Source organism: Panicum virgatum, chromosome 5N (assembly GCF_016808335.1).
Source record: "Panicum virgatum strain AP13 chromosome 5N, P.virgatum_v5, whole genome shotgun sequence".
NCBI lineage: Eukaryota > Viridiplantae > Streptophyta > Magnoliopsida > Poales > Poaceae > Panicum > Panicum virgatum.
The window spans coordinates 44,920,156-44,990,339 of record NC_053149.1 but is presented as its reverse complement, the minus strand read 5'-3'; the positions used below and the strand labels follow the sequence as shown (position 1 = coordinate 44,990,339).

The window sequence follows — 70,184 nt, the reverse complement described above, 5'->3', positions numbered from 1 at the left end:
TTTCTGACTCGCCTAACTTTCCATTGCTGAATTTTAACAACTACAGCCAGATTTACGAGCTGTCCTTTTCCAAAAAAAAGATTTACTAGCTGTTGATAAGATGTTAAATTCTGGTAAGATGTCTTTTTTTTATTTATTGTTAGAGGCAGCATGCATAGTCAATTCCGTCATAGAGGTTTTGCAAATGCATCTGATTGCAGTGTATTCCAACCCCCCCCCCCCCCCCTCCACACACACACACAATTTAGGTGATGATTCGTGCCTAAATCCACCCACACCAACCAATTGAAACCTCAGCATACCAAAATCCAGGAAACTAGACCATTTTATTGAGCAACCTTGGTTCTAAAAGTACTAAGAGGCAAAGAAAATAGAATATTGCCAAACTTTTGGCATTAAACAAAAAAGGGGGCAGATATCCCAAATCTAGGATCTGCGAGCGCATCCTAATACCTTGTGGGAATTCTTACGGTGTTCAACTTGATTATGCTAGTGCACAATAATCTGGAAACATTATTTCGCGGGTGCTCATGCAAGTCTTTAGGGAATATAGTGAGAATCTTTAGGGCATATAACCATTTCATCCTTTTATTTATTTTTGCATCACTGTAAAGTCAAACATGGAAGCTTGCGTTAGTATGAACTCAAAACCTATCCATCACAGTTGGAAGTTCCAAATTTCCTTTCATGCATCAAAGAAAAGTCTCACTACATAGTGTCCACATTTCACAGTCGAAAGTTCCACTTTCCGTAGTTTCCCAACTGAAATATGAAAAGGACACACACATCCAACAAATCATACAATAAAACCCGCAAGAATCATAAAAGAGATGGCAAAATGGGCTAGTGTGAAAAGGCCAGGTGAACAAAACAATAGATGCCACTTTGGAAGGCTATTGCTAAATTGAAGACAGGCCCCAGCTCCGGGGTCTTCCGGGAAAGGCCAAAAATCTCCTCACAAAACACCCAGTTAATCTTCTAGCGTCATCAGTACTATAAAGACGCGGATAAAATCGAATCGGGCAAATTGTGGCAAGGCTTCCTCATGATGACCTGGTTGCACGAAATCCAGGCCCGAGAGGGTAGGTAATTGCAATGAAGAAAGCATCCAGCTAACTTAGCACTAGTCCTGCTTAACAGAGCACATAGGCAACCGGCAACGGACTAGCGCCACACGGACACGGCCAGCGAATGGAGCCACGGATGATGTATCAAGTCATCCCGATCGTAATATCCTAATGGCACCAGTACTAGAGAGACACGCATGGAATCGAGTCGGGCAAATCGTGCCAAGACTTCCTCGTGATCGTGATGGGAGCTGGTGATAGGAAATCCAGGCCAGGGTGAGCAAGCAATCGCAACGAAGCAAAGCGTCCAGCTATATTAGTAACCGTCTTAGCTAATATTAGTAGCGCATAAGCAACAGACAGCGGACTAGCACGCACAGAAAGACACTGACACGGGCAGCAAGCGGAGCCATGGGTGACGACGTGACGTGCGGCCAGTTACTCCCCACGACAGCAGCAAACAGACAAATCCATCCCCGCGGCTAGGGACGGGTTGAGTGGGCATAGAGAGCGCGCCGTCCATCCCGCGGCTAGGGATGGGTTCGGTGGGCACAGAGAGCGTGCCGCCCTGGAGGGGGTCTCCAGGGCGGCGGACCCCAGAGAGAGGGCGGGTGGGGCGAGGGGCTTACCGGGAGGTGCGGGTGCGTCCCCGCCCGACGACGCCATCCCGTAGGCGGGAGGGGGCGGGGAGACTGGCCGGCCGCGGCGGCGGAAGGGAGGGGGAGAGGGGGTGGCGGCATGGAGGGCTCAATGGAGGCGTGCCGCGTAACGGGGCGGCGTCAAGCCTCAAGCGGTGCGCGTGCACCCAAAGATTCTTTTGGGAAATTTCCAGAGAAAAAAGATAAAATATTTAGCAATCCTTATCACATTTTGCTCTGTCGCTGAAGGAATTCGGATTATCAGGTTGAGGAAAAAACGACAAATTTGTGAATAGAAATGGGTCCCAAGCTTTTTTGCAAACCCCACAAACTTTAATCCGGATCAACGGATCAACATCCGGTGGCCTAGATTTTTGCTTAGATTTTTGTCGACCTAAAAATATGGCAAGTGAAAATATTGTTTCAAAATCAGAGCATTGTCAAAGCATTGGTAAGAAATTTAGATATTTATTTAATTTAGTGCTAAAATATGACAACTAATACTTTTTCCTTTGTAAAATTTAAGAAGTTTTTAGTAACTTGTTATTGTTTTGGTAATAAATATTGAAGTGCCAACTTTTAGATATAAACCAATTGGTGGACAAGTTTTATTGGTATGCCCTCATTTTGGTTTGGTAAAAATCCAAGCAAAGAGACCTTTGGTGTCCATGGCAAGGCCACAGTGAATTTTTTTGCAAATGATGAAGACGAGCTGAATTCAACACAGACTAAGGTGATATTCATTGCAGATGTGGCAAAACTGTAACAATCCAAAAATTGGAATTCAAATGGAAATACAAAATTTTATTCAAATTTGAACCTTACATGTGGACCCCACCTGTCAATCTCTCACTCTCTCTTCTCCCTGTGCCGAGCACCGACGCCTCCCGAAGCTCCCCGCTTCTGTGTCGTTGCCGTCGTGGAGGGTGATCCCGTTTTCCCGGCCGGTGTCATCGCCAAGTCGACCACGCCGCCTTCCCGAGCTCGCCACCTGCCTTCACTATTGCTCGCCCTTCCGTTCCTCTTCTTCTCCTTCCTCAGTTCGCCATGAACGGCTCTTGAAGCTCCTCGCGCTCGCCGGCCCGATTCGCGAGCTTCTCTCCATGGATCCCAAATCCACTTCACCCGAAGCTCGTCTACCTTCCTAGCTTCCTCCTCGACCCCTCCTTCGCGAGCCCCATCGACCAAGTCGCCGGGAACCGAAGCTTTTCCGGCTGCCAGCCATTAAAGCCACCCGAGCTCTACTCCGCCATCGAACTCCCACCTCCGGTCATCGTTTTCTTCGTCCAGTAGCTCAAATCGACCCTAGGTGAGACGCTAATGCTCGTGCTCTCCACGTTTCCTCGCATTCGCATGCTTTCCACGCTCGTTCTCGACCACGCCGCCGCCGGCCGAGCTGCTCGCCGCCGCCGCCCGCTGCGCGCCACGCTCGCGCCGCCCCCCGCCAACCCTGCGCGCGCACCAGAGCCGCCCTACCCCGCTGTTGCTCGCACCGCGCCGCCCCGCCGCCGCTGGGCCCCACCGCCGCCGGGACAGCCACGTCGCCGCCTCCCCTGCCTTGCGCCGCCGCTAGGGTACCGCCGCCGCCGACCGCCCCGCCACCTGGGGGCAAGCGCGTGGGCCCACGGCGCCGCTGCTGCCGCGCCGCCACGCGGGCCGCCGCTGGCCGCCGTCGCCAAGGGCCCTTGGCCCTGCGCCCGCGCGCCACCGCACGCCGCGGCGTGGTGGCCGAGCAGAGCCGCCGCCCCTCCCACTGACCAGTGGGGCCCGCTGGTCAGGGGGGTTAAGGGGGGAGTTTTCTTTTATTTGTTGTTAAATTCGGCTGTAGCTTGTAAAATCCGTATAAAATTAAAGAAAAATGGGGAAAATATGAAATAAATTTTGTTAGATTTGTTAGAGTAAGATCTATGGAGGAAAATATCCATGATGGCGAAATGACCTCTTTACCCCTGCAAAAATTTAGATTGTGTTTAGTCTTGCTTAATTAGTTTCTATAGATCTGTTAATCTAAAAATTATGAAATTTTTGCAGTAGCTTACTTTAAGTATGAGTGGTTCACTGTAAAATTTTCATGATCATAATGCATAGTTTAGTACATGTTTATAAAATGTACCTAGCTAGTATATTGCATAGGGGTAAATAATATCTTTATATATAAGATTCTTTAGAAATCATGAGAAGTACTTTAATAAATGTCCTTGCTAGTCATGTTTTATTTTATAGTAAATCATGCTCTAATTGATAATTTGGCCTCTAATTGTTCCTAGCACTTAGGGTTAAAGTTAATTATCACCGTACCTGCGTCATTTTATGTAAATTGTTAATTTGTTTAATGTTTATCTTCTAATTACAAAGTCATATTGTCATTTACTCATTGTCTCATATGCATGGCATTTACACATTGTCTTATATGCATACATATAGAATCCGCGACCGAGGAAGTCGTGTACGAGATGATCGCGGAGCCACAGGAGCAGACGGAGTAAGCCCCGCAGGAGTTTCGTGACGACCCGGCCCAAGGTCCAGTGGACACTAGCTCTGAGCAGCAGCCCGCAGGCAAGCCCCGGAGCATAACCTATTATTTTAACTTATGAAATGCTAGATATGTATTTACTTGCTTATGCATTAAGTTTTTAGGCGTTGGATGAAACCCTAGTTGCATGATTCCTAGGTTCCATTGGTTGGAATACTAGTATGTATATGTCGTTATCCTTGCCATGCTAAAATTAGGATTTGGTAGAAGTCGAGTAATGTCCTGTTACTCGCGAGATATAGGATGTCTTTATGATTTGATTATGGAATATTGGAATATGGAGGAAAGGAAAAGAATTGGAGACCGGACGGGAACTGTCTAGCCCCGTCTGTGTCGGTTAAGGACCGTACCGTTGTCGGCTCTGCTGATCATGTTTGAATTGTACTAACTGTATGCCGGAAGTAGGAGGTAGTCGAAACCGGTAAGTCTAGTACTGCCTCATTTCGAAAGAACAGAACTTCATCACCACCCCTTAGGGCGAGTCGGGTAGTCGCGGAGAATTGGGATGCATATGTTTACTTTTGGTGGTCTCTCGTTGAGCCCGGCTGACTATATGTAGGTGGGGCGGTTTTGTAGTTCGAGGCGGGGAGGGGAATGGTTGGTCCGTATGGTCCGACGGGGCTAATACGTGCCGTGTTGGTTAGGTCCACCTTGCAAGGTTAAATCGGATCGATTCGCCGTCAGTCGCTCTCGGACATGAGCACCTTGATCTTCGAGTCACATCGTAGTAAGGAAATGAAACGAAATGATATGATACATGTTGATGTTATTTAATTAATTATGTTTTCACATTGATTGTTATAGATCTGCAAATCATAGATGTGTAGCAACTTTATAACTATAATGTGGAGCTAAAATTTTGAAATTAAGGATCTACCCTTAGATGCTTTTCTGCAAATAAATCCACTAGCCAGAAAACTTTGCATGTCTAGATATGTGGGCTAAGTATACCCAAAAGTCGGGTAAGTCTTGCTGAGTATTAGTATATTTAGGGTTTGTTGTTTACCCTGTTTCAGGTATAGAAGCTAACCAGGATTTGCATCAGTGGGCTCGGTGTGACGTCCTCACGTGTTCATAGTTATTGTTTTGTTTTATTGGTTCTCAATCAAATTTCCTTCTCTCAGGTCATATTCTCTTCCACTGCTGTTATTTATTTTATGTAAATTCTAAATTTAAAGCTGTTTTGTAAATAGTTATATTATTATCTATTTTTGTAAAATTATATTATGCTGGTACCGTCTGTGCTCGCCGTCGCGCGAGACTTCTGGTGTGTTTCGATCGGCCTGTGGGTTGGAAACAGGCTGTCAGGTTACACTTAATTAAGCTAATGCGCCTGATGCATTCAAATGATGGCCATTACGCTTAATTAAGCCGTTTAACTTGGCGGTTCTGTCACAGCTGGTATCAGAGCTGAAATGCACTAGGGAGGGTACTAGCCTGATTATTTTTAGTTTATTTTTTCAAAATTAAAAATGAGTTTTAGAAAAATATGTTTCTTTGCTCTTAAGGGATTAAGAGAGATTAGTTCGTAAGCCCTATATATATAGTTTGTGTTATATCAGGTGGTTCTATATGATATTAACTAATTTTCAGCACATTACATTTATGTCAAAACTTACTTTCTTACACAACCTTTATTTAATATTGTATCGACGCACCTACGCTAAGGTAAACAAGGTAAGTATTCTTGGTAGTCCCTTAGAATAGCCCACGTGTTTCATATGTGCGCGGGTCCCATATGATGAGCATACGAGGAGGTGATAAGACTCCATTCAAATGAGCATGTCGCTATCTGCCGCCTGATATGGAGCGCGGACTTCCTACCGTGTGATTGTGAGCACGGCCATTTCGTAAGGCAATGTTACGAGATGTAAATCTGTCATGCGATTGGTTATGACCGTGTATCTTGGGACATGTTTACCCTTGGGTGTCACGTAAGGCGATTTGTACGGGAAGTGAATACGTTGCCTCGGTAACATATGCAGCGTTGTCCATGCAGCGTTGAACGCATGGGCGCCATCTCTATAGTGGATGGTGATGTATGTGTGAATATGTGGGCAACTGCATATGCGTTACCCATGTGGCGTAGGACACATGGGGGCCGTTCGTGTGTGCTGGCACGAAGGGTCCAGTCGTGGATATATACATATATATGTATATCATGTGATTTCTGCAGGTACACTAACAAACGAACGCGTAAGTTAAGGCGTGTAGAAATCGATTATATAATAGGGAGAGTACGTATGTATGCCACCGAATGTCCACGTATATTGCCATATAGTTATGTTGGCAAAATTCTGGCGAGAACGTATAGGTCGTGCATGCATGCATTATATCGTGCATACTATTATGTTTTGACTGTTTGTTAGTATTTCCGTATGAATTTCTTTGTAGCATGTACATCTCACTTTCGGTAATTTCAGACCTTATGTCGTTAGGGAAGTAGAAAAATAAATGTGTATGTTTGAACAAAACCTATCTACTGGTTCGAACAATAGACGTGCGAAGTGAGTCTAGTAGTATGGTCGGTGTTTCTCGTTTCTAAGGTTAGAATCTTTTGACCAATTTTGTCCTCCTTGATAGTTAAAGTAGGAATGTTAATGTTAAATAAAATCCTCGGTTGGTTTTCTTTGTATACCTTTTATCTCGTAATCAGCCAATCTTATCCTATCCGTGACTCAATGACCATTCCAGTTAATCCAAATATCGATGCTTTCTACTATGGATCAATGTTCAGTTCAAAATCACATATCCTCATCTCTAGGCCATTCGTTCCGATGCCCAACGATAATCCATTCCAGCCCTCCTTGATGACTAAAGACATTCTATTGTTCTTCGAGTATTGATATCCTTTATTCTTAATCATTTTGATTCCTACCCTTAATATGGATTCACTTGCATTCTTGCTCGAATCAATGTGAATAAGTTAAAGATTTTAATCACCTGCATTATAATCATCTTGCATGAATAGTAATGCAATATTGTTGCATTGCATAATCATATATTGTTTAGGTATGGGTCTAACAAGGTGAAACCCGGATGACAGGCTAACTAACGTTATGTGTCCCGTATTTCTACGTAGAACTTTTGATGATTTTGAAATCTGAACAACCTCTCTGAATTTGTGCTGCTTGGATTGCTTTCTATGATTTTTCTTTCGTAGCGGTGATTGTCTTTCGAACTATAGTGTCGTGACGAGACCTAGTGCCTCGTATGGACGCATACGATTGTGCCGCTGGGTACGCGCTGGCGCTTAAATACGAAGGGACATGGACTGTTACGACTATCTTTTCATGCAACCCTTAAAAACAGTTTCTCTGTACTCTGTCTGTTTTAAGGGGGCAGGCCTTAGACAAATGATGACGCGAATGAGTGGTATTAGGTTTGAGTTTCTGGGGTATTAGTACACTAACTGGCATGGCATCATGTGCATCCTGCATCATGCAAGTTAATTAACACATAATCTCGAGCAAGAATGCTCTTGAGAAAAACTTGTCTTGATGCCCTTTCCTTTCAGTTTCCCCGAGTTCATTAAAAACTCACTTTGATGTCTGTTCTATCTAAATTCACCACCAAATTGAGAATTTGATTCTTCTCAAAAATCTCCTTGATTTATATTCATTGACAAACTTAGAACCTCTCTTCTTTGCAAAATTCTATTATGTGCTAACACTGGGATAGTCAACCGATCCTGTGCAGCCGACTTTGATGGTGATTGTGTATACATATATTATCTACAGTCGTTCACTGCAAAAGCTGAAGCCCTAGAGATTTTTAGTGTGGAAAAACAATTGATTAGCTCACACCGTGGCACGGTTAATCTTCAGTTAGGTAACGACAGTCTGGTTGCTATGCAACTTATGTCTTCCAGCACCAGGTTGTGTAGCAAATTAGCAAAACAGCCGGCAATGTTTATACCATTAAACCCAGCTACGTTGATAAATCTAGAAACTAGCACCACATCGGCCGATCCTTGTCCCTGAGTTTATCGATTGTTCTCCATTACTTCTTCTCCACTTAAATTTCAGGATGAGATTTCTTTTAGGGGGAAGGATTGTAACAATCCAAAAATTGGAATTCAAATGGAAATACAAAATTTTATTCAAATTTGAACCTTACATGTGGACCCCACCTGTCAATCTCTCACTCTCTCTTCTCCCTGTGCCGAGCACCGACGCCTCCCGAAGCTCCCCGCTTCTGTGTCGTTGCCGTCGTGGAGGGTGATCCCGTTTTCCCGGCCGGTGTCATCGCCAAGTCGACTACGCCGCCTTCCCGAGCTCGCCACCTGCCTTCACTATCGCTCGCCCTTCCGTTCCTCTTCTTCTCCTTCCTCAGTTCGCCATGAACGGCTCTTGAAGCTCCTCGCGCTCGCCGGCCCGATTCGCGAGCTTCTCTCCATGGATCCCAAATCAACTTCACCCGAAGCTCGTCTACCTTCCTTGCTTCCTCCTCGACCCCTCCTTCGCGAGCCCCATCGACCAAGTCACCGGGAACCGAAGCTTTTCCGGCTGCCAGCCATTAAAGCCGCCCGAGCTCTACTCCGACATCGAACTCCCACCTCCAGTCATCGTTTTCTTCGTCCAGTAGCTCAAATCGACCCTAGGTGAGACGCTAATGCTCGTGCTCTCCACATTTCCTCGCATTCGTAAGCTTTCCACGCTCGTTCTCGACCACGCCGCCGCCGGCCGAGCTACTCGCCGCCGCCGCCCGCTGCGCGCCCCGCTCGCGCCGCCCCCCGCCAACCCTGCGCGCGCACCAGAGCCGCCCTACATCGCTGTTGCTCGCACCGCGCCGCCCCGCCACAGCTGGGCCCCACCGCCGCCGGGACAGCCGCGTCGCCGCCTCCCCTGCCTTGCGCCGCCGCTAGGGTACCGCCGCCGCCGACCGCCCCGCCGCCTGGGGGCACGCGCGGGCCGCCGCCGGCCGCCGTCGCCAAGGGCCCTTGGCCCTGCGCCCGCGCGCCACCGCACGCCGTGACGTGGTGGCCGAGCAGAGCCGCCGCCCCTCCCACTGACCAGTGGGGCCCGCTGGTCAGGGGGGTTAAGGGGGGAGTTTTCTTTTATTTGTTGTTAAATTCGGCTGTAGCTTGTAAAATCCGTATAAAATTAAAGAAAAATGGGGAAAATATGAAATAAATTTTGTTAGATTTGTTAGAGTAAGATCTATGGAGGAAAATATCCATGATGGCGAAATGACCTCTTTACCCCTGCAAAAATTTAGATTGTGTTTAGTCTTGCTTAATTAGTTTCTATAGATCTGTTAATCTAAAAATTATGAAATTTTTGCAGTAGCTTACTTTAAGTATGAGTGGTTCACTGTAAAATTTTCATGATCATAATGCATAGTTTAGTACATGTTTATAAAATGTACCTAGCTAGTATATTGCATAGGGGTAAATAATATCTTTATATATAAGATTCTTTAGAAATCATGAGAAGTACTTTAATAAATGTCCTTGCTAGTCATGTTTTATTTTATAGTAAATCATGCTCTAATTGATAATTTGGCCTCTAATTGTTCCTAGCACTTAGGGTTAAAGTTAATTATCACCGTACCTGCGTCATTTTATGTAAATTGTTAATTTGTTTAATGTTTATCTTCTAATTACAAAGTCATATTGGCATTTACTCATTGTCTCATATGCATGGCATTTACACATTGTCTTATATGCATACATATAGAATCCGCGGCCGAGGAAGTCGTGTACGAGGTGATCGCGGAGCCACAGGAGCAGACGGAGCAAGCCCCGCAGGAGTTTCGTGACGACCCGGCCCAAGGTCCAGTGGACACTAGCTCTGAGCAGCAGCCCGCAGGCAAGCCCCGGAGCATAACCTATTATTTTAACTTATGAAATGCTAGATATGTATTTAGTTGCTTATGCATTAAGTTTTTAGGCGTTGGATGAAACCCTAGTTGCATGATTCCTAGGTTCCATTGGTTGGAATACTAGTATGTATATGTCGTTATCCTTGCCATGCTAAAATTAGGATTCGGTAGAAGTCGAGTAATGTCCTGTTACTCGCGAAATATAGGATGTCTTTATGATTTGATTATGGAATATTGGAATATGGAGGAAAGGAAAAGAATTGGAGACCGGACGGGAACTGTCTAGCCCCGTCTGTGTCGGTTAAGGACCGTACTGTTCTTGGCCCTGCTGATCATGTTTGAATTGTACTAACTGCATGCCGGAAGTAGGAGGTAGTCGAAACCGGTAAGCCTAGTACTGCCTCATTTTGAAAGTACAGAACTTCCTCACCACCCCTTAGGGCGAGTCGGGTAGTCGTGGAGAATTGGGATGCATATGTTTACTTTTGGTAGTCTCTCGTTGAGCCCGGCTGACTATATGTAGGTGGGGCGGTTTTGTAGTTCGAGGCGGGGAGGTGAATGGTTGGTCCGTATGGTCCGACGGGGCTAATACGTGCCGTGTTGGTTAGGTCCACCTTGCAAGGTTAAATCGGATCGATTCGCCGTCAGTCGCTCTCGGACATCGAGTCACATCGAGTCACATCGACGAAATGATATGATACATGTTGATGTTATTTAATCAATTATGTTTTCACATTGATTGTTATGGATCTGCAAATCATAGATGTGTAGCAACTTTATAACTATAATGTGGAGTTAAAATTTTGAAATTAAGGATCTACCCTTAGATGCTTTTCTGCAAATAAATCCACCAGCCAGAAAGCTTTGCATGTCTAGATATGTGGGCTAAGTATACCCAAAAGTCGGGTAAGTCTTGCTGAGTATTAGTATACTCAGGGTTTGTTGTTTACCCTGTTTCAGGTATAGAAGCTAACCAGGATTCGCATCAGTGGGCTCGATGTGACGTCCTCACGTGTTCATAGTTATTGTTTTGTTTTATTGGTTCTCAATCAAATTTCCTTCTCTCAGGTCACATTTTCTTCCACTGCTGTTATTTATTTTATGTAAATTCTAAATTTAAAGCTGTTTTATAAATATTTATGTTATTTTCTATTTTTGTGAAATTATATTATGCTGGTACCGTCTGTGCTCGCCGTCGCGCGAGACTTCTGGTATGTTTCGATCGGCCTGTGGGTTGGAAACAGGCTGTCAGGTTACACTTAATTAAGCTAATGCGCCTGATGCGTTCAAATGATGGTCATTACGCTTAATTAAGCCGTTTAACTTGGCGGTTCTGTCGAAAAACCAATATGAGAAAATAACACCGAAATAATGTCAACAATTACGATTACTTGCGATCATAGCAACTTCGAAAGGTGAGATGTAGCGATGTGCATTTGTCTGGAAGTACGTTTTTTTTCCTTTTCACAGTGAAGGAGCGGAACCCAAAGTACCATTTGTTAGTCAGGGTTGTGCCCACATAAAGCGCGTCCTGTCCGGAAGATATGACTTCCAGTGATCTTTATATCACATCACCTGCTTTCCCGGGTGCTGCCGCCTGAATGTCGCGCGACGTCGTGATCATTGTCTGCTGGCTGTTGTCGTCGCTTACCGCTGCTGCTATTTTATCAGCTTTGAGCGCGAGTCGTGATTGTGTGAAGATAAATCGGCAGCTGCCAAAACTCGAGGGCAACAGGGCAAGCTAGCAGGTCTTTAGGCTAGAGGCGCGTGTTCAACGTCTGTCACTTACATTTGGATCGACTAAGAGCAACTCCAACAGCAACCCTTAAATCTGCCTTTAATTTTTAGAGGTCTCTAAATTTACTTCAACTCCAACAATATATAGCTCTCAATTCTAACTTACGATAGAGGGCTTACTAGAGACCCACTAGAAATGGAAGAATGAGGAGGAAATTTGGAGGCCTTCTTGAAATAGAGGATCTAGTAGAGAGTATGCTAGAATACATTTTTTTAGCTTCATTCTCTAAATTTGAGATAGAATCTGTTTAAAAAATCTGCTGAAGTTGCTTTTAGAAACAAGACAGAGCCTAATTAATAATTGTTGGGCTAATGAAATTAATCATAGTGGGCTGCGGACCAATTTCGAGGTCTACAGAAAAAGAGGCCCTGTGCGGCCGCACGCCCCTCCCCGGCCTGTTGTTTTTGCTCATAAGTTAACTCCAAAACTTTGTTCTTTATATTAAAAATGAAAAGAAAAACTTGGTTCTTTATGAAATTTTCTCATAATAAATTCATACACGTACGGGCAATACAAACTATAAGTAAATGATATTAAATTTTATTGACAAGCAACTAATTCATTAATAATATAAATATAAATTGCATTTGATTATATTTCTCGTATATGGCAGTCTCCCATATCGCTCGGCGGATGGGCTCCAACTCCAAGCCTCCAACTAAGATATATTTTTGGAAAAGCCGAGCAGCCCAAATATGCGGGAGTAGAACAACCTCAGTATCCAACTTGGCCCAGTGCTGCGAGACGGGGCAGTCGTACAAGCTCGTCGGCCCAAAATCGAAGTCGGAGGTCAATAGTTTGAAAAAGTATCATTGAGGATCCAACTTTGTGATCATGCAAGTGATGAATTGGGTTACTGTAGTTTTTATTTATTGCCCATATATCAACTCCACCACGGCGTCAAAGAGTGTGCTTTCACATGAATTGGCGCCACAAATACACGACTGCAACAAAAGAGAAAAAAAACTTACTTCATGACGCCCCCAAATTACATGTATAATTGCTCCCGTTTAATTATATTTCCTGCAATCAAACTAAGGGTGCGTTTAGTTCGCAAATTTTTTTGAGTTTGGCTACTGTAGTATTTTCGTTTTTATTTGATAATTAGTGTTCAATCATGGACTAATTAGGCTCAAAAAATTCATCCCATCATTTATAGTTAAATTGTGCAATTGGTTATTTTTTTAAACTACATTTAGTGCTCCATGTATGTATCCAAAAATTTGATGTGACGAAAAATCTTGAAAATTTTTAGGAACGTCTAATACTAAGCGAACACATCCATCCATCTGCTTCCATCAGCGGATATTGACGGCCCTGCAGTCATGTCAAATCTAACTGACACACGTACATGTTTCTAGCACAAACCGATACAAATTAGACTATTACATTAATACGATTTTGCGACCTACTATCAAGCATCTTCAATTGTTGACTTAAAGATGTTGGGTACAGCATCTGCAAGTGAGAGAATTAACACTACAAAATTTTCGGAATTAACTCGTCTGCTGAGACGTTCGTGAGAAACATACGGTTGTTTCTTTCTTCCCCATTGTACCCAAGATATCACGATCACTAGCGTCATTGCGTGTCAAAACCATTCCTGCGATCCTTATGAATCTGTTTTCGCGACCTTTCGCCATTATATTCAGCAAAATCAGCAATCGTTGTTGCTGAGGGAGTTAGCCTCTGCCAAGTCCATCGCCGCAGCAACTTGAACCACACTTCACAAGCGAGGACGCAGCCTACCAAAATGTGAGAGATTGTTTCCAAGAGCTGAGGGCATGCAGAGCAAGAGTCATCATTTTGCAGATCCATTGTGCCGTTTTCTTCTTGCTGCCGTCCAACAGCAAACATGCAAGACCAATTAGGATTTTGTTTAGTTGCAAAATTCAAAATTCCAAAACTATCACATCGAAAGGGAATTTTACATGTATAAAGTATTAAATCTAGACGAATAAAAAACATATTGCATAGTTTGCTTGTAAGTTGCGAGACAAATCTAATGAGCATATTTAGACTATAATTAGACCCTAAATTACCAAGCCGAGCTAAAAGGCAGGCTCAGCTCGGCTCATTTTCCAGCTCGAGCTGACTTGTTTGGCTCACAAGCCGGCTCGAAAAAACAACAGCTAGCTGCCAGAGCAAGCCGCCAGCTAGCAAAATGAATGTATAAAGATATGTAGCCAAATAAATTTCAAGTATGCAACAATCATTAAGCAAGCAAGCCAAATTTTAAGTGCCCAACACACATACAACACATGCATTATGTATAGCCAGTACATATGAGCATAAAGATTAGCACTTCAAGTTCAAATGAGCGGCTCATCTTGGCTCGCGAGCTGGCTCGAGCTGGCTCGATAACAGACCGAGCTAAAATCTTGGCTTGGCTCGTTAATATGTTTCAACGAGCCAGCCACTAATGAGCCAAGCCGAGTGAGCTATCGAGCTACGAGTTTTTCGTCCAGCCTTATGTGTTAATGATGAATTAATTAGTCTTAATAAATTCATCTCGTAATTTACAGACGAGTTCTGTAATTAGTTTTATTATTAGTCTATGTTTAATACTTCAAATGTGCAAAGATTCTATTTTTAAAATTTTACAACCGCAACCAGATAAAGAATCTTGCCTTCCTGACAACTTTTGCTCCTGGGATGGTTTGCTGCCCTAGGAAGAAAGCTTTGTAGGCAGAAGCTGTGCTAAAGCAGATAGTGTTTGGTTCTTTAAGTTTAAGTCACTTTTCCCATCACATTGCATGTTTTAACATTAATTAGGAGCATTAAACATAGACTTATTAGAAATTTGATTTCATAAGTCCTAACTTAATGATAAGATGAATCTATTAAATCTAATTAGTCCATAATTTGACTACTAATTTCTACAGTAACTATCCACTAATTATGTATTAATTATACTTACTATTCATCTAGAGTTCAGCTCGCAACTTATGCAAATATTTTTATATTAAGTTGACATCTGAACATTCGAATTTACATCCGAACATTTGATGTGACAACGATTGAAAATCAAACCATTTAAACTTATCTCCAGTGTTGACTTCTAGAGATTGGCCCTCAATTAAGTCCCAAACGTGCAGTTAGTCCATTGGAACTTGAACTTTTTCACACATGGAGACTCCACATGTACGTTTCTCACAAAGATGTCAACCCGGAAAGAAAGAAGGCTAAGAGCGCGTTTAGTTTTCAAAAAAAATTGGGCAAAAGTTTTTGGAAACTTTTACAACACTAATTAGTAGTATTAAATATAAACTAATTATATAGATGGATGGGAAATTGTGAGAAGAATCTATTAAGTCTATTAATATATCATTAGAGATCATTTACTATACCACGACCTTATCTAATCATTGCATAATTAGATTCATTAGATTCGTCTCGCAATTTTGCCCGGAGATTATGAAATGTGTTTTGTCAATTATTCATATTTAATACTTCTAATTAGTGGTTAAATATTCAAAGTTTACTGTAGCACGTAAAAAATTTGGGGGCAAAAGAGGACCTAAGGTTCGCCCAGACAAAAACGCCACTGCCTGCAGGTGCCAGGTTCTAAATTTGAGCTACATACCCACAAATTCGCTGCAGTGCAAATGTACAATACAAGCACATGTTACTAAACATCCCTGAGCGGGCCTGTGTAGTCGATCCCCTTCCGTGTCGTCGGGAAAACAAGGAACACCATGGTGGAGAAGAACCCGGCGCCGAGGGGCAGGTTGGTCAGCATCTGATCCAAGTTGTCGCCGGACTCGGGGAAGAAGCAGCTCTGCACGGCGGCGTTGCTGAATGCCACCGTCTGACCAGGATTTGGTGTCCTATGGCGTAGGTACCCATAGGAAATCGTGACCGTGAACCAGCAACTCGCGATTCATGCGCAAACAGCCGTTAATCTGCGGCGTCACCGCGGTGTAGGCGAGCCAGTTTGCTGAACCACCTGCATGCACCCCCCTCACACCAATGCATTTATTGCGACGAAAAAGAACTAAAAAAGCAAACAAGGGTGGATACTGTACATCTTCTCGAAAGCGCTTGTACCCCATACGCAATTGACCTTGCCCCGCTACCTAACAGGGTGCCGCCGCCGCCCAACCCCCCAACCCCAACCCACGAACACCCCAGCAGCCTATACCGAACCCCCACACTAAGGCCCCTCATCGCCCCCATTCCTCCGATCACAACCAGCAAAATCTTCTCCGCCGCAGTTGACCCACGAGCTTGGCTAGGCGCCCCCCCTCCCCCTCCACCCAAACGCCTCTCCTAACAACAACTCTTCGAGGCGAGCTAGTGGATAATCGAAGAAAGCAACAGCATCAGGGGCTCATCATTTTGAACATCGAGCCTGGAAGAGGTGGCTCCCAGCTTCTGGAAACCATCTGCTTGCGGGATTTAACTAACAATGAGGAGAGGAAAGGCAATCACTAACGGATCTACTGCGTGCTGTTCTGTTCCTGATGCATCACGCGAAGTACTAGAGGTTGGTTATTCTACGCAAACTAGATTACATTATTGCCACTATTCAGATAGTTTCGCATCCTTCTTATTGATGAACTAAATAAAAAATAACTGAAACGTATACAGAACAAATTGTCATGTTGCTGACATAATTATTTAAAAACTACCTGGCAGCTATTCCCTTCAGAGACTGCATCTCTGGTTCACAACAAGTAGGAAACAACGATCCAAGGGATGATTACATGGTTTCATCGACCCGGACACCAATTAAACAAATATATGATGTCATATCATCGTTTGATGAATTTAAACGGGAATTGGTTAAGTCAATTGGATTTGGTGGATTACTGTTGTTCCCATCTCTACGACAAATAAACCGCAGATTTGCAGTTTGGCTTATGAGCAGAGTAGATCCACTAACCCAAACACTGGTAATTGACTCAAAGAAAAAAATAAAGTTTGGAAAAACAGATGTGGAGAGAGTGTTTGGAATACCATGTAGTGGTAGCATTATATCTGAGACCGGGATGGCACGTAGAGATATAATTTCAAAAGTTACAACCATGTACCTTGGAGAAGATAGTAGGCAAAGTCGAAGCGTAAAAACGGCACAGGAAGTTATAGAGAGGAAATATAACAACAAGATGACAAAAGCTGAACAGGCTGCATTCAAAGTTGCATTTGTCATATATATAATGTCAACATTATTATCCCCGGGTCCAAGTACGACTACGTGTCCGTCGACTACTGGAGTGTTTTTGTAGACCCATGTAGCATCGGGAAATTTGATTGGTCAGAGTATGTAGTAAGGAAACTTTTCCAAGCAGTAGTAAAGCTGAAGACTGAACTCCAAGTAAGCAACAGAGTTTCAAACATAACAGTCTGCTCAATTTTCTTGCAGGTAATACCACAATACCCCCCCCCCCCCCCCCCAAAATAGAGCAGAACTAAAGAATATCACATGCCATGTCTTATGCTAATAAACACAATGAACCAACCTTCAGGTACTTTACCTAGACAGTATTGATGTTGGAGTGATGAACATGGAGCATTCGACATTCCCCCGCATTAGCAGTTTCTCCGTGGAGACAATTAAGTCTATGGTCCTAGCAGACAGTTTATGCAGAAGTGGTGGCAGTTCAGATTTTGAGTTCGGCAAGAGTCAGGTAAGCACGCAAAAAAGAGAATATACTTTCCAAAGATATGTTCGCAATGGTATCTGTACACTATTTACTTAACCTCAGAGAAACTAAGAGCAAACTTATACAGAATATCATAAGAATAGCAAAATCCCTCAAACAAATGCTTATCTGCTATTGTAACCTGCAGCTTCGCAACGCCTCTGGCATATGTTACTCATGGGCATATGAATCATTCAGTGCTTGCTGTGGAGGTATTGGCAGCAGTTTGCCGGGCCTATGGGAAATTTCAGTCTCTTTTTCACGAGCACTTGGAGTTCATATGAAGGTAAAAAGCAACAGTTCTCACACGTGGTATTGTATAAATTGCCACACCAATAAAAAAATAACGCATTTACAATATATTTACAAAAAAAGGCTGCAGGAGCACTATTCTTCGCCGTTGCTGAGTTCGAAATGATGAGCAGCAGACACGAGGCTAACCATGCAGGAAGCATTGCATCGGTGCTAGCGAAAATAATCGAACCATTCACAAATGGATACTGCTACGATGCAGGGAGAGACATCAACATGGCGTGGCTAGGTAAAAAAACAACATTTCCGTACATTAGCGGTCAATGGCATTCCGCGAGAAAAATAATTAACCTTGCAAATAGATAAGACAACGCATTACCTTGCAAAATTTTAAAAATTAAAGAATTTTGCCAAAAAATGCAATACACCATAAAATGTTGCAGGTACTACAGTAGGAGCGGATGTGAGCAGGATGCTGGACGAAGCGTCATTATTTGTGTGCTGCAATTGGCAAAGCGAGGATTTGCTTTTGAAGATGGAAGCTCGGAGCACAACGATGCAACTGGTAGTGCATCTATTCAAGATTGCAACTGCCGCAAGCGGCCACGTGGACCAAACAGCTTAACCATATCTGGACAAACTAGTGAAGAAAGATTCACTCATACATCAGCTACAAATGGCTACATACGTATCGAGTTGTATGGTCCAACTGATGAGTGTGACAGAGTAACCTCATATGAGACCTTCAAGAAGGCTCTTGCAATCCGTGCCCTGGCAAGGTATTATATTTCTCTGTGCTGCATGAACCGTCGCAACTGTCTACACAAAACATGTATAACATGCCAACAATGCAACCACCATCATCTGAACACCAGTGGGTTTAGAGAGGAATCGGCGGCATCAAAAAGAAATGCTTCAACTCTATCAAATTATACACCACAGTGGTATGTGCGACCCCCCTCCCCCCTCCCACCCCCCACATACTTGTCAATGATAATGCAGGAATACTACATGTGTGCCAATATTTAAATGAAATAATTTTTCAGTTAAGATGTAATTCTAGGTGTACGCATAGATAGTCCACTTGTTATCGTAAGAGAAAGTTGCCATCAAAACAGGCAACACTTAATATATTTTAATTTTGGTCAATCTGACAATGTGTCATTTGTTGCAACAGCAGCCCTGTGATCCTGCACTATACCCCGAAACACATCGAGGTCCCGTACAATTCATTCCAGACACAACTGACTGGCAGATCTGAAATAGTTATGGACATGTTCGATGCAATAATTAGGCGATTCACAGAGGTAACTAAGAGTGGAGATGAATGTGTGGAAGGCTATATCCAGCGACACATATTTGAATCAATATTTATTGTAAGTTGAGGATACTATCATTAATTGTGTCACTCCATTACTAAATACAAAGCCCAATAGTAATGACAGTGAATAATAATAAAGTTTATGTTTTGAAACAGGGGACTTTGCTTGCAGGCACATTCAACGCAACAAGCCAAGTGATTAAAGATCAGATATATGGGCTGCATATATAATATGAACTGCCATCGTGCAGAATAGTAAGAAAAAACAAAACAAACTTGATTTCTGCAGACATCACATTGCTGTTGTAGCTAAAAAATAAGTTAACACAAAATTCATTTCGTCTCTGTTTTTGGAAGCAGCTATTCTTCCCAGGAATTGTTGGGCACCGATGGGTGACATACGCATGGTGTCTTGATAGAAACATAATATCTGTATTTGACCCTTGTTTCAATGAAAATTGCATTGACGAACACAAGGATGTGCACATATACGTCATTGGACTGATTAAAAATGCCATGAAATTAACAGCAAGTCATTTGATAACTGGCTGGAATTACAACTGGGAAGCAGCAAGAATAGAAATAATAGCCACCCAATTTGCCGGAAGCACCTGGTAGGTTATGCTTGCATGAATGGCTGTTATTCATATTGAATGACAACAAAATTGCGGCACTGCTGCAGGCACAGATGTAAAAATTTAATTAAATCTCGATGTCAAATTGATTTTAGGAATAGGAGCACAGGTTGCGCTGCTGCCCAATTCTGCTTTCACTATAGTGGAACGCTTTCTTCACTTTCAAGAGTAAATGTAAGTTAGTTTGCATCTGCATTGTAAAACACAAAGCTGACTACTCTTTACACCCCTGTCACTTGTATAACTGGTGAGAGAGAAACTTGTGCAGGTAACAGATGCATCAGAGGTTGCAGAAATGCTCACTGACGCACTAGGCTTAAAAGAAAACCAGGGGTTCGTGCCCACAACATAAAGGTACTAATACTGCTAATCTTCCTCTCAAGCAGCCATTAAGTTGTAACATATTAACATGAAATATAAAAATGTTTATAACATTACAAACACTAGGGCTGCCAGAAAAATATAAGCTTAGTTCATAGTGACCACATTCAACAGCAGCACTTAAATTTATTCCTCAACCTGAAGCTGTAAGGGAAGAGTACATGAAAAAGATAAATATGAAGTAAAAAACTCTCCAGGTACCCTCCCATCTCTAGTTTTCAGCCAACTTGAAATGGTAATCATCAACAGTATTGTAGATACTACCCTCATCAATGAGTTCCTTCAGTGCAGCCCTGTGATATTACAACTTGCTAGTGAGTAGAAATAAACAGACAGTTTAAAAAAAAGGAAAAAAAGGAGATATGTCTACACATAATTTTTGGAATTACAACAAAACTCCAGTACACTTTGATGGTACATTTATGACGCAAATGACTGTTTGTATGTTGGACGGTAGGGGGGAGCTGGATATAGAAAAATATAATTAGCACCAAATGATTGTTCAAAACAAAATACTGTATGATAACCTGAGCTTGCTTTCTTCCATATGCATGTGACCGAGTAGAAAATCATAGGTCGCTCCTACCTCAGACTTCCTATTAAACATAAAAAACATACATTGTCTCGGTGAGTGGAATCATTAGCAAAAAAAGAATTATAAGGATGTATGGACTGAGAATAACAAACCTAACAGAATCATTTGCCAACAAGCATATTAGACCTTCTTTATCAAGTTCAGCAGCCACATGGTATGAAGTCATCCGTAATTCAAAATCACGCTTCTTGCTTCTTATCAGCTCAATGTGGTTAGTGACACAATTAAGGAAATGGTGCGTCAATTCATTGTGGTCCTCCACCTTCCTGTGTATTGATTGAACCACATTACACGCACATTATACAAATATAACCTAAATAGCACTAGAAGAAAAATAGATAAGAGACGACAAAGAGAATTAGTGCCTAGCATGCAATGTGCTCAGGCAGACAGAATCCCTCTCAGCGATAACAGTAGCATGAACAATATAGTATGCTGACAGGCTGCATAAAAAAACATGGATTAGCATCCATCCATACTACAAATATAAATAAATAAATTGCCTGTTAACAACTACAGCCCTATTATACTGCAAATGCTTAGTACACAGTTCATCTAAAATGGCGCAACCAAATTTCATTTGCAGATGCCAACCATACCTCGCAGCGCTGAAGAAGGTATTGCCCGACATGCAGTCTCTCCTTACAGCAAAATTAAATCAGTATCGTTAAGTATTTTTGTAAAAAAAAAGAGCTATATAAACTCATAATATTATTTTTGAAGAACTACATGTATGTTTTGCCTGTTACGCAGACCCTTACCAGTCCCTTCCTTTGATTTCACCAGTGCCATCAAATAATTTGTAATTGCAATAAGCTTCCTCGTGGTCCAAATGGCACATCATGCCACATAATTGCACCTGCAGGCAAATCATTCTTATTAATATTTAAAAAGTGTGATTTGCGAATGAACTAACCCAATTGAATATAGACCTATTTCATACTATGAAAATAGATCACCAAAAATATTGTAGCTCCTGGACTACTCACCGTGTAAACCTGACTATTGTTAACAACTATCCTTCCTTTATACCTAGGTTTCTGCGAACCTTCAACAATCTGCTTAACTGTCACGTGCATTTTGTTTATATTTGTGTTGATTCCAAGTGTTGGACTCAGCAGATGGGCAGTAGACCGTGATGTGCTGTTATGGTTAGACATGCTATTAGCAGAGAAGGAACACAAGTAAAGTCGCACGGTGCACTGTGAAACTAGTGTGCGGCGGCATGGGGTTGGCTATATAAAGATGATGTTGCTTGGTAAACAAGAAATATAGCAAAAAGATCACCTCAACAATAATCGAGGGGCCCCAGTGTGAAAACAAAAAAAATGTTATAATTTACAGGTAAAAGTGCTACGTAACAAAAAATGTAATGACGGTAAATTCATATTGGCACGCTAAGAAAAAATACAACATGTGCGGGACGAAAAAAAAAAGAACCCGAGGTGCTCGGCCCAAATCAACTCGGTTCCTTCTGCGACACAGAGCACAAGGCATTTGAAATGGTACAGGCCTGCAGGTATATGAATTTAATGCTCGTCCTTTTTCCTCCATCGGCAAGTAAACTATCTCCTTCCTCGGCAAGACTCAGATCCTGTTTGTTTCCAAACTTTTTTCAGAAGTTCCTATCACATCGAAAAGAATCTTACTATTTTATAGTATTAAATAAAATCTGTTTATAAATGTTTTTTGACATCTGAGTGCTTTTTCGCGAGACGAATCTAATGAGCCTATTTATTTCATAATTTGCTACAGTGATGCTACAGTAACCGTTCGCTAATCATAAATTAAGATACATCATTAGATTCGTCTCGCAGTTTAGCCCCAGGGTTCTGCAGATAGTTTTATAATTAACCTTTATTTAATACTTCTAAATACTAAAAAGTCCCTAGGACTTTTTTTAAGTCCCTGTTCCAAAACACCCCCTCAGTCCGACCAACCATCCGCCAACCTCTTTAATAGTTCAGAGGCTTGCAAAGCAAGAGTACGAACAAAAATACCCAATGGAGTCAGGTCACTGCACTCAGGCCGCTAATGATACAGCTAAATATTCATACTATTTAATCGCAAATATTGTTAGTAGCACAACATAAAAAAATGGTTACATGATAGCTTCAATTTAATGAAACAGAAATAAAGAATTTCGATAAATTAATGAATTTGTTATAAATAATGTACTAAACATAATTATTAGTTAGTTGTCACGCTGTATAAAATTTAAAATTAGGTAATAACGAAGACTATAAAAACTGAACTGCAAAGACCTAACTTTGATTGTGTAATTATAAAAAGGGCAGGCATTGAAGCAAATAATTTAAGAAAATAAACAATCTAGCGAATCCTCGAAGACCACTACATTCATATCTATAATAGAGGGTAATAAATTAACTTTGGCTGCTGGAACCATAGAGACTGCATCTCCAAACCCCCGTTCGACACCAAACCCCCCTCTCCGAACAATGGTTGGAACAAATAAAATCTCCCTCTCCCAAGAATGGTTCTAACAAATAAAAAAGTATCAATTTACTTACAACCCATTGTTTGGCGCCAAAAAGTTGATGATTCCGTAGCGCCTCGGCAGAATTCGAATTGTTTTGTAACTGAACGCGGCAAAAATTCAGAAGAATCGAGATGGCGGGAGGAAAAGAGCGAACAGATGAGGAAAAAATGAATGCAGCGTCTGTGCTGTCACGTGCGAGCTCAGAACGCGGACCAAGCGACCGGCTTGAACAATATAAAAAACCTGGACCCCCCCCATCCGGAAGCATCGAGCAGCACCAGTAGCAACCCTATCCATCCTCAGATCCTCTTCACCCCTTCTCCCCCCGGGGAGCTCCGCTACTATACACGTGGCGAAGCCTCCCGTCCAGTCCACGTCGGGGTACAGCGCACCCACTCTTGGGTTCCCCAGCTGGATCCATGGTGCGGCGTGTGCGTGCTAGCCCCAGCGTGGGGCAGACGGGCCCAGCTTCCAAGGTTCCGCGTCGCCGTCCGTCCGGCTCGGAACTGGATCTGCATCACTGGGGAGCTTGCAGGCTGGTAGTGCCGCGGCAGCGCCAGCTGCAGCCGACGGCCTGCTGGCCGTGTGCCTGGATGCTGCTCTTGCTTATGCTTTGGCTACGTTTCTGGAATCCCGTGGTCACAAAGGAGTCGCACCCACAACTGCGTCTTCTGCTGCCGCCGCCATGTCACGGGTACGTTACTAAATCCATGACAGCGTAGTGTGATTTCGATGTGGTTAGAAGATTCTGAACATTCTGATGTCGCTTGCTACTTTATTGCAGACAAACGAGATCCCACTGGCGAGGGACAATGGACCACTGACGGTTGTATCTGCGGAGCAAACTGCCAACGCAGCACAACATGTTGCGCCAGTGGAGGGAGCATACGGTCTTGGAATCAACAACTTTTGGAGCAACATGCTAGGGTCCAGCTCGTCAACCGCACAGCCTCATGTAACCTCTTTTGAGCAGCAAATCAGACCTTGCTTGCACACAGATCCACATTTAGATTATTGAAACAAACTGTGGTTATCACTAAGCATCTGATATACCATTAAGCACGCATCATTTTCTTGTTTCTGGTAAAAGGTTCCCGTTGACTTGAAGAGCAATGTGTTTGGAGCCATGAACCCGTTCGAGGCAATCGGGACAGGACGTTCGTTCCTGAAGCACTTTGATGCGCTATTCATCAACCATCTTGTAAGTGTCAAAAAAGACAGTCAGTTTCCCTTCTTCATGCATTTTTACATTCAACTATTTAGTGCAAACCCAAAAATACAAAATAAAATATGATTTACTCAATTCTTTTGCTGTGGCCAAGCTTTCCCAAAAAAGCACCAAAACTAACTAGAACATAAAAAACTTTCAGGACTGCCTTGAAGGGTTTGGTAGTGACTTGCTCATGGACGTGCTGCCTGCTGTTCATGTACGAGGAGCGTCACCCCTAGTGTTTGAAGTTGGAGTTGAAATTGTTGGTAACTGCATTCGCTTGTCAACTGGGTGAAGCTTGTTTGTTGAATCAGAGAAGATAGTGAGCGGGGACTATGGTCTGTTCGTGCTTTCTGCACCCCACACCCTAGAGATGAAGCTATTTGATAGCAATGGCAACGAGAAACCAATGTCAGCACGTCCCCCAGCTTGGAATTTATTCATTGCTTATGGAGAGGAGGATGGGCAGCCTAACCCACCACCAGCTCAGGATGATGTGAATCTATATGCTGGTAAGCCTTCCCGTCTTACAGTCCATTAAATGATTACCTGACACTGCTTAATTAACATTGTAGTTACTTTACTTTACACCACAATGAACCACATTTCCTGACAATGTTACACATAAAACTAACTAGGTGCTTTTGCTGATGGTTACATATCAATAGTGCCTGAGCACTTGCTTGGCATGCAATACGAGCTTGGCCCAAAGCTGATGATGACTGGTCCACTGATGCAAGCTCTGAGCGATGTCTGGATCAATTTTGAGACTCACTTCCCGCTGTACGCATGCAAGCAGAACCACAGCCACATTAACGGTGGAACCTTTGTAAGTGCCCCCACTCCCAACCAACATAATTTATTTGATAGTTAAGTCTCTCTTAGTTTTTTTAATGACAATATCCGCTGACTCAATTTATTTTTGACAGTATTCCACCACAAGCTTCTCCAACACGCTTCCAACTGGACACAAGATTGTCACCCTGTCGCACCCAGCAAACGACCATCTGTTTGCTGCTCCACTGAGGAAGAGAACTGGCAACACCGGACTTGCTCTGATCAGTGGACCTGGCTGGAAGGATTTTGTGAAGCACTACGGCTTCCAACTGGGAGACTTAGTGGTGCTTTCCATCCGTCTCTACCTGGGTCGCCTCTTGGTCCGTGTCTTCCATCTCCCAATTGTTTGAGAGACAAGATCCAATGGGTACCATGAAATACTATACTATCGAGATCGTGTGTACAAGCTCCGTATGTATTTCGTGGGAGTATCTATCTTATGCAACTCTGAATTGGCTAATGTTAGGAAGTAAGCAAAGACTAGTCCGTAATGGGTAGTTTATGTTATTTCGTCTGAATTCCAGCGGCCTATTAGCACCCTAGCTACTAAAAATGCCATAACTATGTATTCTTGAGTATCAGAACTGTCATGTATTCACTATTTAAAAAAACTGTATACTGTGCGAGCAACCGCAGTAATATATATAACCACAGTAACCGTGAATAGTAGCGAGGATTAGGGTTTTAGGCCCCCTCCTCTGTTTATATAGCCTCTTAGGTGGGCTGCATTGGGCCCCACCTTGGGCGCCCTTTTTGGGCCTAAAAGGCCTATTAGTGCACCTAAGCCCAGTCTAATTTGAATCTCATCCTTATCAGGCTTCTTTCCCTTAATTGTGTGACCCTATGGGATCACATACGAATAAACATGGCCCGAGTACTCTTACTCGGCCCAATAGTAGACAGTGGCATCTAGCAAGACATGTCAACTCCTATACGCACACAAGGATCATATCAGACGAGCCGCCACAATATCATATACATGATGTTCCCTTTGCCTCACGATATTTGGTCTAGCTTAAAGCTGACCTCTCTTTCTCGATGCTGTGATTCGGAATCTTTGGTTAACTCTTAACCCCAGCAAGGCCATGCATTTCCTGGTCCGAATCACTCGAGGGGCCCAGAGATATCTCTCTTGTAGAGAGGGGCAAATCCCATCTTGACCGACTATGTCTCACAGCATGCTTCTTGATAGACCCGAAAGCTACCTTTATGACTACCCTGTTACGGTGCAGCGTTTGATGGCTCATAAGTAAGTCGGTTCACATCTTGAGTACATACGACGATCTCAGGTCTTAAGACACAGCATACATATTGTGTAATGAGAAGTCATCATCTTGTGTTGGGTCAGTTCAGACTCATGTCCCACATGAGCCCACATTATTAGTTTGACATCTACATGCCCATGACTTATGAAACATAGTCATCAACTAATACATGTGCTAGTCTAATATCCATGTGTGTCCTCACATGAATTCTGACTAGGAACAACTTTAGAATAACCATACAAGTAAAGAGTCTCACAGACAATTCACATAATTGTCAATCAATACAAGTTTCCTTTCATGGATATTCAAGGAACACTTCATTAATCATGAATACAAGAAAATATGATCATCTCTATGATTGCCTCTAGGGAATATTTCCAACATTACAAATACAACGCAAAGGGATCATAGCAACGATAGGGATTAGAAAACAATAGAGGAATTTATACCCTAAGTGTGGAGGCCTGGCCACGCCCAAATCAGAAAGAAATTTAACAAAAACCTGGGCCAACTTTCTTAATGGGTAAGCACTTTCTTATACCTTCGAGCACAAGAATGGCCAGTGGTTGCGTGCCGCAGACGGCAATCACGATCGCCGCACACTATATAAACAGCATGATGTACTGTCCAAGGCAACAAAGCTTCCAAAAGGGAACAGAAAAGGCAGTACATACTTCAAGAAAAATCCACCCGAGCCAAGGTATGGTCGCTATAAAATCTGAATCAAATGAAATACACACCGCAATACTCCTTCGCAGCTTGCATTTCCTAAGTACAAGCAGCCAAACTGATGCGGGACTTCGATTTCTATCAGATACAAGCGGCTAGCAACTTCGGCATGCAACCCCCAATGATTACTTCCCTCCGTCAAGAAGCAGCATCGCACAGCATCCCCCACAACATTAGCGGATCAATACAGGGCAAATTCTGCAGCTCCAAGAACCGACCTCTGCTGCTTGCTCAAATATTGCCGGGGTTCAAGAGCAAGCAGAAAATACTGACCGAACAAATCGGACTTGGGTTTCTTTCGGATGCACCACTGAAGTATGATCCTAATAGGGTTTTGTCTGCATGGCTGCTGTCATCGATAAACTACGATCGATCAACTATATCAATCGAACCAGGTATAGAGATTCCAATAGGCGCAAATGAAGCATTGTCAGTCTTAGGCTTGCCTTCAGGAAACTTACCTGTCACTAGATCAGTGCACGCTTCGCAAAAGTTAGATACTAAGAACCTTGCAAAAGCAATGTCGATTGGCTACGCAAAATCATCAAACAGTTTAGCTAGAGCACGCGCTGTACTATTATCACTTCACAGCGTTGAGCAATTGTCTGAACCGGAAGAAAGAGCATTCACTATTTCCTTAATCATGTATACCGTATCCACATTCTTGGCACCTGTGTCAAAACCAGCATCAATGCCTGCACTCCCCCCTATAGTTATGCTTGCTTTGTCAGATAGAAAATACAAAGGTGGTTTAGACTGGGCAGGATTTACAGTAGAAAGATTACTGTCAGCATCGAAATCCCTGCAAGAGCAACTCCGGCAAGATACTGGGACTTCAACCATTTACTTGGATGGATGCCTTCCCTTACTCAACGTAAGTACTTAGTTCCAAATAAAAACATCAATTCTGCACTTATAAACCATATAAAATCTAACTCAATTTCCATGTGCCAAACAACAGTTTGTATTCATGCATTGGTGCTACTCCAATCACTCTTCTTTCCGAAAATTACCATCAGAAGCAACTACATTTTGCTCCAACTTATCAATACAGCAGATAAAGCATATGGAAGATCAAACTTTATTTCACCGATGTACACAACATATGGTAAATATAACAAACTGCTGTACATAACCATGTAGATTACATTTTTCAAACTTTTTTGTCAGCTATATGGTAAAAAAAAAAAATAATGAAAAGCATATTTCTGACTATAGCTACACATATGCAGAAATTCCCTGCCAGTGAGCAACACCCAATTCACACAATCACTACAGGTACAGCCACCTCAAAAATGAATGAACAAACTGGGGACACTGCTGACAACATTCCATTCAATCAAATCAGGTACAAAGCTATAAACCTTGATATCACATTACCATTGACATATTATATTACAAATCGGTCCTAACATTCCAAAATTTTGTCAATGCTGCAAGCAACTCTGTGGCTGGAAATAACTAGATGAATGCAGCCGAGCCTCTCTCAGCAACTTTAGTTATGCAACATCCAAGGCCCTCGGGAAACGCTGTTACATAGTTGCTTAGAGGCGAGAAACCCCTTTGCATTATTCTAAACAAAGCAAATACCAATCTTAAGAACAACATATTTAGCGATCATGTATTGTAACTATTTGAATTTCACACACACTAACTTGGTTTCACTTAAAAAATATTGCAGATACAGAGACTCCATCTTCGCAACACTACATCAGGGCTTTCCAAATACAATTTGATGTTACCCCACCAACCGCCCAGCAACCTGAAGGAAGGTTAACAAATGGAGACCAATTGAACGGTCTGCTACTGCATCAAAATGCCATCTTGGAACAGAAATAATGTTGGAATCACTGATGCTAATGTTTTCAAATAAATGCAGTTGACCAACTGATGACACCATCTCCACAGCCTACGGACGCAGCAAAGTATGACACTACCCCAAGCCCACAAATTCAGTCAGCTTGCAAGAGGAGCCGCACAGACATCCAGTAAAAACATCAGTGCAGCGACATCATGTCAATCAGGGGATGGTTGATTACACCAACAACAATTGAACAATGCAACTTAAGAATATATTACAGCAGTATTAGACATCGGACGGCATAATGTTAATCCGTGCTACAACTTTTTCATAAACTTGGTTTATGATGAGCATCATCGAATAAAATGCGCAAACTATTTATTTTAGACACCAATGTACTGCCACCAGGCATACTGCTAATGTAAACATTTGTTGGCATCAATGATACTGTGATTGGTTAAGAAACATTCAGATATCTTTTAAGCACCGAGTCTTCTTGCTACGAGGCATCTCTTCCTCTGGCCAATCTTCGGAAATTGGATCCCTCAGTGAAGAGTCAAGAGTCCTTTTCTTGTCTGTCCTCGATAGCCAAGCATTAAGCCCAGTACTAGGAGGTCGACCACCCTTCATTGTCCTTGGAGGGCACGATAAAGGCACCGGCCCAGCATCATCATGCAAACTACACTGATACTGTCTATCAAATGGTGGATCCTCCCGCTGCGTTCGGTCAGCGGGCCTCAACGCTTCCATAGCATTCTTGAACATCTGCTCATCCACCGGTGAAGGTCCATACACAATTTGAAGAGTCTGCAACATCAAAGCCTTCTTCCTCATTTGGTCTGCATCTGAAGCTATATCAGTTTGTTCTCCATGAGCTTTGTAAACAACCGCCTCCTTTGTCCATCTTCTCATTATATTAAACTTTGGAATTTCTTGCCTATCCAAATGTAACAAAACCTGGAACAGAAAAATAAGGGAAAGATTATACAAACACACGTATATATCAACGAGCGAAAAATAACTCTCCCATTAATAATTGCAGCAAAGTACAATGTACTTAAGCACACAAAAAAGGAGTAAATCATATTACCTTTAAAGCATGCCAGCACAGCATACCTAGATGCTCATACAGACCACACTGGCAAGACATGAAATCCTCTCCGTGCAGAGTAACAACATATTTTTTTTGTACACCATCTGAGCTCAACTTCGCAGAGGAAACAATGAACCTGTCATTGCCATCTTCCCTCTGAACACAAAACTTCCCAGCCTCGAATAACTCATCATAAAATTTCTCATACATTGCACGAGTATACACTAAATCAGCATGCTCTTCAATCGGAGCCCCTACCCTCATTTTCCTTGTAACCTGAACAATGTATATTAATCAATTCAGAAAAAGTCCAAAACGAAAAAGATGGATACATTTGCCTAATAACAATGGAGAATGATAAAAGGGATACACAATTTACTTACCATTTTTGTTACATGTTGCTCCCGAGCCTCTTGCTCTGTCCGATCACAAAGGAACTCATTGAACTTGCTTACAAACAGGTGCATAGGCGCAGCCTTCTGAATATGCCTCTTAAGCATGTGATTTGCACTTTCACTCCTTTGCGTGCTCGTCATACCAGCACAAAAAACACTCATAAAGTATGGTTTGGCCCATTTTTCCCTATGCTTGTAAAGTCGTAGCATATACTTGCTCTTCACAAGCCGGTACTTTATGATCAACTTCTTCCACGACAATTCAAAATTATCAACACATGTCTCGTTGGTGATGAGATTATAGAAATCACTTTTGAATTGCTTGTGTCTCACAATAACATTCCCTAACTTCTTCTTAGCACTCTTCAAGACATGCCAACGACACTATCGATGACATGTCCCGGGCAAAACAGTCCGAATTGCCTTTCCCATTGCCGCGCATTGATCTACACATCATTCAAGCCAGAAAAAGCACCGGGCTAAAAAAATCAAACTAAACCACTAGAAAAAGTCACATAGTACTACATACAACATACTTTCATACAAAAAAATGCATCAAAATTATGCAATCAGGCCCCCATACTTGTGTGAACTTAACTCACCTGTCAGCACAGTTATTGGAACTGATCCATCCATTATCTCGATGAAATTTTGAAATGCCAATTGGAAGTCTTCTGCTGTCTCAGTAGACAAAAGAACGCCACCAAAAATAATTGACTGAAAATGGCAATTAACACCAATAAAAATTCCAAACGGCAAGCTGTACAAATTGGTTCGATAGGTTGTATCAAATGTAACAACATCACCGAAGTTCTTGTAATCCATCCTATTCTTTCCAGTACACCAAAGCATAGATTTAACTGTGCCCTACTCATCAACCTTGAACCTCACTTCCATCAGTGGATCTTTGATTTGAGGAATGAGAGTACTCCATCCTGCCTGTGATGAGTGAATTGTCAACAGTGCGGTGTGATCGTGCGCTTAGGTCTTTGGATTGCAGGTACACGGGCGTCGAGTGTCGACGGAGAGTTGCCGTGGAGGAGCTCGGGCCGGGCGGCAGCTGTGACGTCCACTCCTGGATCGAGGGCGCAAGCGGCGACGGAAGGCGGGTTTCTTGGTTTGCGCCACAAAACCAAGGAGGCGGACGGCGGTTGAAGACGCCAAGTCGTGGAGGCACGGGCGTCGGTCTCGGGACTGACGGAGGCGACGGGCGTCGACGGCGTCTAGGGCCTTGCTGCGGGCGAGGAGGTGACGGGCGTCGGGCGGCGTCTAGGGCCGTTAGGAGGCCGAGGCGGGAACGGCGTCTAGGGCCACGGCATGGAGGCGGGAATCTTCCCGCGCGTGAGGTTTTGGCGGTTTTCTCAAAACCGGCCACCTACCCGGGTTTCGCGGACCCTCCAAAACCGCGGACCGGAGCTTCATCCACACGGCGGCATCGCGGAGAAGACTTCGACTCGAAGAAAGAACCTCGACCGTCGGATGAGTCCTTGTATCTTTTTTCGGTTTCACCCCTACGGGCTTTCTAGTGTTTATTTGAGTCTAGGAGTAATGTAGTCTTTTTGGGTGAGAGTTGTTGGGGTTAAAAACCCCCTCACCCCCTTCCTCTCTTGCTCTCCTTTTTCCCTTTCCTGGTGCCCAGAGCAGAAGCGCTCTTCTCGTCGCCCCTCCTTGTTCTTCCTCTTCCTCCCTCTTCTCCCCTAGGGGTTAGGATTTGTGATGGAAATTTGAGACCTTGTACTATGGATTCGTTGGGAAATGAGGCCCTTCCCTCCTAGTGCCCTCCGGGCTTTTGGATTGAGTCAATTTGTGTTGATTTTCGTGGGATTTTGGCTTTCCCTTTTCTGTGTTCTGTGTTCTTGCGCAGGAGGTTGAAGGTATTCTGGTGGCGCTGGGTGTTTGATCCGCACGACGGCGCAAAGCAAGAGCAGATTGGCTTGCAGAGCCATCAGGGCAGGTGTGCAGCAAGCAACTGACCAGCGGAGCGCGGGGGCGTGCGGCGCCTGGCGAGGCAGGCGGCCTCTGCCAACAACGGCGGCGCTGCATCGGGCAGCAGGGCGGCAGATCCGGCCTGCCTCTACTGGCAGCGGGTCCTGCAGCATTGGGAGAGGACACAGCACACAACCCAGCAGGAGCAGCAAGAGACTAACCGCACCACCACCACTACGCAGACAAGGTGCTCGATAGTTTGCACTAGCTGGTCGAGTAACAAGGTAATTAGCAAGTGAGCCTCTGCAGAGCAAGCTGCAGGCCTACGCATGCAGAGCAAGCTGCAGGCCTACGCATGCAGAGCAAGCAGCAGCCCAACAGTGTCAACTAGAGAGCATAGTGAGCTATTCTCTCATTTATTTTCTTCATGCTCATGTCCTTACTCATTGATTGCAAGACTAGATAAATTAACTAGTATCTTTGTGTTACTAATTTTGATAGTCCTTGCTTACTTGCTTTGGCAAATTATATAATCATTTGGCTTGCTGATTAAATGAATCTTAGCACTTGTGCTTGTTCTTTTCGTTAGTCTTTGCATGCTTAGTCAAGGGAAGTTTTGGTGATAGCTTTACTCGAGTAAATCATTTTACGTTGACTTTCGCTTTGTGACGTGCTCCTGGCTTTCGAGATAATCTGTGCTTCCGCTTTGCGTCGAGCTTTTCCTAGCCGTTCCTAGGGTGAACTCGTCACTTGTTGGCGTGTGTCACTTTGGCGGTTAGAAGAGAGGTGTGTCGGGTTGAATTCGGGACATAGGTCTTGTTTTCTCGGAGAATTTTTATTGGCTCCCATTCACCCCCCTCTGGTCGCCTGTCCGGTCCTTCAATTGGTATTAGAGCTTGGTTGAGGTTTTTAATACCTTAATCGGTTCGAAAACCACTTGGCGACCATGGCGAGTCTTGGTAAGATCCCCGTGTTTGCCGGCGAGGACTATGCCTACTGGAAGGTTCGCATGAGAGCCTTCTTGTAGAGCATGGGAGCCGAGGTCTGGGATATTACCAAGAACCAGGCTTACGTGGTGCTTGCCGCTCGGGTCACTCCTCTTCAAGTGACCGAGCACGAGGCTAACGCCAAGGCTGTCAATGCCTTGTTCGCTGGCGTTTCTCGTGCGGAGTTCTCACGCGTCCAGGGTTTTCAGGAAGCTCACAAGATTTGGACGTGCCTTGAGAACTACCACGAGGGCACACCTCAGGTCAAGGCCAGACTGTTCGAGACTCACCGGCGTGAATACGAGAACTTCACACAGGAGCCGGGTGAGAGCATTGACTTGATGTTCAGTCGCTTTCAATCGATTGTGAACAAAGTCAATGCGAATAGATCTGCTGATGCCCTTGAGTACACAGAGCACGAGAAGGCCCTCAAGTTGCTCTACGCACTTGACCGCTCTGTGTGGGATCTCAAGGTGAATACCATCATTGAGTCTGCTGGCTATGAGACTCTGACGGTGAACGAGCTTTTCAGCAAGCTCAAGGCCACCGAGGTGGATAACCAGACACGAGCTAAGCTCAATGGTGCCCCTCCTTCCAAGAGCATCGCTCTTGTGACTGGTCCAGGTGGATCGAGCTCTAACACTAACTCTGCTCTTGGCTTTTCTCTTGCCTCTTTGCCTTCTGTTACAGATGAGCAGCTGGAGACGCTGGGCGACGACGACTTGTGCCTCCTCATCAGCAAGTTCCAGCGCGTCTACCACAACAGGCAGAGGAAGAAGAACCCCGGGTGCTACAACTGCGGCGATCTGAACCACTTCATCGCCGATTGCCCCAAGAAGTCCGGCGGTGGCCAGAACAACTCATTCGACTACTACCGCCACCGTGACCGCGACGAGGGAGGCTCCAACAAGGAGCGTCGGCGCCACAAGCACCGCAGTCGTGACCGGGGAGGACGCTTCGACAAGGAGTCGCTCAAGAAGCGCTTCCAGTACAAGGCCAAGAAGCGGGAGAAGGCCTTCCTGGCGCAGCTCAGCGACCTCGACAAGAGCTCCGACACCGACCGCTCTTCTTCACCGACCTCCGACGACGATGACAAGAAGAAGAAGAAGCGGGACAAGGAAGCCATCGGCTTCATCGGCCTTTGCTTGGCGGCCGGTCGGCGCAAGAGCTTCTGCACCATGGCGGGCGAAGCCAATGGTGTTCGTGCGTCTTCAGGTGGACATGCTACACCGACGCACTCCGGCTCTTCTCCTGGATCCGAGAGCGATTCAGAGGTAAACTCCACGATCGACCTGCTTGATACAGAGGTTAGAGAGTTGTACGCCACTCTCGACAACCAAAAGAGGCTGCTTAAGGAAGCAGCCAGAGAGCGTAGAAAGCTTAGGGCTGAGCTGGCTTGTGCTAGGGAGAAATCTAGTGAGGATGAGTGCGCTGGCTGCATATCTCACATGAATGATCTTGTTGCTCTCCGTGCCAAGCATGATGAGAACGTCGCGAACTTAGATGTTGCTAAGACTTCACTTTCTGACGTGTCTCACGAGCTAGCCAAGGCCAAGCATGAGCTTGAACTTGTCAAGGACACTCCCATTGTTAGTGATGTGCTTAAATACGATGAGTGTCCTATCTTCAAGTCTGATCTAGCTTCTTTGCAGTCCAAGTTTGCTACTGTTGTTTGTGAATTAGAGGAGCTTAGATCTAGGCCTGCTTTGCTTGGCGCTTGTAAGCTTTGTCCCACGCTTAGGTTGGAGCTCGAGGAGAAGGACGCTTTGATCAAGTCTTTTGGAAAGACTAAGATCGTAGAGTCTAGCCCACCTATTGACTGCTCTGTTTGCCCTGGTTTGATCTCTGATTTGGATAATCTTGCGGTAGAGAAAGCCAACTTGGAGAATGAGAACACATACCTTAGGGCGATTCTGAGTTGGGTTTCTAGCAGTGAGCCGCAGTTGGGCATAATGATTAAGCAGTTCAAGCGTGGTGATGGGTTTGGGGTCGGTTACACATACACGAAGTCAGACTTTGACAGGTTGTATGGTAAGATTGGCAAGGCTGCTGGAAACACTGCTATCACAAGCACGCAGCCTTCGCTTGTTGACCCCGCGGATGGTGTGCTTAAAGAACCACCGAAAGCACCTCCGCAGAAGCAGGTTTGGGTTCCAAAGCCCAATGCGCTGAGGAACCCCCTCGACACGCTCCCTGCTGCCACAGCCCAGGTTGCCCAGAAGAAGAGGGCCGCTCCTCCCCGTCCGCAGGCTAGGCCTCCACCTCCCAAGCGTGAGGTGAGGTACCACTGCGAGTTCTGTGACAGGGAAGGTCACCTGGAGGAGTTTTGCTTCAGGAGGAAGCGGGCTGTGAGGAGAGAGCAGGAGAGACGGAACGTGGACATGTACTCTGCTCGGGTGCATGGTCCTTCTCGGCGTGGTGGTAGGCAAGACGCTAGGGCGCACCGTGTAGGTGGAGGTCAGGGAGACGGTGGTGGTTACCGTGCTCCAGCGGGTGGTCGCTTTGCCGGTCGTGCTCCTGGTCGTTTTCAGTATGGCTATGGACCACGGGACCGAGGCTTTGGAGGAGGTTTTGTGGCTCTACGCTTTCCTCGCGGTGGTGTTCGTCAGTCACACGGTAGACAGGACGGGGGATACGCTTTGTCTGGTTTTGCTAACCCTTCTGTAGAGCAAATGGCTCGACACTGGTTTGCTTCTCACTTTGCTAACCCCAGTGTCGAGACGTTTGCTCCCCCTATGTCTCGTTGGTGATGCAGGTTGGTGGCTTGGAGAACAAGTGCTCCATGGGTCTTGGTCTTATGCAGGTTTGATCAAGAATTGATGGTTCTCCAAGGCTGATGGATAGCCCGTGGTGGTTTGTGTATCATATGTACATTTGAGTTTGCCCTTTGAGTTTTTTGTACATTTTCTGCTTGTGACATGTTGTAGATTATTTATCTCATACTTGCTTTGCTTGCTAGATCTGTACTTGTGCTGTGGTGGACTAGCCACTCTGTATGCTAGTTTTTGTGGTTTTCATATTGTCATGACTCTTGCTAGCTCAGGGTGTGTGCTTTGTTCAGTTTCCTTCTGCTTGTGTAGCTTTTGCTTCTTAGTTCTAGTTGCTAGCTCAAGTATCTCCTTCATTTTGTCTAGCTACATTGGTTCATGCTATTGAGTGCCTTTAGACTTTTCTAGGAATATCTTCTGTCTTGATATGTTCTAGAGTGTCTTTTGGTATACTTTTGCATGTAGTTTGACTAACACCTAACCATTTGCTTGAGTTTTGTTCTAGATCTTTGGTGTTTGCTATTTCCTTGTGTTCTAGCTTCTCTTGTGCTAGGTATCACTTGTTGAGGAGGAGCTCTACCTCAGGTGCCGATGATGATCCGGAGTTACTGCGCCGGCTGCAGGCTCCGGCCCCTTCTGCTTCGACTACCTCAGCTCAGGAGGACAATCCAATACCACTACTTCCACTTCGATCGTTCACCTCTACAAGAACCTGTTCGAGCAGAAGATGGATCCGCTGAGGACGCAGGGGAGGTGACCTCGAGCTTGCTATGCTCTAGGTCCAGCGGGATCTTCATCGAGGTATGTGAGCGTTCGGCTTGTACGTTTTCCTAACAGGATGGACTTGTGGTTATCTGATTGTTACCTTTTCCATGGTACTCAGTTGGATCCATTTGGTCTAGTCCTGTGTGTCTTTGAGCCGTTGTATTTGCTGAGTTCTTCAGTTGCTTAGCTTTTGTTTTGTTTTCTTTGTCCTTATCTTAGTTTTAGCTTGGTTAGTTGTATTCTGCATATGCATTGTACATGTTTGAATTTTGCATTGCCTCACTTACACCAGCATTCTTGTATACACTGCTATGATCTTCTAGTACCTGCTAGTGTGAGTTGATAAACTTGATCATGTATAGCTTGCTCCATTGTGTATATGACTTCATCTGAGTTAAACTATTTTGATTTGAAAATCTGAAAACATGATCACCCTGTCTTGGCTACTAGCATGTTAGGGCGTGTTGATATGCTTTGCTATCTTATTCATGCTAGTATAGCCTTTCGTTCAGCAATTCATACTTGAAATGATCTAAATCTGATAAAATTGCTTGTACTGCTCTTGAAATGGATTGAAAAGATCCAGGTGGGATTGCTTATCGCACTGATCGAGCTTTCGGAACGGATCACACTGCACTTGTGAGAACCCGGGCAAGGCTGTGCATGACTGAAACGAGTGCTTTAAGCTTCTGATTGTCTTTTGGCATAGGCTTGGCCTCGTTGCTAAGTGAAGCATGACAAGCTTTCAACCCCTGGCATTAAGAATTTCTTGATATAAAATTGATTGAAAAATGAATGTTAACAACTTGTTTTTGGCTGAGTTTGGATCACCTGTATGAGTATGATTAGCACTGCTTTCCATTCCCTACTTGTTAGTGCTAGATCATGGGTGATGCTTTTATTTCTCCTAAACTGAACTTGCCTAGCTCTAGACTGATTTGATATACCCTGTTGAGCTAGATGCAGGTCTTGTTTATGGATGCACACGTGCTTGTGACTAGATGTTGCTCATATCATTGTATCCCTGAATGCTTTCACTTACACCTCCTGCATTGCATTCATGGCATGACATCTGTTCAGGGGGAGTCTCAGCTTCAGGGGGAGCTTTAGGTGTATTTAGGCTTGATGTGTGCATGTGCCAACAAGGGGGAGAATTTTTTGGAGAAGTGATCGAACAAGGGGGAGACTTGTTTGATTTTTGAAAAACTTGTTGTGTACAGGGCTTTGAGAGTGCATCATTTTGGGAGAGTTGCACTTGTGAGAGGAAAAAACTTTGCTTCGGGTGTTGTGCACAGGGCTTTGAGAGTGCATCATTTTGGGAGAGTTGCACTTGTGAGAGGAAAAAGCTTTGCTTCGGGAGTTTCTGCTTTGTTTTTGGCTCTTGGTTTTCCTCGCTTTCCTTCCACTTCCAACATGACTGCATCGAGCGTTACCTCTGTCTTTGAGGAGTCATGTTTTGGCATTTGATCGATCTGTGCTTGAGTAAGTGACTGGTCTTGCCTTTCTGAGCTTTGTGTCACTTGCTTGAGTTCTTCGCTTTCTTGTTTCTTTTTATCACTTCTCTGGTTACAGGTGGTGTGTTGACAATGCACTCATCAAGGGGGAGATTGAGGAATGAGAGTACTTCATCCTGCCTGTGATGAGTGAATTGTCAACCGTGCGGTGTGATCGTGCGCTTGGTCTTTGGATTGCAGGTACACGGGTGTCGAGTGTCGACGGAGAATTGCCGTGGAGGAGCTCGGGCCGGGCGGCAGCTGTGACGTCCACTCCTGGATCGAGGGCGCAAGCGGCGACGGAAGGCAGGGTTTCTTGGTTTGCGCCACAAAACCAAGGAGGCGGACGGCGGTTGAAGACGCCAAGTCGTGGAGGCATGGGCGTCGGTCTCGGGACTGACGGAGGCGACGGGCGTCGACGGCGTCTAGGGCCTCGCTACGGGCGAGGAGGTGACGGGCGGCGGGCGGCGTCTAGGGCCGTCAGGAGGCCGAGGCGGGAACGGCGTCTAGGGCCACGGCATGGAGGCGGGAATCTTCTCGCGCGTGAGGTTTTGGCGGTTTTCTCAAAACCGGCCACCTACCCGGGTTTCGCGGACCCTCCAAAACCGCGGACCGGAGCTTCATCCACACGGCGGCATCGCGGAGAAGACTTCGACTCGAAGAAAGAACCTCGACCGTCGGATGAGTCCTTGTATCTTTTTTCGATTTCGCCCCTACGGGCTTTCTAGTGTTTATTTGAGTCTAAGGGTAATGTAGTCTTTTTGGGTGAGAGTTGTTGGGGTTAAAAACCCCCTCACCCCCTTCCTCTCTTGCTCTCCTTTTTCTCTTTCCTGGTGCCCAGAGCAGAAGCGCTCTTCTCGTCGCCCCTGCTTGTTCTTCCTCTTCCTCCCTCTTCTCCCCTAGGGGTTAGGATTTTGTGATGGAAATTTGAGACCTTGTACTATTGATTCGTTGGAAAAGAAGGCCCTTCCCTCCTAGTGCCCTCCGGGCTTTTGGATTGAGTCAATTTGTGTTGATTTTCGTGGGATTTTGGCTTTCCCTTTTCTGTGTTCTGTGTTCTTGCGCAGGAGGTTGAAGGTATTCTGGTGGCGCTGGGTGTTTGATCCGCACGACGGCGCAAAGCAAGAGCAGATCGGCCTGCAGAGCCATCAGGGCGGGTGTGCAGCAAGCAACTCACCAGCGGAGCGCGGGGGCGTGCGGCGCCTGGCGAGGCAGGCGGCCTCTGCCAACAGCGGCGGCGCTGCATCGGGCAGCAGGGCGGCAGATCAGGCCTGCCTCTACTGGCAGCGGGTCCTGCAGCATTGGGAGAGGACACAGCACACAACCCAGCAGGAGCAGCAAGAGACTAACCGCACCACCACCACTACGCAGACAAGGTGCTCGATAGTTTGCACTAGCTGGTCGAGTAACAAGGTAATTAGCAAGTGAGCCTCTGCAGAGCAAGCTGCAGGCCTACGCATGCAGAGCAAGCTGCAGGCCTACGCATGCAGAGCAAGCAGCAGCCCAACAGTGTCAACTAGAGAGCATAGTGAGCTATTCTCTCATTTATTTTCTGCATGCTCATGTCCTTACTCATTGATTGCAAGACTAGATAAATTAACTAGTATCTTTGTGTTACTAATTTTGATAGTCCTTGCTTACTTGCTTTGGCAAATTATATAATCATTTGGCTTGCTGATTAAATGAATCTTAGCACTTGTGCTTGTTCTTTTTTATTAGTCTTTGCATGCTTAGTCAAGGGAAGTTTTGGTGATAGCTTTACTCGAGTAAATCATTTTACGTTGGCTTTCGCTTTGTGACGTGCTTCTGGCTTTCGAGTTAATCTGTGCTTCCGCTTTGCGTCGAGCTTTTCCTAGCCGTTCCTAGGGTGAACTCGTCACTTGTTGGCGTGTGTCACTTTGGCGGTTAGAAGAGAGGTGTGTCGGGTTGAATTCGGGACATAGGTCTTGTTTTCTCGGAGAATTTTTATCGGCTCCCATTCACCCCCCCCTCTGGTCGCCTGTCCGGTCCTTCATGATTTTCATTTCCCGTAAAAGTTTGACAGTTTTACCAATGTCATCAGCCATATTTTCCCTTGCTACCTTCGCGCAGAGTGACCTGATGGTCTCTTTACGAACTGGATTCATAGCACTACTATCTGTGACACCAATAATGCTGCAAACCCTTCCAATACTGACATTGTTGTCTCGAAGTTTCTTGATGAAATACTTAGTGCTCGGATCAATCATGCTGTGAGAATTCCACTGTTTCTTCTCTGCATACCCCTCTGATAATTTGTGGTTGTGGCTTGTGCTAACTCGACTAATGTACCACCCATGATCACTTGTTCTCAGCAGCCTTATCATAACTTTACATCTAGTCCTGATAGACGCACAATTCTTGGTTCGCGGTGATCCCTGACAAATTTGTCCCAACGCTTAATTATTTATGATTTAAAAACATACAATGAATGATTACCAATAATATAACACCAGCAAAAGAAGGGAAAATAAAAAAGAGCAAAAAAAAGAGAGCTGAATCGACACTAACCTCACAAGAACAAACAATATCTTGCCTGGTTGTGTACCCCTTATTATTCTTGTTGCTACGACCATAACGGGTTCCAAACCCAATCTCCCATGAATAAAGATTAAAGAAATCTCTCGCCTCTTCACTACTACTGAATAATGTACCCTCCAGAGGTTGGAAAATTGGAGATCCTTGATTCCTAGCTGCTTGGCTCAGTGCCCTTGTAATCGCACTCTCCTCGTTTACAGCAATCCGCACGGACGGGCCTTCCCTAGCTGATTTCCTACAAGACCAACGAAATTTGGATCCTGAATATAACAAACGATCGAGCAAAAAAAACGAAGATCCAAAATTTGAAACGATGTAGATGTACTAACCTCGTCCAACCTATCCGTCGCTCGGTGATCACATTACCAGCCTCCAATGCAAGTTCAGCTTCCTCTGCTCCAGAGTCTCCACCCTCCTGTCCATTTCCTTCAATCTGACCTGAATCACCTCCCACAAATTTGTCCCGAATCATCTCCGCTACTCCCAATTCTAGATCTATATTCATGATTCCCTCTTGTTCTGGTGAAACCTCAGTTAAACAATGTCGAATTGCACTGGACGCATCGCAATCCATGGGGATTGCTCTAACGAGGAGAGCGCGAGGAAAGAACTCGTATAAATCCAGCTACAAAACAGCACTGGTGTCGTATCCTTATCCTCGCCTATTCGAAGCTGAAAGCTTGCAGGCTAAGCCTCGAATATAGACTTTTTTTAAAAAAAACTTAATAAAGTAATTCTTTTAAAACCTGTTCGGTGAGAACAACCAATGTGAAAAGGAGTTGCCGGCCCGCTTGCCCAGTTTGACTTCCTGTGCGCGTGGCATCAAACGTTGGCTATTCTTCCGTCACCTCAAACGTCGGCGCGAATCTAAATGACAAAGCCCTGACCGTTGATGGGGGTGGGTACGTCCGCCATAGGACACCAAAACATTCGGGCGCCACCGTCAGGAACACAATGGCCGAGAACACAGCGTGCACGTAGTCGAGCCACCGTATCCTCAGCCTGTGAAGGTTCTTGAACACCTGCCTCCGGCGCTCGGCGTCCTCCTCGTCGTCGCCGGTGTCGCCGGTGTAGTTGAACACGTGGAACCCCTTGGCCGTGGCGAGGCCGTAGTAGAGCTTGCCGTCGCCGCCGACGAAGCTGTCGGTGAAGGAGAAGAAGACGCAGGAGAGGACGCAGAGGTAGAGCAGCGCGGCGGTGAGGTACCGGTTGGAGGGGAGGCACGCGCCGCAGTTGGTGAAGGACGGGGACAGCGACTGGAACGCCAGCGCCGTGCCCGTCGGTAGCAGCTTGGCGAGGTTGGCCACGCTCGCCAGCGACCTGTCGATGACCGTCGGCGGCGGAGCCATCGCGTCCGCTGGCAGCGCGGCCGGGGCCTTGAGCCGCCGCGGCGGTGTCGATGCGCCGTCGCCGCGGACGGGGCTCGGCGCCGCGGAGCTCTCGTGTATCGCGTCTGGGGTGGTGGCTGCAGTGGACGGTATCGGGATGTGAACGTCGCCGCCGCAAGACGTCGCGGCCGCGGCCATCCCGTGCGCGCGAGAGACCGGCGCCGAACTGGCGAGATTATTGATGGATTAATATCACGATCGGCCCTTGATGGGGTTGTACGCTTAATTAGCGCACCACTCAGACTCCATGCCATGATATAAATAAAATTATAAATTTGCGTGCATAGTCCAAGTCTGTCCAACAAGCTACAGCTTGCTTCAAAGACCAAGCTTCCAAGAAGTTGCAGTATATGGATAGCATGAGTTGAATACATGCTTCACCATTATCTTCGTTGGTTCAACGATTATTTATATTTTTTGGGGAAGACAATGTTGCGCTATTGGCATGAAGCATATTCCGCATCTAGATGAAAGTTCGCATTGTTTGGTCTCTGAAATATAACTTTGAATATCAGCAATTTTCAATTCTTATCTACATATGTAAATATAACAAAATGGTAACATTATGAAGTCAAATGTCCAAGGGGGCAAAAAACGAATTGTCGTTTTATTTATATACGTCCAATCCCAATACACTTACATGTTTTGTTAATTAAATATAATTTAATAGTGTGTAGTTTGGCCAGTGGGTAATTGTGCTGCATACGTGACCGCTTATGCAACCAGTCTAAATATTCAATTACTCGTGGAGACAAATCTAGGTATCATTTTAGGCACCTGATCGATCTATATGATCTAGTAAACGTAACAACCTCGCAAAAAAACACTTATTTATTTTTTAGAAGAATGATTGATATAATATAGGATAGTACGTTGGGTGAGGTAATCGGGACAATTAATCTAAGAGATTCGCTATAGGTCGCTAGCTTCGCTGAGGGTGACACACTTAAACAAGTCTACGGAGACGATTGAGTTGAGGGGGAGTGAGCGCCTGTTGGGCAGCATCTACACTGCACAACTTTATCTACAATAAAAGATACTCGTTTCTACCTCATCCTCTCCCTTTCTGTGGTTTCCCATGACTCTGCTCAAAACCTCCCCTACCAATTCTTCTCCAATCCTCATGGCTCCTGCATTTCTCTTCCAATCACCATGAAAATGATACGTACTTTGTGCGTGATTAGTTGCCTACTTGCTGAATGGGCTGTGTACCTTGTTCTTTGCATGAGGTAAATCTCTATAATGTACCTTGTTCTTCGCATGAGGTGAATCTCTATAAAGCAGGTGCATCCCTATGGGTGGAACCTTAACAAACGTTCCTTTGGCTGGAAATGCTCTAACATCCTTATGCAGGTGGCTTAGATGTGTGATACCAGCTAAAGCTGTCAACAATGCCACTTTGATGTGCAAGGGTCCATATTTATTCCCCAGGAAGGCGGTGAGACCAAAAAAACCTGAGTTGAAATGGTTAGTAATTGACTAAATGTTGAAATGGCCAAATTGGATCATGGGCAAACTGGCCTTGTAGTCTAAGCCAATCAACCTGAGTTGATTTATAGCAACTAATGCAGTAGATCTTCTGAAAACCTTTTCTCATTTATTTAAAGTCTAAACAGGGTAGCGATCTTTTGAGTCCAAACTGATCAATTCAAAGCGATCTATAACTTTCATGTAGTCACTTTGGGAATTTGAGGTTTTTAGAGATAGGCCGACTTGGCTCAAGGCATGGGACCGATTGAACCTATCTACATCTCTTGAGTCTAATTCAACCCCCTTTGTGTTGGGATCAAATCCTTGGCCGTAAGGCATAATGTTTGAGCTATGAAGTAACTTTGAGAAGGTGTATTTGTCTTGTCTAATTTTTACCCCGGGCTTTGGGGAACGAGATTCTCTGCGGTACTGCCAGGGGTGCTTGCAGCCATTGCCACATGGACCAGGCCCCACATGTAAGTGACTGAGTGCCCCCTACCGTCACTGCAGAGGAACTGGTTCCGGCTTTGGTGCATTGGGTGTCTCCTAGATTTTCTCCATATGGTCTATTTACATCACATTTCATTTGATTTAATTTATTAATATACTAAAAAATACATGGCATATATATTAAGAGGATTATGTTAGATGTCAATGGCACATACAGGGGCGGATCTAGGGGGGCTAGGGGGGCTCCAGCCCCCCTACAGCCATGAAACTCCATTGGAGCAAGAGGTGAAGGGGGGAGAAGAAGAAGAAGAAGAAGAAGAAGAAGAAGAAGAAGAAGAAGAAGAAGAAGAAGAAGAAGAAGAAGAAGAAGAAGAAGAAGAAGAAGAAGAAGAAGAAGAGAGGAAAATAAGGTGAAGATGGAGGTGGAAGGCGAAGGGAGCTAGCCCCCCCCCCCCCCCCCAGCTTGTGCTGCATCCGCCACTGGGCACATAAGTATACAAACATGAAAGGAATTGCCACTAAACATGAACCCGATGCATTTGGCAAATGATGTCCAAGCATCCAAAAGGTGGTATGTTATTATGCATCCAAGCAGCAGTTTGATATAGAACATTACCTAGTACAATTATAGTTACAATTATTGAGATACAATTTTACAACAAGAAGTGAATCTAAAAGATCATTGTTGGAATCAAATGATTTGATAATTAATGGTCAATTTATCCTAAGATATGTTTAATTGCCCATAAAAGCAAAAAATATTTGCAATATTTAATATGGGGAGGATAATTTAGCTGTATACTAAATGGGGCGATAATCAACACTTTCTTAAATGGTAATACATAGTTAATGGATCCCAGCAAATACAGGATTTTGTTTTGAAAATCATTAAATATTCGACTGATAATCCGTAGATGGATGTACATAGTCCAGTTCAATTGATAAAAATAATGTTTCCTACGCAATTTATTTATAGGCATTATAATGGCTACTGACAATTAGGCCCATCTTGTCTACACAAAAGAATGACCCATCGTTCAGCCACGTGTAGTGAGAATATATATGAAATATGTCCACACTTCCAAATCTAACGAGATGTGTTTCCCTATGCTCCTAGTTTTCTTCTATATAAGGGCTTAGGGGTGCTCGTCTTCATTCTCACCAAAACACAAATTTTCTATCAACAAATACATTCCTTTGCTTGCCCATTCTAAGATGACCAGGAGGGCTAGGAGATCTGGAGTGGAGTTCATTGAGGATGAAAGAAACCGTAGTCTAACTTTCTTCAAGCGGCGCTGTGGGCTTTTCAAGGCTGTGTCTTACCTCTCTGCCCTTAGCGGTGCAAGGGTTGCTATGGTGTTTGAGTGCGAAAATGAGACATTTTCCTCTTTCGGCACTCCAATGTCTGACCCAATTATTGATGCTTTCCTTTCCGGTGATGCGCCAACAGAGTTTGTGAAGCGCATCTAGGCCCGTAGATGCAATCGGTAAATTTCGGTGACTAATGACGACCGTATGCGACTAACGTGTGTTTTGAAGGAAATGATATTTACAAGTTAAGTCTCATATGAAATATGAAAGGAGACCCCTCAAAATTCATGATCAAACGATTCACGAACTCAATTTTCAAGAATAAGGACCATTCTAAATACAAGTGTCCCAAGGAGATGAAAGACACTTGATTTAGTTTGAGTTTTATAGTTTTTTAGTTTGTGATCGTACTATTGAGAGGGGTTCTCAGGTTAGTATCTTGACTCAAATCGATTTGGCTTTAGAAATGTCGCACACTTGCTCAATTCAGCTCAAGACAACTCAAAAGAACTCAAGCAAACACTTGGAAGGACAAAAGCTCGAAGAAAGAATCAACTCCAAGTCGATTTAGCAGAAAATAGCTAGTGACAGTTGCACCGGTTACACCGGTGAGCAAGCACCGGTGCATCCGAAGGTGACCGATTACACCAGTGCCTTATCTCCAGTCTAACCGGACAGTGCAAGTTGGGATCAAGTAGAAAACTTCTAGTATGACCGGTTGCACCAGTGCTCCAAGATCAAGCACCGGTCCATTCATGGTACTATCCTTCAGAGAGCAAGTTTTGGGATGAGAAATTCTCTTAAGCACCGGTTACACCGGTGGCGTGAAATATGAAGCACCAGTGCAATCACTGTACTATTGACCAGAGACGATGTTTTGGGCATTCAAGAAAATCCTTCAACACCGGTTACACCGGCGCCCCACCGGAGCACGCACCGGTGCAATGATGTCAGCCTACACACTCTAACAGCAATCCAACGACTACTATTGAGTCACAGAGTGACCGGTTGAACCGATGCCCTACATACGGTTCAACCGGTGCCTACGACTTTTGTGTCCCTTGACTTCCAACGGCAAGGGGTGCTCCTCCACACTATATAAGTCGACCCCTGGCTCATTTATGAAGCCTTTGACGCATTGAATACCTGAGGCCACCGCAGAGAAGAGCAGAGAGTGCTATGAGCCATTGAATGAAGATCTAGTGCATCCAAGTGATCCAAACTTGAAGAAATCAACCATTCCTTGAATAGCAAGTGTGCTAGATCAAAGGGCCATCTCAGTGAGGGTCAAGTGAAGCCTTGAGAGCTTGTTACTCTTGGTGTTTGACAGCACCTAAACGATCTTGGTGATCGGTGAAGCCTTGAGAGCTTGTTACTCTTGGTGTTTGACGGCACCTAGACGATCTTGGTGATCGGGAGGTTTTTTGTGAGCTCTTGGAGATTGTGGGAGCCCCAAGAAGAGAAGATTGTAGATGGTGTGAAGCTCGCCATTTCGGAGATGGAGAAGGAGCAATTCTTAGTGAAGACTTGCTTCTTGGTGATGCAAGGGAGTGATACCCTTAGTGGGTGCTCCAACATGGATTAGGGGGGAGCGTCAACTCCTCGATACCACGGGAAAAAAATCCGGTTGTCTCGTGTTCATCTCATTTACATTTCTAGCACTTCATATCTCTAATCTAATTTGCATACATGCATTTTGATTGATGTTTCTAATCGAATTTGCATAGCGGATGTTTCTTTTGAATAGAGACCACAGAAGATAGATGCAGTCACTGCGATATCTCCATATCACTCAAGAAACTAAGGTCATTAGAAAATTCAGTCCCGGCCTTAGAGCAAGTATTATGGTGGACTATAAGCAGGCTAAATGCTGAGGTGGAGGAGAGAGAAGAGGAGAGAGAAGAGAAGTGGGCTGTAAGCTTACAGTCAGCTTCGACACAAGAACCAAGAAAGTTTGTGAGTTAGACAAGTGGGTTATATATTAATGGTAGAGAGCTAAACTACTATACAAATAGGCTGAGAGATAAGCTGCAAAGTTTCTTGCAGCCAGCAACTAGCTAAATCCTTAGCCTTGCTCTTAGGAAGTTCTTTGGGGACTTCTCTTAGTTCCTTGCACCAGCAGCTTGAGAAACGCCCTGGAGTGGACTTTTTTTTAGGGGTCAACGAAGGGGAGAGGATCCCCACCTCGTTTATTAAGGGCAGCCACAATGTAGGAAAAAAGGTAACCTTAAGCATTTAATGATGTTACAGTTATGCACCTTTACCATTGTGCATCCAAGCCACAAGCACCATCCGCCAAAAATGAACCTTAAGCTTAAGGTGTGGCCACAAGACATAAAATACAATACTTTTTCACAGCCACTATTCATACAAATAAAATATACATTTCAGTTTAACTGTTGGCCTCAGCTGTTGTTCTGCTTTGCTCCTGTTCCTCTGCCCAGGTAGCCGTTGCTCTTCTCTGGTAGCCGTTGCTCTGCACTTGTAGCCGTTGCTCTGTACTGGGAGCCGTTGGCTTCTGTTTCTTCACCTACAAAAGCTCAGGTTGGTGAACAAGCACACAACAACATAGCTCATCATTCGTTTCAACAAAAATGGACCATTTCGACAGAATTTTCACCAGCCCAACGAATCAAGGTTCCTCAAGCCAAGGTGCAGAGAGTGATAGCCAAAACTCCCCTCCTATACAATTTCCCGCAAATTTCTCCCAATACTTCCCACCTAATTATCTGCAGAATTTCCATCCTTTTGATCCTCCAAGCAACTACCAGTCATATGGCCACTCTCCTCCGATCTTTCAAGGTGCTCGGAACCATGGAAATTGGATACAATGTACTAAAACAGGCTTTCAAGCTGGTCCACAAAATTCAATGCACTCACCTAATCAAGTGTTTGGATGTGCAGTCAGTAGATCTCTATTTGGGGGTGCAATCTGATACTTTTGGAGGGGTTGCAGATAACAATTCTTCCCATGGATTGGAGTCAGCTTCTCCATGCCTTGCAAGTCAAAAACAACCAGAAACTGATGACGTTCAAGAGATAAGTGATAGCAGTGATGAACCAAGAAGAGGTACACGGGTCAACTGGACTGAAGATGACAATATACGGCTGATGAGTTCTTGGTTGAGCAACTCAGTTGATCCGATTAAAGGCAATGACAAGAAATCAGAACACTATTGGAAGGCTGTAGCTCAGGAGTTTAATAGCAACATGCCTAGTGGTGGACACAAAAGGACAGCTAAGCAATGCAGGACACATTGGGATCGTCTTAAGAGAGAGGTCGCAAAGTTCAGTGAGTTGCATTCAAAAGCTAGAAGTACCTTCACTAGTGGGTACTCTGATGATATGATAATGGAGAAAACCCGAGAGTGGTACAAAAGTCGCAACAAACAGAAACCATTCACTTTTGAGGATGAGAGGGACTCCTATGGGATACCTGATGACAACACATACGAATAATCGCAAGTTTCTGCACAAATTATAGGACTTGCCCAAGGCCCAATCCATGGATTTGCATAGCTCCTAGAGCAAGATACAAATATTCGTGGTCGAACAATCCATCGGCGTCTCAAGGCTGATTTGGTGGAGCACATATGGCAAAAATTTGGCAATCAGCCACAACAAAACTAGAGTTTATTAGTATGTTATGAGCCTTATATTGTAGTAGTGTTTATTCAGGTCATCTAATTTGCTTGTATGCCTACCTGAAGCATGTACTAGTACCATTGTCTCAACCGTGAAATTAAGTTGTCAAACCAAGTGTTCTAATGTATAATTTCTATCAGTGAATAGATTATTATCTAATGGAACCAATGGATGCATGGGAGAGTTACTAAGCAACTTTTCTTACCTATTGTTCGCATGTAGCATCGTCATAGATGCAGACCACAGGATCCTCTTCCACCACAAGGATCTGCCGTAGGAGCAAGGTTGGCCATGGTGCGCGCCTCTTCAGGGATGCAGCACCAGTCCGGCACCTCGATTCATCGTTCCCATGGCTCGCCATGAATCCAACCACAGAGGAGATAGGCTGCCAGTGCTAGAGGGGCGTACCCCCGGGCGACGAGCAATCAATGACCAGAAGGATCTCCATGAGTCATAGGTCGGGTGGTGGAGGTAGGGGGTGTATTGGATTTGCGGGATCTGGCATGGCCACCATGGAAACCAAGCGAGCGCCGCCGGTGGAATTGGGGATCGGGCGGAGGAACAGCGGATGGGGATTTTTCTCCCGCGAACGAGAGTCACGGATGTTTGTGGTGACTAATTTTTTCAGACTAAATGGGACCCAGTAGGGCCCATGTTATCTCTGTCGGAAGCTTTTGCCATTGTGGACCTGACTATAGTTATTGTCAATTGCAGCGGGTCCCACCTATAATGCAATCTGAGCCACATGCATTGGGCTTGCCCTAAGTATGGTGGCCCTTCACGACCGGATTGGGGTAACAATTACATCAATCAAGGTTTCATTGGAGTGGACTATGGAACGCTACTCTCCAGACTCCACTGAGGATGAAGAAGCTTGTGGCGCGCGCTTACCCTTGCTCTTAGCTTCCAACTCTGTGATTCTCATCGCTGGCCCATCTTTGACCACCCTCTCATCATGATCACTGCAGGTCCGATAGTAGTCTAATATAGTGCAAAGCCTAAAATTATCTTGTTTATTTTAACTAATAATAATATAATCGTGAAGGTGCATTTGGGATTTGGTAACATAATTGTAGGAATATGGGGTAGCAAAAATAAAAATTTTCTACCGCATAAACCAGGATTACTGCAGTTATAGATCACAGAATTACCACTAGACGCGCGGTTGCGGAACTTCTGTAGCGCATCGGTGTAGTGCAGATGGAAGCCGGTAGTGCAGTTGCGTAAACCACCTCACGAACGGCTCGTCCTTGTGCAGCAAGCACAGCACCTCCACGAAGTCCACATGTACGGGAAGAAGCGTCACACTCTGGATTGCTAGATCCGCAAGAACAACTAGGGCTTGATGCACGGGAGGGAGGAGCAAGAAGGAGAGAGGCGACGGCTAGGGTTTCTCCAGATCGGGGCGCCCCTAGATGGGCTCTATTGGGCCCCACCTTGGGCGCCCTAGGTGGGCTGCCCATGCCCCACCTTGGGCGCCCCCCCCCCTTGGTGGGCTGCCTTGGGCCCCACCAAGGGTCCAACTCTATGGGCCTCTCTAGGCCCATTAATGCATCAAAGCCCAATCTAATTTGGATCTCATCCTCATTAGGTTTCTAGCCCTTAAGTGTGTGACTCTATGGACTCACGCGTGAATAGACATGGCCCAGTACTCTTACTCGCCAATAGTTGATAGCGGTCTCTAGCAAGACGTGTCAACTACTAAACACGCGCGAATCATATCTACCGAGCCGTCACAATCTTATACATGGTGTTCCCTTTGCCTCACGATATTTGGTCTAGCTTAAAGCCGACCACTCTTTCTCGATCCTGTGATTCGAAATCCTTGGTTAACTCTTAACCCTAGCATGTCCATGCATTTCTTGATCCGAATCACTCGAGGGGCCCAGAGATATCTCTCTTGTAGAGAGGGGCAAATCCCATCTTGACCTACTATGTCTCACAACATGCTTCTTGACAGACCCGAAAGCCACCTTTATAACTACCCAGTTACGGTGCAGCGTTTGATGGCTCCTAAGTAAGTCGGTTCACATCTTGAGTGCATACGATGATCTCAGGTCTTAGGACACAGTGTACATATTGTGTAATGAGAAGTCATCATCTCATGTTGGGTCAATTCCGTCAAATGTCTCACATGAACCCACATTATTAGTTTGACATCCACATGTCCATGACTTGTGAAATGTAGGCAATCAATTAATACATGTGCTAGTCTAATATTCATGGGTGTCCTCACATGAACTCCGACTAGAAACACTTTAGAATATTCATACAAGTAAAGAGTTTCACAAATACTTCACATAAGCATTAATCAATACAAGTTGTCATCCATTAATGTTCAAGGAACACTTTATTAATCATGAATACAAGGAAATATGATTGTCTCTAGGGCATATTTCCAACAGTCTCCCACTTGCACTAGAATCAATCTAGAATGTATCTAATACCCATTGCTCTTGTGTGCCTCTCATGCTTGGGCTGTGGAAGGGGTTTTGTCAACGGATCTGAAATATTTAGGTCCATGTGTATTTTTCATATCTTGATTTCACCAAGGTCAATGAACTCTCGAATGAGATGAAATCGCCGCATAACATGTTTGCTCTTTTGGTGATTCCGTGGCTTCTTGGCTAGCGCAATAGCTCCACTATTGTTACAGTAGAGATCCAGCGGGCCAGAGGCATTAGGGAACACACCAAGCTCAATAAGGAACTTCCTTGTCCAAACACCTTCCTTCGCAGCTTCCGAAGCTGCAATGTACTCGGCTTCTATTGTAGAATCGGCCAACGTCTCCTGCTTGGAACTCTTCCAGCTAACCGCACCACCATTTACTTTGAACACGAAACCGGACTGAGACTTTGAATCGTCTTTGTCGGTTTGGAATCTAGCATCAGTGTAACCAATTACAACGAGCTCTTCCTCACCTCCATAGACTAGAAACACATCCTTAGTTCTTCTCAAGTACTTGAGGATGTTTTTCACAGCTGTCCAGTGACTCTCACCTGGATCTGATTGGTACCTGCTCATAACACTTAGAGCATAAGAAACATCTGGTTGTGTACTTATCATTGCATACATGATAGATCCAATTGCTGAGGCATATGGAACTTTGCTCATGCACTCTCGGTCATCAGTCGTCGTAGGACACTGAGTCTTGCTAAGATGTATGACATGTGACATAGGCAAAAAACCTTTCTTTGCCTCTTCCATGTTGAACCGCTTCAACACTTTGTCAATGTAAGTATCTTGGCTTAATCCTATAAGACTCTTTGATCTATCTCTATAGATCTTGATGCCCAGTACGTATGCTTCTTCTCCTAAATCCTTCATTGAAAAACTATTTTTCAGTGAAGTCTTTACAGACTCAAGCATAGAAATATTATTTCCAATCAACAGTATGTCATCTACATATAGGATTAGAAATGCAACAGAGCTCCCACTTTCCTTCTTGTAAACACAAGCTTCTTTTTCGTTCTTAATGAAGCCAAACCCTTTGACTACTTCATCAAAACGAATATTCCAACACCGAGATGCTTGCTTTAATCCATAAATGGATTTTTGAAGCTTGCATATCTTTCCAGCATTGGTCGGATCGACAAAACACTCGGGCTGCATCATATACACGTCCTCGGTCAGATTTCCATTAAGGAAAGCTGTTTTGACATCCATCTGTCATATTTCATAATCGAAATATGCAGCAATAGCTAGAATAATCCGAACAAATTTAAGCATCGCTACGGGTGAGAAGGTCTCGTCGTAGTCAACTCCTTGAACTTGTCGGAAACCTTTTGCGACAAGTCGAGCTTTATAGATGTGAACATTTCCATCCATATCTTTCTTCTTCTTTTAGATCCATTTGCACTCTATGGTTCTCACACCATCAGGCAGGTCTATCAATTTCCAAACTTGATTTTCCTTCATGGATTCTATTTCGGATTTCATGGCATCTTGTCATTTCTCAGAGTCAGGGTGTGCCATCGCCTCTGCATAAGTTGCAGGCTCATCATTGTCTAACAATAATAATTCCTACACTGCGCGGAGCCTTGCTGACCTTCGTGGTTGCGGAGGTGCTTTTGTTGCAATAGGCATCTCAACTTGTTTAGCTACATTAGCGTCACTTGTAGAGTCTTGTCCTATTGGCTCATCTCAAACTTCTTCGAGTTGCACCGTTCTTCCACTTTTCTCTCCTTTGAAAAACTCTTTCTCTAGGAAAACTCCATTCCGGGAGACAAACACTTTGCCCTCAGATCGATTGTAGAAGTAATACCCTAAGGTCTCCTTTGGATACCCCACGAATATGCACTTATCCGATTTGGGTGCAAGCTTGTCAGACTGGAGTCGTTTGACAAATACTTCACAACCCTAAATTTTTAGAAAAGACAAACTGGGAGTCTTGCCAGTCCATATCTTATTGTTATCGCCATAAATTAACAGGGTTAATTTATGGGCCGAAAGCAAGTTGGGCTTAAAGCAAAAAATTAAGAAGGCTTGTAAATCGGCTCCTGCGTGAGCATTTGGGCCACATGAGCCATGTATCTTTAGATTTAGTTCAAGATTAGAGATAGAGTCCGATCGGGACAAGATATGATTAGATTGTTTCCCAAGTCTCCGGACTATAAATATGTACCCTATGTTATTCATGAAAAGAAGAACGTCATCACGTCTCGCAATCAACAACTCTCGGCGCACCGCCACCCCTAATTCTAGGGTTTCATCCAAGTAAGCGTCATGCTGCCCTGATCGCTTCTTGCGATCAGGGCAGCGTTGTTCTTGCTTTTACCTTGGTATTACTCGTACTGAAGCATTTTTGATGGCGAGTAATACTAGTTATCCTGATGTTCGTAGCATGGCTTTAGTAGATCTATCGTGCTTTTGTTGCTTATCATCTACGAATATCATGTTATCTCTGTGCAAGTCATGTTTCAATCTTATGCTAATTCTTGTTGCATAGAATTAGTTGCACGGAAATAACACCCTGCTTCTTTTATATCTAGTAGATCTAGTCCGTTACAGTTTGCTCTTATATTCAAGAGTTGGCGTAATATCTGCTAGGTTAGGCCTTGCAAACGAGTTGGATGATCCGGTGACGTAATAGATGATTTTCTTTGATCTTAATAGGGATTGATCCGGGAATCGGCTTTTGCTTATTCTTAGGCCCCTATTCTGGTTAAGGTTTGGTTATCTATTACGCTCATTAGGCCTAATTACGTGTAGGATGTTCCGATCTAGCAGTGAGGCTTTTACCGTCGTGGATTAGATTAACTAGATTTAATTGAAGTAGCTTTACAGTTATTTGCTTTATTTATCAATATCCGGATACACACAGATCCAATCTGACACCAGGACTCGATCGACTCTTTAAAGACGATGCAAGAGTCGTCCCGAGGAGCCGACCACGGCTCGGACTTACGTTTCCACGTGTTTGTGTATGCAGGCAAATCATCGCAAGCACATTCGCACCTTCCTGATCGGGTATAGGTCAAGTGGCACGCCCTACATTCTCCGGAATCTCCGGGCGCGTGACGGAATTGCGGGCCGTTGACGAGGGAGCAGTGCCTGCCAGTGCTCCGGTGACCTCCTGGCTCTTCGTGTTGCCTGTCGCTGCTCGCCGGTGGGTTTCGACCGACAACACATTCTGGCACGCCCGGTGGGACCTTCATCAACAACAATGCCCGCTGCAGAGATGGCTGGACCTCAAGACCAAGCACCGGTTTCGTCGGTCACCAAACCTGTCACGTATGAAGAGCTGACTCCAGAACACAAACTAAAATATGATGAGGTCAAAGCTCAGTTCGAAGCCGATCTCATCGGCTCTTTCGAGAGGACCTGCAACCATGACATCAGGTGGAAGGGGTTCTCACCGGAGGGCGCTCTCGACAACGTTGATCTGTCCGTGCCTTCAGAAGAGCGCACCAGGGCCCTACGCCAGGAGATGAACTATATGGTGGCTCACGCGCTTCATCGGCACTCAGAGAGCCTAGTGAACGAGCTTGAGCACGTGGCACATCGCGTTGTCCAGGAGGTGATCAAGAACCAGTACTCCCCGTCAGGACCAGTCTTGGGGAGTCACAGGGGAGAGGCCTCGCTCCAGTCTAGGCCGCCATTGCCATATTCACTCACAGCAGCAGGACAGCAGAGTTTGCCGATCTATGTCGTCTATAAGATCGGCGGTGACCCTGGAGAAGGACAGTTCCTGAGCGAGCCGCCCAAAGATATCCCGCACTGCTACACGTGCGTGTACATACCTGACAATATCAACCCAACACGCACGGGGCAGCTAGTGGGTACAGGAGCCTCAGGAGCTGACGCGGAGAAACAGGCATGGCTGGCAAAGTACGCTACCGGGCCGAGTGCTGATCCCTCGGCCCCAGGAGTTCTTAGTGTGGAGCAGGTCAGTGCAATACTAAGGGACCAGTTTGGCATCCTGTCCAAAAGAAAGGCGATCGGCTATTCCAAGCCATATCCAAGTAACTACGATTTGATCCCATTGCCACCCAAGTATCGGCTTCCGGAGTTCACCAAATTCAGCGGATCAGAAGGAGCCAGCTCCATTGAACATGTGAGCCGATACCTGACGCAGCTTGGGATGATCTCAGTATCGGATCCTCTGAGGGTCCGTTTCTTCTCCCAGTCTCTCACAGGTTCAGCTTTTGGATGGTATACATCGCTGCCTCCAGATTCGATTCAGACCTGGAGGCAGCTGGAAGACCAGTTTCATACCCAGTATCATTCAGAGGCTGCTGAAGCTGGGATCGCCGATCTCGCCCAAGTCAGGTAGAAGCGAGGGGAAAGTGTCTTAGAATACGTGCAGCGCTTCCGAGAGGTCAAGAACCGATGCTACACGTCGCGCATAACAGAGAAGGAGGCAGTTGATCTGGCAGTTCTGGGACTCGCTAAGCCAATCAAGGATCTGGCTTTTCAGTTGGAATTTTCCTCGCTGGCACACATGGTACAGAAGCTCATGGCGTATGAACACTACCACCCTGATCTGTACCAGGAAAAATTCAAGCGCCATGTCAATGTGGCCCAAGCTGGCGATTCCGATGATTCTGGTGAGGAACAAGAAGTGGCTGTGGCAGAGTGGACCCAGGGGGCAAACCCCGTCTCGTGCAAGTGGGTCAAACATAAGGGGCTTGTGAAGGGCTTTGACTTTGATGTAGCCAAGGCAGAGCAGATATTCGATCTACTGCTCAAGGAAAAGCAGTTGGAGCTCCCGGAGAATCACAAGCTGCCATCGGCACAGGAGCTACAGGGAAGACTGTACTGCAAGTGGCACCACTCGTTCACACATGCCACAAATGACTGCAATGAGCTACGACGGCAGATCCAATCGGCTATCGAGTATGGCCGATTAATTCTGGCCCAACACACAATGAAAGTGGACAGCCAACCGTTCCCACAGGCTAACGTGGTGGAGCTGTCAGGTTTCAAACCCAAGGACCAGAACTTGGCATTCCAGATCAACATGGCCGGACCCATGTGCCGCCGTGACGAGCAAAGGAAAGAGGCCGCTTCTGGCAAACGGCCCCAAGATAAACGCGAGCCGGAGCAGTGACATGTTACTGAAGAACAAGTGCGTCACATCCGCAATCAGCTCCCAGCTTCCAATCGGCTTCTAGAAAAGTACCAGTATCAGTACAAGTTGCGCCGCCGATATGAATCGGAAGAGGAGGAGTATGAGCACCGCGCAGGGAGGACGCTGGGGAGGCGCCAGGCTATACGCGACCACTGGCATTGCCCATTCTTCAGGTACTGTTGGAATTCCGGCATGAGCCAATTGCCTACTATAGATGATTGCTTGGAGTGCAGGCCTCGGGGATGCCAGCAAGGCGAGACATCGGTGTTCTGGCGCTTGGGGCCTAGAACACATCACGACGACCATGTGAGGCAGCCATCCAGGGATGATCTTGAGCTAGAAGAAGAAGACAAGTATCATCGTCCACAGGTGGTGTCCTGACGGGCTCAGCCGATCACAGAAGCGCAGAGTGCAGTGTCTACGCAATCTCGAAGAGGCGGAAGCAAAGTACCTTGACATGCTGAGGAAAGCACGTCCAGATCTCGCAGAACAAGTCAGGCGCCCGCAAAGGGTGGAAAGGCGTCCTCCAAGGAGGGAGTGGTGCCCAAAGTAGCCAAGAGCCGATGACAAGCCATCGACTGATGTGAACATGGTGTTCGTGCTCCCGTCGGAGTTTCAGGCGCCACAACCGGAGGAATTGGCCATCGCGTAGCTGGATCTCGGCCCACAGCCGATCATCTTCGTGAAACCCAAGGAGAGAAGCTACAAGCACTTGAAGGGATTGTATCTCAAGGGCCTCATCGATGGCAAACCAGTGAACAGGATGTTGGTCGACACTGGCGCCGCAGTCAACCTGATGCCGTACTCAGTGCTGCGCCGGTTGGGTCGTTCCACTGCTGATCTTATCAAGACCAATGTGATGCTCAATGATTTTAACGGTCAGCCATCGGAGGCACAGGGTGTCCTCAATGTGGAATTGACAGTTGGCTGCAAGACCGTCCCAACCTCGTTCTTCATCGTCAACAGTAAGAGTACATACACAGTGCTGCTTGGGAGGGATTGGATTCACGCAAATTGTTGTGTTCCTTCCACGATGCACCAGTGCTTGGTCCAGTGGGATGGTGATGAAGTGGAGGTGGTCCGTGCAGATGATTCCAGCGAGGTTTCGCTTGCAGACATGAACGCCTGGGATGCAGAAGGGCAAGAGCCGATCTCAGGGATCGCGCTGGAGGACTGTGATCGGATTGAAGCGACAAAAAATGGGCTGAGGCTGGTCTTATCCACTGGCCTCACAGAGTAGACACATCCTGGCAAACTACGGAATCCAGCAAGATAAGAGAGGCCGGTCCTAGCAACCGGCCCCAACAAATGAGTAATATATGTTTGGAGTTAAAGTTGTTACATCATGTACAAACAATGGCATGTTCCGTTAGTTGGCCAGTTAATGTGCATTCAGTTCCAAAGAGTAATACAGAGACGGCCGGCCCGTGTGGTCGGCCGAAAATTTTCTTTTGTCATCTCCCCGTGTTTTTCTATCGACGTAGCAGATGATGACGAGTCACCTGCATCCACATTCGATTTAACAGGTGATTTGGAGGAAGTCGATATTGGTCCCAGGGATAAGCCGCGACCAACATTTATCAGCAAGAAGCTAGACCCGAGTCTGCGTGAGCCGATGATTGCACTCTTGAGGGAATACCGGGATTGTTTCGCATGGGATTATACTGAGATGCCCGGTCTGGATAGAAGCATCGTTGAACATCGGCTCCCGCTTAAGAAAGGATTTCGGCCTTTTCAACAACGAGCAAGGTAGATGAAGGCTAAAGTCCTAGAGGAGGTCAAGAAAGAGGTGCAAAAGATGTTGGACGCAGGGTTCATCAAGCCATGTAGGTACGCAGAGTGGATCTCTAGTGTGGTCCCAGTACAAAAGAAGGATGGCCGATGGAGAGTCTGCGTGGACTTCAGAGACCTCAACAGAGCAACGCCAAAGGACGAATATCCGATGCCCGTGGCAGAAACATTGATCAACGCCGCTGCTGGCCACAAAATGCTCAGCTTTATGGACAGTAACGCTGGCTACAACCAGATCTTCATGGCCCTAGAAGACATAACCAAGACTGCGTTCAGAGTACTAGGTACCGTCGGCTTGTTCGAGTACTTGGTTATGACCTTTGGATTGAAAAATGCCGGTGCAACGTACCAACGTGCCATGAATTACATTTTTCATGATCTCATCGGCAAGCTGGTAGAAATTTACATTGATGATGTCGTGGTCAAATCCATGTCAGCTGGAGGGCATCTGGAAGATCTGCATAAGGTTTTGGAGACTCGGAAGTTTGGGCTCAAAATGAACCCAAAGAAATGTGCCTTTGGCGTGTCAGCCGGTCAGTTCTTAGGATTCTTGGTGCATGAGCGGGGAATCGAGATCAGCTTGAAGAGTCAGAAAGCAGTAAAAACAATGAAACCACCCACTACGAAGAAGGAACTACAGAAACTCATCGGTAAAATCAACTTTGTCAGACGGTTTATCTCCAATCTGTCTGGGCGCATCGAGCCGTTCATGGGTTTGGTGAAAATCAAGTCAGATGCTGAGTTTCGCTGGGGGGCAGAACAACAGAAGGCTTTTGATGAAATCAAGGAATATCTATCGAAGCCTCCAGTGTTGGTTCCACCCCAGCAAGATAGGCCATTCTACGTGTACCTGTCCATGGGTGACACTTCCATTGCTTCGGTATTGGTTCAGAAGCATGACGACCAAGAGAGGGTTGTCTTCTATCTCAGTAGGCGCATGTTGGACGCCGAGACCAGGTATCCTGAGATCGAAAAGCTTTGTCTTTGTTTATTCTTTACATGTACAAAGCTTCGACATATTTTGCTCTCGGCGGAAACAATTGTCATATGTAAATCGGATGTCATCAAGCATATGTTGTCGGCTCCTATTCTGAAAGGCCGACTGGGAAAATGGATGTTTGCATTGTCAGAATTCGATATCCGATATCAACCTGCAAAGGCGGTCAAGGGGCAGGCACTGGCGGATCTCATTGCAGACAGAGTCAACACTGATCTATCTGCAATTTTTGTACGTGCCTGGGCCATGTTCTTTGATGGATCGGCTTGTGATGATGGGTGCGGCGTGGGAATTTTGTTGGTTTCACCTCGAGGGGTGACTTATTCTTTTTCCATCAGGATGACTACTCCATGCACCAATAATTTAGTAGAATATGAAGCTGTGCGCAGAGGGATGGAATTACTCCTGGAAGCTGGTGCAGAGGTAGTGGAAATTTTTGGGGATTCGAAACTGGTGATTTCTCAGCTCACAGAAGAATATAAATGTGAGAGGGAGGCTCTTTTCCCAATATGGATGCAATGCCGTGAGTTGATGTCACAATTCAGGTATATTAATTTCCACTGGATACGCAGAACTCTGAACAATGAAGCCAATGATTTGTCACAGATGGCTTCTGGATACAAGGAAACAGCCGATGGAGTCGATGTAGAGGTTCAGTTTCTAGAACCTGGAGACTGGAGAGCCGATATCTTTAATTATTTGAAGGATTCGGCTCAGAGGGCACCCAGAAGGATAAGACTCAAAGCTATGAAGTATGTTCTGATAGGGGACGAAATGTTCTACAGGACTTTGGAAGGACTGCTGCTTAAATGTCTGGGACCTGCAGAGTCGAATCGGCTTTTGCATGAGGTTCATGAAAGAGCTTGCGGTACCCATCAATTGGCTCATAAGATGAAATGGCTGATTAGGCGATCAGGATATTACTGGCCTACCATGCTTGAAGATTGTTTTAAATATTACAAGGGATGTCAGGCATGTCAGAGGTTTGGCAAAATTCAGATAGTGCCAGCATCAGTAATGAATCCTATTATTAAGCCATGGCCGTTCAGGGGTTGGGCCATGGATATGATCGGCCAGATTAACCCACCATCTAGCAAGGGCCACCAATGGGTTTTAGCTGTCACGGATTATTTCACAAAATGGGTAGAGGCGGTACCCATGAGGTCAGTGACATCAAAAGATGTGATCAGTTTCGTCAAAGAACACATCATTCATAGGTTTGGGATCCCTCAGACCATCACGACCGATGGAGGGTCGGTCTTTATTTCGGAAGAATTTAGGAAGTTTACCGATGACACGGGGTTCAAGCTGATCAGGTCATCCCCATATTATGCCCAGGCTAATGGACAAGTTGAAGCATCCAACCAGAGCCTTATCAAGTTGATCAAGAGAAAGATCGATGAATATCCTAGGCGTTGGCATGAGGTGTTGTCAGAAGCTTTGTGGGCATATCGTATTTCATGTCACGGATCCATCAAGACGTCTCCATACCATTTGGTCTACGGCCAAGATGTTGTGTTACCATGGGAGATTACGACCGGATCGAGACGTGTTGAGTTTCAGAATAATCTATCGGCTGAACAGTATGCAGCCTTGATGACCGATAATGTGGAGGATCTTACAAAGCTAAGACTTTGGTCGCTGGAGAAGATTAAGGAAAATAAGGCTAAATTTGCTCGTGCATATAACAAAAAGGTCAGGCCGAAAGAATTCCAGGTTGGAGACCTAGTTTGGGAGGCAGTTTTACCATTGGGAACTAAAGATAGAAAATATGGCAAGTGGTCTCCAACTTGGCACGGGCCGTATAAGGTTGATCAAGTTTTGCCTGGAAATGCCTACATGCTTGAAGAGTTGGATGGTGTCAAGTTTCATGTGGCTGTCAATGGCCAGCACCTCAAGAAATATTTCCCGAGCATGTGGGAGGGTGAATGACAAAAACCGATGAAATCCATCTGGCTGCAGTATAATAGGCCAACACGTTGAGTTGGCCAGTAAAAAAAATATCATAAAAGGCCAACACGATGAGTTGGCCAGTAAAAAAAAATCATGAGAGGCCAACACGTTGAGTTGGCCAATAAGAAAAAAGAAATAATATATGAGAAGTGAGACAGCCGATGTGCGACCATCGACTTAAGATGTTTTAAAACAGTTACAAGTTTCAGGTTAATAGGCAATACTAAAAGTTTCTTGAGCCTATCTATTGATTCAGGAATTCTTCTATGGCATGGATGGCTTCTGTGCGGACAGCGTCTGCTTGTGCTATGATTGCTTCGTCATCCTTGTCATCGCCTGTTACTATCTGCCGACTTAAGGTGCTTATCTCTGCAAACTCTGCTTGTATCTGCTCGGCTATTTCCTGGGTTTCTTGCTTGGAGTTTGCAATAGAAGCTTCCTCGGCCTGGATGAGTTTCTTGGTGGTGCGGACCTTTTCTTCGAGTTATGCCAATTCTTTCTTCAAGAGACCGAGTCGGTTCATGTTGGCAGACACGTCAGCTTTGATATCTAGAGTTGCCTTCTTCTGGTTGAGGGCCTTGCACTTTTGAGCAATGTCGGCTTTCAGAGAAATTTGAGAACGACATGCTTCTATTCTTTGTTGTGCTCTATTCACTTCTATCCGAAAGAATGGAAGATTGCTGGCTGGCCAAAGCTTGATTTGCAATGGCTCCGGGAGTTGGGATTCTATTTGCTCGAAGATGTTCTTTATTTCACTAGAATTACCAACTAGAGTAGTAATTGGAGCGGAGAGCAGGTCCTTGATATTCTGAAGCTGATTTGTAATTGTAATCGGTTGCTGTTGTGGCTGCACTTCTGCATTCGGTGCATTCAGACCCATTGATGCTGGGTCAAAGGAGAGCAGGTATGAAATATTGAAGCCCTGCTGATACAATGAAGATTAGTTGGGAACGAAGTGCATTAATGGGGTAATCAGCTGATTTTAAATAGGCTCATAAAAGTTACCTGTTCTGAACAAGAAGTGATGATCGGTTCAGGTGTAGCCGATCCGGTTGGATTGGAGGTGACAACAGGGGCTTCGACTATGTCAGCCTGTTCATCATGCACATCCATCAGAGCATTTGAAGTTTCAGTTGCTCCAGTGTCAGCTTCATGAACGATGACTTCGTGTTGTGCTAGGCTACTAGTTTCAAGGATGTTTTCAGTTGCGTCCTGGAAATAAAATTGCAGTCAACCAGAGTATGTGTACGCAATAAAGAAGAGGTTTTGGAAAAATGAGTTACCTGGTTGGTGTTAGACTCTGATGGACTCAGGGAAGCTTGTGCTGATTTCTTGATGACTCGCCTCGTGATCATCTTCCTTTTCTTAGTTGGCACTCGGGGGGCAGCACTTGCAGAAGTTTGTCTTCGTTTAGAAGCCGACTGGAGTAAATCTGGCTGAACAGCCATTATTACTTTCTTCATTGATGGTGATCCCTTGCAAAGGAGGACATTAGGAGCAGTTGGAAGAAAGTGGAATGGTTCCCCATTACTGGTCACAGGTGCTGGACGATCTTGTTGTTATAAGAGAGGTGAGCAAGGATTAGACAAGTAAAAGGATAGAGGACTCAGAAGGGATAAAGTGCACAGATTCAGTACCTCTTCCTTGGGGATTACATATTTAGGATCAATTTGCTACAGTAGAGGGCCTAAAGCTCTTCTGAAAATGTGAGTTTTCCACATTTCCCACCAAGTGTTAAAGCCGATTGAAGAGGAAATGAAGGACAGATCGGCTGGTATTGGAATGTGGAGGTTGTCAAACATGTTGTAGCATCTTGAGCTGGTGAGAATATTAGGCAGATCGGCTCTACTCTCCACCAAGTGGCTAATATGGAAGTGGGGAGGGACTTGTCCTAAGCCAAATTGCCGACCTGCTATGACTGGTTGATAGGTTTCATAGCCTGGTTTGATAATTCTATTGGAAGTACTCATACCAACAGGGAGGAAACTAGGTCAAATCATCAGGGAGTATAGATACCGAGTGCTGTCATCATCGGCAAAGCTATCTAGTCTGAAGGCAGTTGGGTTCTCAAAAGCTTCAGATTCAGTGAATGGGAAATAAAGGGGATTCTATAAGCCTTTATAGAAAACTCTGAACCAGTTTGCTGCATCTGTTGGATTCAGTTTGCTGCCGGGAAGGCTGAATAAGGCTTGGCCATAACTAGTACATCTAATTGGTTTGCCACTCTCATCAGGAAAGGAATTCTTGGTCAGGCCTTGGAAGTTTGGGATCTGATGCTGAAAGTACAGTTGTGCACACAACTGAATAAACCACCAAGGGCCTCCAGTTTTTAGTTTCTTTTGGTTAAGCAAGTTAGATGTCATCAAATGGAGATATCTGTAGGTTTCTCCAAGGAAAAGTTTACCTAGGCCAGTGCGGTTGCCATGGGCCAGATGGTAGGCCAAAGGAAGATAATTCTTAGTTGGAGCTAGAGAAGGACCACAGAAGATGAAATGTTCTAACCAAAGATTTAAGAAGGCTGTGTGTTCCTTTTCAGTCACTGGACCTCTTGTTTTCATGTGCTGGTTCATGTAAGTGCCCCAGTTTGTGCAATTTGCCTTGGATGAAAGTTTAAAGGGGACTTCTGCCATTTTGTTGGTAGCTGGATTCAGAGATCCAATGTCTAGGCCAGTGATCATGGTGACATCTAGCAGAGTAGGGGTCATGGGACTGTGGCAAAAGAAGAAACAGTTCAGGGCATCAGACCAAAAATAGCAGATGGTTTTCAGAAGATTTTCATCTTTGTCAAGAGGAGATAATGATAAGCTAAGTGCATCGGCTATGTTCAATTCCTGCCATAAGGGCATATAAGCTTTTGCTACTCTGTTGTACCATGTAATCCAGCTCTTAGGAGGGTTAGGCCAGGCTCTTAAGCAGTCAGCCCAGAGGTTCAAATCAATGTTTTGACTCATGAAAGGAATCCTATTTGCTTCACAAGAGATTAAATCTGTGGGAATTTCGTAAGCTCGTGGGCCAAGACAGAAAGATTTTGGATTGTAAGGATGCGGCAGAAGGATGTCTGACACCTGAAGTTCAGAGATTCAGAAATTTACATATGGTGTCATGTTTCAGAGTTTGGTTTGTTCAGAGGCTTAATAAGCTGAAGAAAGTTAAAAGGATTGGGCTGGATGTTACCTTCAGGCCGTAGATTGCCGCATCATCGATTGCAGAATTTGTTGTCTGAGCTGCAGAGTCTGCCATGGTTTAGATCTGTTGAATTAGGGTTTGGTTGCTGTGGGCTCTAATTCGAATCCCGGATGCTTGGAGAAGTTCTTGCTCGAATTTGTAGAGCTGGGTTTTCGAATTACGCTCAGATTTGAGAGTCTGTTTCGAGTTCAATTCAAGATGGAAGTGATACTCTACTCTTGTGCGGGTTGCTTCTAATTTGAATTTCGTCGGCTCTTGGATATTTATAGAAGCCTGATGCGTTGCCATAGGCTTTTTGGAAAACAAATCAAACATGTAGAATTAAAGGAAATTGACTTCATTAAGAGGAAATCCGATTTGACAAAGGAATTAATCCTTCGGCTTTACAATCCTATTCCTACAGGGATACGTTTACTGCTCGTAGGTACCTAGTGCCTACGGCGTTTGGGGCTCCGGGCTGGCGCATCTCCGCCGTCATCGCTGTCGTCATCGTCGTTGTCGTCGTCGCTGTCGAAGGCACTGCTGCCGCCTTCAGACCCGAAGTCGTTGCTCCGACCACCACCGCCGCTGCTCTCTTCCTCGCTGTCCTCCTCGGAGGACCCGAGGAACCGGAAAGGCTTTCCGCCCATCGGTTTGTCGCTGGAGGAGGAGCCGATTTCCTCTTCTGAGGAAGAATCAGCTCCCTCCGAGGAGTCTTCTTCGTCGCTCTCCAACTCCTCCTGGAATAGGAGTTGGAGGTCTTCTCCCTTGGTCTCGGGCTCGTCCTCTTCGGAGACGGTCCCGAAGTCGAACTCCTCTGCATCCCAATGCAGAGGAGCCAGCGCCCCGTACGCTGCTGTCGGGTTCCACTCTGGCGTCGGCTCCCGACTCTCTGGGATAGAGTCGATGGAAGAAGCGGAGAGGGAAGAAGAAGAAGGAGAAGAGGAGGAGGAAGAATCTCCGAAGGAGTTAGAACCGGAGGAGGAAGAGATCGCCATAGCTACTGCTTGCTGGAGGATTGGGGTTTTTCTGTGCTACTTGGCTTGGGAAGAAGATGAGTTTGCTGTGAAGAGAGCCGATTCGGGGTGAAATTAAATAGCAAAAAGGAGGAAGACAGATCGGCAGTTTCAAATTCTACGAGGAGCCAGTTGCAGAGACGTTGCGTCTTCCTTGATGGTTGTGGCGGTTTTAATGAGCATTAATGGGAAGATGAGGCGACAGAGTGGTTTTGGAATTATCATTGCCAAAACCAGGGGGCATGTGTTATCGCCATAAATTAACAGGGTTAATTTATGGGCCGAAAGCAAGTTGGACTTAAAGCAAAAAATTAAGAAGGCTTGTAAATCGGCTCCTGCATGAGCATTTGGGCCACATGAGCCATGTATCTTTAGATTTAGTTCAAGATTAGAGATAGAGTTCCGATCGGGACAAGATATGATTAGATTGTTTGCCCAAGTCTCCGGACTATAAATATGTACCCTATGTTATTCATGAAAATGAAGAACGTCATCACGTCTCGCAATCAACAACTCTCGGCGCACCGCCACCCCTAATTCTAGGGTTTCATCCAAGTAAGCGTCATGCTGCCCTGATCGCTTCTTGCGATTAGGGCAGCGTTGTTCTTGCTTTTACCTTGGTATTACTCGTACTGAAGCATTTTTTATGGCGAGTAATGCTAGTTATCCTGATGTTCGTAGCATGGCTTTAGTATATCTATCGTGCTTTTGTTGCTTATCATCTATGAATATCATGTTATCTCTGTGCAAGTCATGTTTCAATCTTATGCTAATTCTTGTTGCATAGAATTAGTTGCACGGAAATAACACCCTGCTTCTTTTATATCTAGTAGATCTAGTCCGTTACGGTTTGCTCTTATATTCAAGAGTTGGCATAATATCTGCTAGGTTAGGCCTTGCAAACGGGTTGGATGATCCGGTGACGTATTAGATGCTTTTCTTTGATCATAATAGGGATTGATCCGGGAATCGGCTTTCGCTTATTCTTAGGCCCCTTTTCTGGTTAAGGTTTGGTTATCTATTACGCTCATTAGGCCTAATTACGTGTAGGACGTTCTGATCTAGCAGTGAGGCTTTTACCGTCGTGGATTAGATTAACTAGATTTAATTGAAGCAGCTTTATAGTTATTTGCTTTATTTATCAATATCCGGATACGCACAGATCCAATCTGACACCGGGACTCGATCGACTCTTTAAAGCCGATGCAAGAGTCGTCCCGGGGAGCCGACCACGGCTCGGACTTACGTTTCCACGTGTTTGTGTATGCAGGCAAATCGTCGCAAGCACGTTCGCACCTTCCTGATCGGGTATAGGTCAGGCTGCACGCCCTACATTCTCCAGAATCTCCGGGCGTGTGACGGAATTACGGGCCGTTGACGAGGGAGCAGTGCCTGCCAGCGCTCCGGTGACCTCCCGGCTCTTCGTGCTGCTTGTCGCTGCTCACTGGTGGGTTTCGACCGACAACACTTATATGGTGTCTTATCTACGGATTTTGGCGGCCTCCTGTTCAGTGTGAAAGCTGTTGTTTCTAGAGCGTAACTCCAAAATGACATTGGTAGGTCTGATTGGCTCATCATTGATCGAACCATGTCCAACAGAGTTCGATTACGTCACTCGGAAACCCCGTTCCTTTGAGGTGTTCCAGGCGGCGGAAGTTGTGGAACAATTCCACAACGCTTCAAATGATCGCTAAATTCGTGACTCAGATATTCACCCCCATGATCAGATCGCAAGGCTTTAAACTTCTTGCCACGCTGATTTTCAACTTCATTCTGAAATTCCTTGAACTTTTCAAAGATTTCAGACTTATGCCTCATCAAGTAGACATAGCCATATCTACTTTAGTCATCAGTAAAAGTAATGAAGTAATGGAATCCTCCTCTAGCAGTCGAGCTCATTGGTCCACACACATCAATATGTATGAGTTCTAGCAAATCCGATGCTCTCTCTGGAAAACCTGTGAACGGCGTCTTGGTCATCTTGCCCAGCAAACAAGCTTCGCATATCTCGTATGATTCAAAATCAAACAAACTTAGAAGTCCATCCTCATGGAGCTTCTTCATGCATTTCTCGCTTATATGACCGAGACGACAATGCCACATGTACGTAGGATTCAAATCATTTAGCCGAGACCTTTTAGTACTTATATTACAGATAGGAGAATCATCAAGATTTAAAATAAAAAGCTCATTCTTAATGGACGCCAAAGCCACAAACATATTATTCTTAGAGATCACACAACCATTGTTTTCACTCGCAAAAGAATAACCATCATTCATCAAACATGAAGGAGATACAATGTTTCGACTCAAACTAGGAATAAAATAACAATTATTAAGCTCCAAGACAAATCCTGATGGTAGGTGTAGTTGCATCGTCCCGACGGCCAAAGTGGCAACTCTTGCATTATTGCTGGCGCGGAAGTCAACTTCTCCTCTTTCAACGCTTCTACTCTTTGTCATTCTCTGCATCGAATTGCATATATGAGCAACCGATCCTGTATCAAATACTCAAGAATTAACATAAGAGTCAGCGAGAAATATTTGTGAAATATGAACAACAAGCGTACCCGAGGTGAAAGAACGATTCTTCAGTGTGGCTAGATACAGCTTGCAGTTCCTCTTCCAGTGTCCTGGCTGCTGACAATGAAAGCACTCCTTGTCTGTAGCTGGTCCAAGTTTAGTCTTGGGTGTAGAGTTTGGCTTGGGGTTCACAATCTTAGCCTCGTCCTTCTTCTTCTTCCAAGATGAACCTTTCTTCTTGAAAGCAGGCTTATTCTGGACAGCCATCACATGGCCGCCACCTGTGCTTTTCTTGATGTCACTCTCTGCCGTTTTGAGCATGCGGCACAGCTCATTCAAGCCCTTCTCAGTCCCGTGCATGTGGTAGTTCGAAACAAAGTTTCCATAGCTCGGATATAAAGAGGCAAGAATGAAATCAGTGGCCAACTCTTGGCCAAGTGGGAAGCCAAGCTTCTCCTACCTTTGTGTGTAACCAACCATCTTGATTACATGCGGCCCAACTGATGCTCCTTCTGCTAGCTTAGTTTCAGCAAAGGCCTTGGACACATTGAACCTTTCAGTCCTGGCCTGAGTCTGGAACATGTCCTGTAGCGCCACGATCATATCGTGCGCCACATGGTTATTCTCAAACTGCATTTGCAGCTCGGGTCCCATGAAAGCTAGCATGAGACAGCTCACTTCACGGTCTTTATCAACTGCTCTCCTATAAGCATTCCTCACAGCAACAGGGGCATCTGCAGTAGGCTCCTCTGACAGTGGGTTATCTAGAACATCTTCCATATTAGCTGCCCTGAGAACAATTCTCAGGTTGCGAATCCAATCTGCGTAGTTTGTCTCATTCAATTTGTTACTCTCAAGTACGAAATGTAAAGCAAATGGTTGGTTTTGAGCCATTGATCTACAACAAATAAATGCAAAATACTAAGACAAAAGTATTCATGATGGAGTAAAAGAAACATAATTTACTCCCACTAAAATCAATATCCCTCTGTTGATTATTAGTGATTCAAGACCCACAACTAACACGTCCACTAGTGAGCTTTTGCATCACCGCTAGAAAACGAGGTAGATCGGTAAGCAACTCATGCTAATCATATCTCATATGACTCTTGTTGTTGGGTGACATCCTCATGTCTCGCTCCCAACCTTTATGCCCCAAGGTCCTTAACCGTTAAGATGACCTTGTCAAGCTCACCAACCCTTTATGCGTGCATGTATCCGATACAGCCTGTCTAGTCAAGGAAACCAGTGGCACCCTAATTTCATAGACCCACCACCAATCGTACAAGGCATGGGACAGTGAAAGGTTTAGTCGGTAGGGCATGATTGCTCGAAATTGATGAGGGATCGTTCTACTTCTACTATGACGCATGTAGTTGTAAAATATTAAGAACGGCAAGCACATAATTGTGAATCAGTATGACCCTTGTTCTCATGGTGATCTCCATCTCCATAGAACTTGTTCGCCATGTAGATCTCCATCTTCATGGAACTTGCTCACCATGTTGATCTCCATCTCCATGTACATGTGCACCATCCTTCATGTGATGAAAGTTCCAAGAACTAGAACTCGCTATTACATCTAATAGCTAGTAAATAAAATTACATTCACGACTTGGATCATCATAGGTTGGCACGCAGGCCATTACATTAAATGCAATAATACATATGACTCCGGCCGAATTGTCGTAATCATGACACGCAAGTCATGAAACAATTATAAACATGCATCACATACACATAGAGGCCATACCGATCAAAAAACCTGCAAAACAGAGTTATGCGATTCCGACGCCCGAACTTAAAACGCCAAAATCCCTATCTTCTCGGCCGAATTTCGCAAATCTAATTTTTGCAAAAACACCAACGCTATTCTAATCCAAG

At 45.0% G+C, this 70,184-nt stretch overlaps 5 protein-coding genes and 2 long non-coding RNA genes across 14 annotated transcripts in view; 2 read left to right on the top strand and 5 right to left on the bottom strand.

The window, feature by feature from the left end:
• LOC120673610 (VIN3-like protein 1) overlaps window positions 1-1,856 on the bottom strand; it is a 6,296-nt gene extending 4,440 nt beyond the window's left edge. For 3 of the 5 annotated variants that reach the window (XM_039954545.1, XM_039954546.1, XM_039954548.1), the window contains exon 1: window positions 1,697-1,834. Coding sequence is in view for 1 of the 5 variants with exons in the window: in XM_039954543.1 (XP_039810477.1) it covers window positions 1,697-1,733 (37 nt within the window). In the remaining 4 variants the exon portion in view is untranslated. Of the gene's footprint in view, window positions 184-1,696 lie in introns of those variants that run through there. The other 2 variants (XM_039954543.1, XM_039954544.1) reach the window with 2 other exon arrangements.
• Window positions 1,857-15,427: 13,571 nt separating this feature from the next.
• LOC120675952 (protein DMP10-like) lies at window positions 15,428-42,544 on the bottom strand. The gene is made up of 2 exons (XM_039957153.1): window positions 41,960-42,544; window positions 15,428-15,673 (listed from the first exon to the last, which is right to left on the bottom strand). Exons 1-2 carry the CDS (start codon window positions 42,542-42,544, stop codon window positions 15,494-15,496), a joined length of 765 nt encoding a protein of 254 aa, XP_039813087.1. The 3' UTR covers window positions 15,428-15,493.
• Window positions 18,285-21,469, top strand: LOC120675954. 2 transcript variants are annotated; one of them, XR_005675545.1, is made up of 6 exons: window positions 18,285-18,706; window positions 18,943-19,138; window positions 19,240-19,697; window positions 19,814-19,892; window positions 19,987-20,072; window positions 21,281-21,469. It is a non-coding gene; the product is annotated as an uncharacterized LOC120675954 (long non-coding RNA). The 2 variants fall into 2 exon arrangements; XR_005675544.1 differs by having other exon boundaries at window positions 18,940-19,138.
• LOC120675953 lies at window positions 23,733-25,748 on the top strand. Of its 3 annotated transcripts, none has more exons than XM_039957156.1 (6): window positions 23,733-23,888; window positions 23,979-24,149; window positions 24,285-24,395; window positions 24,565-24,916; window positions 25,073-25,233; window positions 25,334-25,748. In XM_039957156.1, exons 4-6 carry the CDS (start codon window positions 24,778-24,780, stop codon window positions 25,589-25,591), a joined length of 558 nt encoding a protein of 185 aa, XP_039813090.1. In that variant the 5' UTR covers window positions 23,733-23,888; window positions 23,979-24,149; window positions 24,285-24,395; window positions 24,565-24,777; the 3' UTR covers window positions 25,592-25,748. The 3 variants fall into 3 exon arrangements, with proteins under 3 accessions (XP_039813090.1, XP_039813088.1, XP_039813089.1); XM_039957154.1 differs by having other exon boundaries at window positions 25,043-25,233; XM_039957155.1 differs by lacking the exons at window positions 23,733-23,888; window positions 23,979-24,149 and having other exon boundaries at window positions 24,172-24,395; window positions 25,043-25,233.
• On the bottom strand, window positions 29,225-31,248 carry LOC120675950 (protein FAR1-RELATED SEQUENCE 1-like). Its single transcript, XM_039957151.1, has 4 exons — window positions 31,127-31,248; window positions 30,513-30,970; window positions 30,127-30,405; window positions 29,225-29,993 (listed from the first exon to the last, which is right to left on the bottom strand). Exons 2-4 carry the CDS (start codon window positions 30,732-30,734, stop codon window positions 29,505-29,507), a joined length of 990 nt encoding a protein of 329 aa, XP_039813085.1. The 5' UTR covers window positions 30,735-30,970; window positions 31,127-31,248; the 3' UTR covers window positions 29,225-29,504.
• Window positions 40,184-41,704, bottom strand: LOC120675951 (putative protein FAR1-RELATED SEQUENCE 10). The gene is made up of 3 exons (XM_039957152.1): window positions 41,348-41,704; window positions 40,992-41,253; window positions 40,184-40,858 (listed from the first exon to the last, which is right to left on the bottom strand). Exons 1-3 carry the CDS (start codon window positions 41,590-41,592, stop codon window positions 40,442-40,444), a joined length of 924 nt encoding a protein of 307 aa, XP_039813086.1. The 5' UTR covers window positions 41,593-41,704; the 3' UTR covers window positions 40,184-40,441.
• Window positions 42,545-47,847: 5,303 nt separating the features above from the next.
• Window positions 47,848-49,911, bottom strand: LOC120676635. The gene is made up of 3 exons (XR_005675928.1): window positions 49,488-49,911; window positions 48,518-48,634; window positions 47,848-48,167 (listed from the first exon to the last, which is right to left on the bottom strand). It is a non-coding gene; the product is annotated as an uncharacterized LOC120676635 (long non-coding RNA).
• Between the last annotated feature and the right edge of the window lie 20,273 nt (window positions 49,912-70,184).

What these genes read in the sequence shown, in the direction of transcription:
- LOC120675953 (XM_039957154.1), top strand. Translation starts at nt 24,778, where the DNA reads ATGAAGCTATTTGATAGCAATGGCAACGAGAAACCAATGTCAGCACGT. An exon ending in TGATGTGAATCTATATGCTG is followed by an intron (nt 24,917 to 25,042) that starts GTAAGCCTTCCC and finishes AAAACTAACTAG; the next exon opens with GTGCTTTTGCTGATGGTTAC. An exon ending in ACATTAACGGTGGAACCTTT is followed by an intron (nt 25,234 to 25,333) that starts GTAAGTGCCCCC and finishes TATTTTTGACAG; the next exon opens with TATTCCACCACAAGCTTCTC.
- LOC120675950 (XM_039957151.1), bottom strand. Translation starts at nt 30,734, where the DNA reads ATGCTACGACTTTACAAGCATAGGGAAAAATGGGCCAAACCATACTTT. An exon ending in AGCAACATGTAACAAAAATG is followed by an intron (nt 30,406 to 30,512) that starts GTAAGTAAATTG and finishes TACATTGTTCAG; the next exon opens with GTTACAAGGAAAATGAGGGT. An exon ending in TGTGCTGGCATGCTTTAAAG is followed by an intron (nt 29,994 to 30,126) that starts GTAATATGATTT and finishes TTTCTGTTCCAG; the next exon opens with GTTTTGTTACATTTGGATAG.
- LOC120675951 (XM_039957152.1), bottom strand. Translation starts at nt 41,592, where the DNA reads ATGGATTGCGATGCGTCCAGTGCAATTCGACATTGTTTAACTGAGGTT. An exon ending in CGACGGATAGGTTGGACGAG is followed by an intron (nt 41,254 to 41,347) that starts GTTAGTACATCT and finishes TTGGTCTTGTAG; the next exon opens with GAAATCAGCTAGGGAAGGCC. An exon ending in ATATTGTTTGTTCTTGTGAG is followed by an intron (nt 40,859 to 40,991) that starts GTTAGTGTCGAT and finishes CAAATTTGTCAG; the next exon opens with GGATCACCGCGAACCAAGAA.
- LOC120675952 (XM_039957153.1), bottom strand. Translation starts at nt 42,544, where the DNA reads ATGGCCGCGGCCGCGACGTCTTGCGGCGGCGACGTTCACATCCCGATA. An exon ending in CGGCCATTGTGTTCCTGACG is followed by an intron (nt 15,674 to 41,959) that starts GTGGCGCCCGAA and finishes AATCCTGGTCAG; the next exon opens with ACGGTGGCATTCAGCAACGC.